The 72,089-nt window shown below is 38.9% G+C and overlaps 1 pseudogene; it reads right to left on the reverse strand.

The window, feature by feature from the left end:
- Nucleotides 1–17,019: 17,019 nt before the first annotated feature.
- Nucleotides 17,020–44,174, reverse strand: LOC149256721 (cationic amino acid transporter 7, chloroplastic pseudogene; annotated as a pseudogene).
- Between the last annotated feature and the right edge of the window lie 27,915 nt (nucleotides 44,175–72,089).

Consider the following 72,089-nt stretch of genomic DNA (forward strand, 5'->3'; position numbering starts at 1 on the left):
AGTTGTTGGCATTGGGTCACATAAGGCCGAGTTCTATTCCATCTGCTTCCTCAGTTGTGTTGGTGAAGAAGAAGGATGGGACTCTTCACATGTGTATTGACTACAAGGCCGTCAACAAGAAGACATTGAAAAATAGGCATCCCATTCTGTGCATTGATGAGTTGATGGACGAGCTTAGATGGGCCAAATACTTCTCTAAGATAGATCTTTGATCAGGGTATCATCAAATTCGGGTGAGGCAGCAGGACATTCCGAGGAAGGCCTTTAGATGTCATTATGGGAATTTCGAGTTCCTGGTCATGCCCTTTGGGTTGACCAATGCACTAGCTAGTTTTTAGTCATGTATGAACCATGTGTTTTGAGGCCAGCTAAGGAGGTTTGTACTGGTATTCTTTGATGACATCTTGATCTACAGCAAGACATAGGAGGAGCACCTTCAACACTTGGACACAGTCTTGCATATATTGGAGATGCTTTATTCGGGACACATCATCGGTGCAGAGGGAGTCAAGGTGCATGACGAGAATATTCTGGCCATTCGAGATTGGACGAAGACCGAGGTTGTGATAGCATAAATTTAACATAACTATAACTATATAACTAACTAGTGAAGCTGTAAACTTTAAGCTCACCGCTAATCAAAGCAACTAAAAGGAAGAAAATAAAATTTAACCAGAAACCGCCAAATAATCTATCAAGATATTTAAGATCTCCCTTACAATGCCAAGTGCCTTCTATACTCCCCGAAACCCATGCTTTTGCCACTCAAGGAAGGCAAAGTACTTCCATTGAGCTTCATATTTCAGTATTTAACCAAAACCTAATCCCTAAATATATCGACTTCTTCAATATTATTCACGCACTACGCACGTAACAATGACAGCCAACGGTTCGCCCTCATTACCTGTTGGAGAATAAACAGGCTTCATTCTTTAAAGCGAATCGGTTGGAGGCATCAAATGAACTGCACAGTAAAACCATTAATCCAAAACAGACCACAAATACAAATAAATAGAGCCCGCAAATGCAGTACTGCCCAAATTTTACATGCCTCAGGTCACATCTGAAAGAGTGGTAGCGTTTCGCATAGAAGGGAGCCCCACCGCCTGTCCACCAGTTTAGTTGATATTTCATTCACAGAAAGCTTTATAAGGCTGAGAATCTATAGGAATTTAACACTCTCATTTATTTTCTACGTAAACTTGCCCGACTAATAACTTCTACCCACTATCACAGACAGCTATATCGTCATCCTGTACTTTCGCGGTCAGCTATATATAGTTTTCCTGTCGAGATAGAGGGTGTCTTATAATACATCGAAACTTACACAATCTTTCCCCTGACCCAACCAAACTCCTTGAAAAAATAAAGTTATCTATCATTTCTAGCGAGAAGCAGCCATCGTTGTAATGTCGCGAAGCAACTGCCTAACATGTGTACTATATTTGTTTGCAGTTTCGCTTTCAAGAAAATCTGCAAAAACATTAATCTCTCTTTGTTTCAGCTTTCTACGACCGCTTTTCAGAAGTTCTGCGGTAATAATTAAACCGAATCGAACATGAGATGATTTGAATTTGACCCCTGCCACAACGAGTTCCACCATTCCAACAATATCTTTGACTATGTCCAATTCTTCAAGCCTTTTCTTTTGCTTCACATACTTATAAACTTCAGATTCTTCTGCCTTCACTAAAGCTTCAATTAATTCCAGCCCTCGGTTAAGTGCTTTACCAATACAATGTGCCCCTCCCTGTGGGGAAGAAAGTAGATGTTGTTGATAACGGGAAATGCAGAGTATTACAACTTTCACAACAACGTCGACGTAGTTGTCAAAATGGAGCAAAGTGAGCCTCCTCCACATCCACGTCGCTTTCAGAATCGCCGTCCCATTGTAGAGATCTTCATTTATGATTTTATCCCTCGAATTGTGGCGCCCTAACAATTTGAGAGTAATCTGGATGACACAAGGAACTATGGTTCTTCCCTCGTTTATAAGAGGATAATTGATATTGTGATAAAACATCTGATAGTAAATTTTTAGGACCATGCTCTGGATTTTCAAATACTTGGATTTTCCAAGATAAGACAGAATATGTACAAACGCCAATATAGAGTTTTCAGGTATTGTCTCCAAATCCCTCAATCTGAAGCCCACGATATCGACTATCCTTGCCACTTCTCGGCACACTTCCTTCGTTTCTTCACTTAATGAGTAGGAACACTGTAGCTGTGTATCGACCACCATGAACAAGTATTGGTATCCCTGGATTGACGAAAAAAATTCCCTGTTAGATTCCCCGTACTCACAATAAAGACGGATCAGGTTGAGCTTCTGCCACAGGGCCTTCCAATCAGCTTCTTCCTTGTTTTCGTTTTCCTTCTGAGAAATATAACGATAACAGTAAACCAAATCCTTCAGCAGACGTGTCATTTCAGTCTGGTTTAAGAGTTTAGTATAATCGGGAATTACCTGAAGCCCTGGGATTCTGTTTTTGTTGATGTATCGCTTCATTTCCTGTCTCAACTCAGTCTGGGGGATGACATTGTTGATGTTGAAGGGGTGGCGGGTATATGGGTTGATGGCATCGTGTTTCGTCACCCAAATTGTCTCAAGTGTCCTACGGTTGTATAGCAGCTGAGCAGGATCTTCCGCAAGCGGGAGTCGAATGGGATCGTAAGCAAATTCTTGGAACACCACATCCAAATATTCTTCCGGAACACCATCTGAAGCCATTTTTGGATCGACTGACGGAGATATTTTCACTAGATGGATATGCATGCGGATCATGAGTAGTTTTGATTGACGGGTTTCTTATATTATAAGTAGTATAAGTCCCACTTAATTAATTTTGTCGGCCTCACGTGTGATTTGTGCTAAACGCCGATGTGTCTTTTATGTTAAACGGTTTTACATACGGAATTGTCTTGTTTTTAGTAGGATGAGATTTCAACAAAATATTGACTAATATATTTTGATAATTAATTTATTTGAGAGTGTTTAAATCAGGTTGATGGAGATTTTTCGCTGGTATTGGCGTTGAACCAATTTGGGGATACATCTTTATGGAGTTGTTTTCCTACATGGCATTGGATTGTGTGATTTGGAGTTTTATTCGGTAGCCTCACTTTTCTTTCGTTGAATAATTGTGCTCATTGATCTAGTTGTCTTCTCATATATGTTTGTCTAGTTGATCACTCCTTGATTGTATATTTAATGGCTATGGAGCATGCTATCTCATTATGATATCCTTTTCATAGATATGTTTATCGTTTTTGTGCTACATCTTATTCTTAGATGCTAATTATATCCCCACAAGAAGTTAGATGAGGGTGTTTGCAAGTAGATGTTTACACTTTGGGGTTTTTACTAACTTTTGCATGATGATAATGTATTATTAGTGTTAATAGGAGGGGTGTTTTAGATGGTCCTCTTATATTGGATGTGTGGTGGGGACATTCTTGATGATTCGATGCTTTAGCATTTTTACTATCCTCTTCTCTTATGATCTTGATATGGTTAGATGATATGTATTGTGGTACCCCACTTTTCCTTGGTGGGATTTCCCTAGATGACACAACTTGACATTGTAACATTTACTAGCATTGCATAGGTGGAAATGTGTTTGATGATGTTAAGATTGTTGTGGATATAGTTGTTACTAAGTTGGAGTTACATGGGGGGTACTACATGCATCTTTGATGGTGAAGCCTCTCCTTATGGTTTAATGAGGTTTTACTATGTTATAGTCCTTTGGTAGTCTGCCCTAAGTTTAAACCTATGTGGAGCTTCTATTTTATCATTATGTTGTTATCATGATGGGTTTGCTTAGGATATATAATTTGTTTCCATGGTACACCACTTATTGGAAACACCTCCCACACTCACCCCTGCACCATACAACTCATTGACATATGTGTTCATGTTGATTTAATTGGTTGGTGATAATTGGGTGGTTTGATTATGATTTTATTGAGCATTAAATTTTTTGCACACATGTTGAGGTTAACCATTCAATTGTTTAATTAATGTATTTTATTATCTTCAAGATTAATAGCTTAAAGACCTCACTTCGTAGTTGTTGACACTTGAAAGTGTTATCTGAAGTTTATTTGAGCTTTTATGATGGGGTGCTCCTCTTTTGGACATAATTTCCAATGATGACATGATTTTTTATTGTTAGAGAGGTTGGTGCACTTCTTTAAGGTAAACTTTCTCTTGTTTACATGGTTTCGGCATGGGAATTAATTTCTTCTAACCACCTTTGGCACTTCTTCCTAGGGTGCACTTCACAAGTAGATATTATTTTATTGTTGGGTGGTTAACATAGTCACATTGTGGAATTTTCTCACTTGCACCTCCCTAAGTGCTCTATCATCTTTATTGCATGCATATTTAATCCATAAGCTGTCACAAATATTCTACTAGATATTCATCAAAAAAGATCTACTAAAATATGTTAGAAAATCCCAAAATCGAAAGTCTAAGGGTTAATTTCTCCTTATATTTATGTATCTATTAATTACTATTTATTGCATATGCCTCGAAATTCTAAATATGCAAAAAATTGAGAACAATCACTGACAAACCACAACAATACAAAATATAACCTAGAAAATCATTTCAAGAGGAAATTCATCTAGAAGTTGTGGTCGATTTTATCTCTCTTTCACTTTATAGAAATGGATGCAAGTACAAAGGAGTAAGACCTATGGCTCATGGGTTACTATGGTATACAAACCCTATTTTTTTACTCTCTCCATATGCACTCTTAGCTACTCTACTCATCTATGGAATAAAATGCACTCGAATGGAATGGAACCCCTTTTCCCCCTAGTGACTCGGTTATAACACAACTTGATGGCTTACTAGTGGTTAAGTTTGAATCCTTCAATTCTTAACTACAGTTATAATATTGACTCCTCTAGAGTATTTTCCATCATGATCATGTGGCTAGGTATAGTTTCATGAATAATGGAAGTGACATGCCATCCTCTTGAATCATGGAGGTAAAAATAGGAAGGTCAAATTTTGGGTGACATAAATTTTGCATACAAACTATAAGAAAGGAAATTCTTGCATCATTGATAAGGTATATGTGTTTAGAATAGTGCTAGGGGGAGTGTACTTAAGAAATAAAATGTTCCCCTAGAAAATGTTGTTTTATGCCTCAAGTTGCTTCTAGAAGGTTTCAAACCCTAATTTTCCAAACTTGGACCTATCAATAAAAATGGTTGTGTGAATTGAGTTATCCACTTTTTCAACTCTGAAAGGATTTAGATGGATCAGAAATAATAAAGTGATCCAATACAGATGATACCTCCCTATTTTTGGAGGCTTTTGGTCCCAAACATGTTTTACTGAATGAGGTAAGGAAATTTCTCCTCCATCTTCTCTTAGGTGTATCATTTAGCTTTTCATAGAAGTTTTCCTTTCAACACAATTGGTGAAGCTCATGCTTTCAGTCTCTTGTAGTTCTAGACCTCCTTTCCAAAATGATATCCTTTGTCAACTCTACTTGAGCATCTCATATCTCCTCTAAATGAGGTAGGATATATTCCTCTTCCCGATCTAGCATGGAAGGATCATAGAGTTTCAAGTTCTTTAAATTAATCATTGAGTAAATGCACATGCATGTGGATAGACTAAGTCTATAGGAATTCTCTTCAACCTTTTCTAGTATCTCAAAGAGACCATATCGCCGAGGCTTGATTTTCTTACTAGGACACTATAGTCATTCCTTGTTCAATTGTAACCTTATTGTTTCTCCCAACTTGAATGGCTTATTTGTTTTGTGGTGATAATTTCTGACCTTGTATTTTTCTAATGGCTTCAACAATGTGTCTTGTACTTGTATACATATTTTCCCGGTCTTCCCTTTAGGCATTCCCTATAAGATCCTTCCTCACTCCTTCTTGCTACCCATATGTAACATCATGTTAGGTCCCTATAATACTAGTGATTCCCCCATTATTATTGTCATTGTAGCCCTTATTGTTATTGTTGTGACCCTATTGTCCCCAATTGTTATTAGTGTGCCCCATAGAAGCCCATTATTGTTATTGTTGTGCACTTATATTATTATTGTTATGTGGACTCTAATTATATTATGACCCCTTAGAAATGAGGTTTTGTCATTTGTATCATCCGAGAATTGTTCACTCGTGTAATGTAAAGGAGGTTTCCCCCTTGAAGAGGTTGTTTTTGAAGTCATTTCTCTATCTTTTCTTCTATTTTGTGAGCTCGTTGCATAACAATTGGTATCAGAGCTTTGGATTTTAGGGTTCTGCTACTCCAAACAGGTCATCGTGGAATCTTCACTATAAATTGTTTTCTCTGACGTTTCAGAAGTTTAAATTAAAACCCATTTGAGCCAAAATCTCGATGAACCTTGGGTTTGAATTTTAGATCTTCTCTCCCTATATGTTCGGAGATAAGATCCAAGGAAGTTAGGGTTGTTGCAGGCTCCCGAATTATATATCAAATAGGTGACCTAGGGAGAATCGTCATAACTTTCTCTCTAAGCATCAGATTGAAATTTCGTAAAAAGTTATAGAACGAGGACGACTTGTAGCTTTCTGTGTATCAGGGTCAGGGCCTAATATCTAAACAATGACACGTGGAACTTCATACAAGTTCGCTCTAATGAACTAGTCTATAATAAGGTCATCATGGAAGATTTGACATAACGCTTTCTTGGAGAATCTAATCTTGATCAGAATTGTGGGGTTGGAAAAAGGAATTAGAGGGTTACCGCAGGACACAATTTTAGATCTTGGAGATCTGTAATTATAGATAAATAACAGATTCAATATCGAGCTCCTATAAAGTAAAAAGAAAAATTGTGTAGTTTTTTTTTGCATAAGTTTGGTTGAAAAAATAGTTTGAATGAATTCAAAGGGCATAGTGAAGCATTATTATCATTAATTGATGCCTAGAAGAAACAAAATGGAAACACCTAGTAAGCAATCTGAAAGCTCTAGCATGACTCATGAAGAAGAGGAAGAAATGAAACATGATATATCAAAATTACAAGACCAAGTGCAATGAAATTCACTCTCACAAAAAGTAATAGAAGATAAGATGGATGGTTTAAAGAAAGGCATGGAAGCTAAGATGGATGCCATGGAAGCTAGGATGGATGGTTTAAAGAAATGTGTGGATTCTAAGATGGATGGTTTAAAGAAAGGCAGGGAAGTTAAGATGAATGACGTGGAAGCTAAGATGGATGGTATAGAAGAAAAATTTAAAGGCAACATGGAAGATTTGAAGATAGATTTGACAAAGTTGCTATAAGAAATACTTACTAATGGTGAAAGGGTAGTAAATGAAACTCATGATGAGAACAAAAGAAATGTTAATCATGATTTCATAGACTCTATGATCCAAAATATTTTTCTTATAGATGTGTTAAAGAATTACATGCATAAATTGTAACTTAACATATAAAACTTAATATGCACATGAGAGAAGAGGAGAAACACATAAAGCATGAATGAAGACAACAAGACTTGATAATAGAGTTCGTCCGACTTGGACTATATATTTGGGCCCTGCTCGATCAATGGGTAGACCTTCATTCATTAAGTGGCATGAGAAAGAAGAGTACAAGCATCAGTTACAAAAAAGGAGTTTTATACCTCCATACTGAAAAATGGCCAAAAAATGCAGAACTCTGATGGAGAAATGCACAACTCCATTGCATTCGTGGCATCGATAAGTGTTGAAACCATATAAAATTTGTTAAATTTTGACAAAGTGAAAATTCGGCCCTTTTGCAAAATCCTACCTCGAACTGCGTGCATTGCCTCCTCTCCCTGGGTGCACTGACAAACTACATTTTAGTATAAAATCGGTGGTGGATTCTTCAAGGAAATATTTGTAGGGAAGTTGGTGGAAGGTCCATTAATATGGAGGAGGTCGGGAGGTCAAACCCCGCCTCCTCCTTTTTACGTACATTGCAAACAATTTTTTAAAGAAAAGAAGTTAATGGTTGGGTCAGACCCATCTTGGGCAGCCTACCCACTGTACCCATATCCGTGTTGGCTGTTGAAATAAATCGTTCGTTGTAGGTTGGGTCCGTGCCTCAAGGGTCGGCCCACCACCCAACTCCCTCCTTTTAACATATAGTGGTTATGGGTTGTGGCTTCATGGTGTGGGGTGGCGAGGTCATGGCCGCCCACCCCGGTTTTGTTTACACCGTTCCGTGGGAGGGGCGAGGGGTGGTGGCCCGCCCCTACACTAATAATATATGTGGTATGGGTTGGGGTGGCAGGGTTGGTGGCTTGCCACCCTTTTTTTAATATTTTTTTTGTTATATAAAACAATATGCCCATTTTGAAAATTTCGATTTTGAATCGAAGGAGTCATTTTAATGAGGCCACAATTTTGCCCAAAATCTGGCCAGAGTTGGCCGGGTCCGCCGGAAAAGGCCAAATTGTGTCTTTGTTAAGCCTACCAAGTCACCAAAATTCAACCCAACCTTGACTGCTTTTATCTCCCTCATCTAGACTTGGATTGGAGTGTCGTTCACACCGTTGGAATCATGGCAACGAGCACTTCGATTTGATGTCAAGTTCATTGTCTTTCCATCACTTTGAATTTTGAGCTTTTTCCATGCCACTATGTCTGGAGATCCACCTGGATTTTGTGCCAGAGTTGGCCGGATTCCATCCACCGAAAAAGGCCAAATTGTGTCTTTGTTAAGCCTAGCCAGTCACCAAAATTCAACCCAACCTTGACTGCTTCTATCTCCTTCATCTAGACTCGGATTGGAGTGTCGTTCACACTGTTGGAATCATGGCAACGAGCTCTTCGATCTGATTTCAAGTTCATTGTCTTTCCATCACTTTGAATTTTCAGCTTTTTCCATGCCACTATGTCTGGAGATCCACCTCGATCAGTCCTCCCCATTGAGGAGCTTTTGGACTGCCAAAATCTTTATCAGTCAATTGGCAAGTGAGGAAATTGTTCCCCCACTCTTTCTTTTTCCAGCCATTTTGCCTTGCTAGGGTGCATCCCCTTGAAACCAACTAGAAGGTATTCCACATCTCATCGTCGTAAAGTCTTGATTCTTCTGTAAAGGATGATGTATTCAGGTAACTCATCGAGATACTCTGGTGCAAAGTCATCAACTGTAGGAATTGTGCCCACCTCCTCGATGTCCATAATCAATGGTGGTTCATACAAATTTAAGTTCTCCACATTCACTACATACTACATTTGCATATATATCAGAAAATCGAGACGGAAGACACTGTTTCCAATCTTCTCCAAAATGGTGAATGGACCATAATGGATTGGTCACAACTTCTTCCCTTCTCCCTTCATCCTATCATTGCTGATATGGAACCACACTATGTCGCCCACTTGAAATTGATTCGACTCGGTGTTTGTCATGTCGAGCCTTGTACTGGTCTTGAATTTTCTCCAACTGATCCTGTACTTCTTGGTGAATCAACTGGATCACTGAATGAACTATTGCGCTTTGTCCCTGTCATCACGTCTATTGGAGTCATCTTCCCTTCCAAAGACCATATCAAAAGGGTCTTTTGGAAGGTAGCCAAAACGTAGAATTTTTCCTACAAATCAGCTAGCTTTGATATCATGTAGAACTTTTTCTATAAATCAGCTAGTTCTGATACCATGTAGAAATTTCCCACCTATAGATCAACCTGGTAATGCAATGTACTAAAGTAAAACATTTGATCTACTTCTACAAACAATTTAGCGGAAGCTTAATCAACCATGAGCAACATCAATAAGAACACATATAACTGATAAGAAGGAATCAATCACACATAACACAAAAGAATTTACCCGGGGAAAGCACCTGCCTAAAACCCCATCTCTGTATTATCATACAAGTGGAAATATAGTCCGAATTACACAAAGCCTTAGCTCGGAAGCTATCCAGCTCTCAGTACAATCCCTCTGCTGCTCATAGACAGTCAAAGGCTTCTCACAAACCTTCTCCTCTGCCCTCCAAGCCTCTTATTTCCTTGTGCAGTTTCCTTGGGGTCCAGTGCTACCACCTGTGTGAATTGGCCTCTTCACACACTCACTAACCTATGATCTAACTACACAAACTTGAAGGAGATAAATCCTCATCATGGATGAGCTTCATTTATAGGAAAAATATTCATCCAACTGATAGTACACTGTCCCTTATCTGATCTCAACTGGGTCTCTGTCTGAACTACCATGCATCAATTATCCATAAGAGAATACTCAGTTATCTAAAAATAACAGTTGTCACATGCATGCAAGCATTAACAAACTGTATCTCATTAATTTAACAACATGTTAAATTAATCTAACTGAACTTGACTAAGTTAAACTAAGTCAATTGATCCTCTCAATATAGAACTCATCCTTAATTCCTCAATTAGTGGAAAAAATCAAGGACACATTCCCCAATCAATGGAGAAATTATTGCATGTTCTCACAAAGACTTCAAGTTTGATTTTCCTTAACTAATTAACTCATGGAGAATTAATTAATTAATATTCAAACTGATGGTAAGACCAAATTCGAACTTTACTTCCTATTTTAGACCAAGGACTGTCTAAAAATAGGAAACCAACTTGAAATAGTAAAAATAGAACTTCTATTTTTAGCACTTCCATTTTTTATTCCATGTTGCCCAATCCAACACTGATGCCCAAACTGCAATTGTAGCAGTGCTATTTTTATCACTTCTATTTTTAGCAATTTCTTGTTGCCAATTTTCAACACTCCCTCTCAACAAGAAAGGCTTCCTCTCGAACCTGATCCTGTACCTCTGGAATGTTCTACATGCAACACATCTACCAAGTGTGGTTGCTCCAACAACTCTCGGAACAAAAGAAAACTCTCAATTGACCTCTCTGTTGGGCTAGAAACATACTCTGATTCTGAAGCTCTACCTGCTGCTGACAAGTGCTCCCTCTCTGAACTCTGCGCTACTACAACATCTCCATGCATCTCACATCGTTGCACCCTTCTCTGTGCTACCCTGTACAATGCAACACACTTGTGCCTCTCGCATTGCTGCAGCCTGCATGCTCTGCTTTGTCCTGGGATTCCCTGCACTGTAGCTCTCTCTATCGCTCCATCTGCATTTGTCTCTACCCAATCAGTCAGTTCCTGCTACTCCACATCGGGGCTCCTGTAGCAAGGTCTCATCCAAGAGGTTGGGTACCTCAAGGATCTTGGCCCTCCTCCATGGGATGATCACTCCACATCGCCCCACCTCCTACTTAGAGGTATGGCTGCATGTGATCCCTCAGCCCACCTGGCTCGAAGTTTCCCCCTACTGGGGGTCTCTACATGAGTAGATGTCTCTACTTGATCTTTTATTAGCTTCCCCTGTTGTGGCTGCTCCATAACCTCCTGAAGCTGCTTCACGAATTGTGGCTCCTCCACAATTGTCTAAGACTTCTTCTGGTGCTGCATGTTGAGAGGTAATTTACTCTCCCTCTCAACCACTAAGTATCTAACCTTTGCCTTGCTCCTCAAGGCTTTTCATGTATCTTGTACCTCAAGTGCATACAGGTTCTTGGCTAGCACACTAATATGTTTCATATTTCCCGTCGTCACGAATTTTTTTGGGAAAACAGTTGATTTTAAATCAGCGATATCTCCCTCATCCGAACTCTGATTCAGTCGATTTGTTTTTGAATTTGGGTATTTTTCCGCAAGGAATCCAAATATGCTATCTGTTTCTAAAACATTTATACAGAAATTGTCAGATCTGTTCTGTAAACTCGCGGCCAGAACTCAAAATTTTGAAATCTCCTTGCAGTATATTGTTCTCTCCTTGATCACCTTTGCTCTGATACCATGTATAATTTTGTAGAATTTTTCCTACAAATTATCTAGCTTTGATACCATGTAGAACGTTTTCTACAAATCAGCTAGCATTGATACCATGTAGAAATTTTCCACCTATAGATCAGCCTGGTAATGCAATGTACTAAAGCAAAACACTTGATCTACTTCTACAAACAATTTAGCAGAAGCTTAATCAACCATAAGCAACATCAATAACAACACATATAACTGATAAGATGGAATCAATCACAGATAACACAGAAGAATTTACCCAGGGAAAGCACCTGCCTAAAACCCCATCTCTGTATTATCATACAAGTGGAAATATAGTCCGGATTACACAAAGCCTTGGCTCGGAAGCTATCCAGCTCTCAGTACAATCCCTCTGTTGCTCATAGACAGTCAAAGGCTTCTCACAAACCTTCTCTTCTACCCTCCAAGCCTCATATTTCCTTGTGCAGTTTCCTTGGGGTCCAGTGCTGCCACCTGCATGAATTGGCCTCATCACACACTCACTAACCTCTGATCTAACTACACAAACTTGAAGGAGATAAATCCTCATCATGGATGAGCTTCCTTTATAGGAAAAATATTCATCCAACTGATAGTACATTGTCCCTTATCTGATCTCAACTGGGTCTCTGTCTGAACTGCCATGCATCAGTTATCCATGAGAGAATACTCAGTTATCTAAAAATAATAGTTATCACATGCAAGCAAGCATTAACAAATTGTATCTCATTAATTTAACAACTTGTTAAATTAATCTAACTAAACTTGACTAAGCTAAACTAAGTCAACTGATTCTCTCAATATAGAACTCATCCTTAATTCCTCAATCAGTGGAGAAAATCAAGGACACATTCCCCAATCAGGAGAAATTATTTCATGTTCTCACAAATACTTCAAGTTTGATTTTCCTTAACTAATTAACTCATGGAGAAACACACATTCCACACATCCATTATGCTAGCATAAGAAAATTCTATGATAAGGGGCATATCTGAGGTCCTACGTTTGAGAAGGTCCTTCCAGGGTCCAAACCCTTCTTGGAGTTCCTTTTGCTCCTTTGACCTGCAAAAAAACCAAATCAAGAAAGTACAACAGTATATGGACTAAACCTTATAAATAAACCATCTTCATATTATAAAGAAAGGTAGTTAATATGAAATATAAACAACCATTCACATATGAATTATAACAAGAATATCACAAACATGAAGAAGATTTATATCAGGAACAAAGACACGTGTTTCTTTTATTATAGACAAATAAAGTACAGAAAAGAACAATTTCACCTGAGTCGTCCTTTCGCAGGCTCCAAGCGAAGCCTTCCTCCGGATTCGTCCAGTCTCAAGCCTTTAACAAACTCCTTACCTGACTTGCTCCATGATATCACAAGTAGTAGATGGACATCAACACACAAGGAAACAAGGGTTTCCTATAAAAATAGGGGAAGTGTAGGAGGCACAAGGATCTTCAGACCTGGTCAGGAAAATCTCAACATAATAACTTTCTCTCTCTTCTCTCCTCCCTTAGGCCTTCCCATTGAAGCATTTTTATACTTCTCCCAAAGTAGTTTTTTAGTTGGGAGTTGGTTGGGAACAGTTGGGCCACAGGCACTAACAGGCGATCAGCAGGTAAAACCCACGATCTTCGCCTGAAATTAAGGAGTTTTATATTTTTTAAGTGTTTTAATACATATACACGGTTTGGGTATATGCCTACCCACGTATACGTGCGTTTAACTCAGGGAAATGTCATGTATAAGGGATAAAACACTATTTTTTAAATTTTTGGACCAGGTCTGGAGGGAGGGGTTGCCTTGGGCCATGAGTGTAGCATCACAAACCATAAGAGTGAGATTTGGAGCTATAACAGATGCCCCCTAATATATGAGGTCAGAAGGGGGACATGATGGCGAAATGTATTAAGCAAGTCCATGGAAAGGAAATCTGTCAAAAACCAAAAAGGACTTCACCAGAGTTTAGCCTGCCAAGCCATAAAAGGAGATCAGAAAGAAACACTATCTGAGGCAGGCATACCCATGCTCAGAAAAAGTAAATCATGTACGCATATCAAGTACAAGCGGATCCACTAAGTATACAAGTATAAATGACTGGAAAATACATAATGGATCATCTGATCATGATCAAACAAGTACATGTCTGAATATCACATATAAGAATGTCAATGATACTGAAGGATGAACTGGATCACTGATATCAAGAACTGATCACAAAAAGTACCAACTGAACATGATGGAATAGGATGGTACTACACTGCAAACTCAGGTGCCAACATATAGAATGTCGCCATGACTGACTGCAACATATAAGGTGGAGTGGTATCAACTAGCAGCAATAGGAGCAACTGTCAAGTGAACCAATGAATGCTGATACAACCTGAGGTCTTCATCGACCGCTGTGGTACATTTCTACACCATGGGAATAAATGATCTAAAGTCGACCATGTGAGAAATCGTTTGATTACCGGTCATTGATGTATACCATTAACAAACATGAGACTACTTACCGATAATGATAATGAGTGTCAAGGTACCCAGTACAATCCAACAAGTGTGAATAGATGAGCTGGAGTCGAACACCTATAAGAATCTATCGATCAGGAGACAATGATGGTTCCCATTGTAGATAGCAAAGGATCTGCCACTAATGACTGCAAACCCCAAGGTACTGCCAAATGGACTTTAGATCTTTGCCCCAGAGAAATGAGTCGAAGTCGATAGGGAAAGATCCGCTGGAAGGAAGGCATTAAGGCATCCTTCATCAATCTAGCATGAGTGTAACCCGTAGGCCAATAATGTAGAAGGAATCAGACGAAAGAGATGTAGTAACCCAACTGAAGTACGTTTCCAGCGTACACAAAATGTGGCTAGCGCACGACAGAAACCCTCTGAACCAACCAATAATGGAAGCTGACACAGAGGCGAGGTATCCACCAATAGGGTCAAATGGAAACCAAGGTATTGCACGAATCCCAATGTGTGATAATGTAAGCTGATGTCAAACACAAGGGAAACCACTCAGTCAAAGACCCATGATATTGATTGATGCTGAGCACAAGGTGACCTATCAATAATGAAAATAGGGCCAGGGTGCAGCTCTAGGCCTGTCCTCAGAGCAAGATGTCGTCGTCGATAAGGACAAGACCCGCCAGCAAGAAGTCAATGGAGACCTTCTCTAACCGGAACTAGCAAAGGACCAATATAACTGATGTGATGATAGACATGATACTGACAACTAGGGATGGCCAACTGAAAAATGAGTCAAGGGACACTGCAGAGAGGCCGACTCAGGCTAACTTCCCTTGAACTAAAGCACAACTCAATGTGACTATGTGGTAGCATATGATGACTCTGTATAAGTTTGTCATGCAGGAGGCACAAATGAACCCTCCATATGATTGGAAGAGATAACCAATCGGGGAAGAACTGACTCAATAACAAGGTTAAGGTGTACCTAAGTCAAAATAAATCCCGCCCAAACGGAGGAAACTTTGCTTTGAGTACTTTGTTCAAGGGCGACACGATTGACTCTAGCTACCAACAATAAATGGAAACACTGTCCCGTTCTCGCTCTTTTTGGGAATATTTAATTTTTTTGTCTTTTTCTGTTAATCTTGAAAAATAATAAAAGAATGCTATGGTATAGCGGAAAGAATGAGTGTCGGTGAAACAGATGATCTAGTTCCTGGGAATGGAACGTTCCTATGCTCAATGCAAGGAGGTGAAAACTGGTCAATGACACTCAAAGGTGTGTTCCTTCCATGGGTCAAGGTGTGTCAAGTTGCAAAGGTAAAAGATATGCAAGGTTGATTTTGCATTTGTCATGGTCAAAAGTTGGCTTAAACACGAATCCAAGTGAAGCCGGCTCTAGGCCAAAAGGTGCAAGTAGTCAACATGCAACGCAGTAGTACACCTCAACAAAAAGGAGCCTCTAGGGTATAAGGCCATAACGAAGATAAGAAGCAAAGAGGAATGAGTCTTCAATGCATAAGTCATGGAGGGACTACAGAGGACTCCCGAGCCTACTCAAATCGAAGCAGCATGGGCAAAAAATGTCAGTGAGGTGCTAACTACGACGCCGATGTAAAGGATGGCTCTACCATCGTGTCATGATTTAAAGAATCAGTGAGTGAATATGGCTTACGAACCATAACACAATGGGGTCGACCCTATGGCAGATGTATTGACAAATGGAGGCTAGTATGCATAATGCAATGGAAAAATGGTGTCGCTAACTTATATGCCAGTGAGAAAATGATACCTGCCATGACGGGTCAGCAGTCATGGAATCGTCTCGAAACTGTTGAAAAAATGTCCAAAATGTCCTGAAAATCAAACCATTCTCGACATTCCAAGCTCCCAAGTTAAAAGTCACATGAGGCCAAACAAAATAAAATTTTGAAAAAAATTTGCATTTTCAAAACCTATAAAAGAGCTTTTGGACTCACCATTTTCACCATTTGAGTTTGAGAGCAAAGAATTGGAGCAAAAGGATCAAACTTCCCATACACCAAATTCAACCATTCAGATTCTTCAAAAACCTCCAGGTAACTCTTATACTTGTATTGCAATTGATGGTGACTAGTTTTAAGATTTTTAATTAATGTTTTACTGTTGAATTTTTGCAAAAATTTCACCGTGGTGTATACACGGGTTTGTAATATGAAACCCGCGTACACGCGGGCCCTATACGCGACTGTGTGCACAGGGACCCGCATATACGCCGTGAACATTTTTAAACAAAAAACTAACGGTTGAAAATCATTTTTTCTTTAGGATGCAGTCACCTGGCGAGAAAGAGAGCATGCTGCGGTGGATGATGAAGTCATGAACGATCCTGATGCTTTGGATGCCCTACGGGGATGTGGTTTGCTTAAATTCTTCAAACTGCTGAATATGAAATCAAACACACATCTGCTTGAGATGCTCATTGATTACTGGAATATCGAGGAGGATGCCTTTATGATTGACCAGATGCCACTCATGATAGAAGTGGAAGATATCTATTTCATCACTGGCCTTTCCCGAAGGGGAGAGGTAGTACATTCCCAGGGCAGGACACAGAGCAGTCTCTCAATTGAGGACTACATACAGATATATTGCCCGAGACATCCCAAGAAGGTGAGAAGTCAGATTTCCATCACATATGTGGTGAGTTTACTTCTGAGAATAATCCTGTTCACCATAGCTCGAGTGAACGGGTCAGCTTCTCTGCACTAGGCATCATGGCTGTTACATAGTAATTTGTCACTGTCTCTCTGCCAGTCTCCATACTGTGTCATGAAATCAAACTAATCATGCTCATGCTCTCTAATCTGGCCAAATGACCCACTTTGCCAAAGTTTATTCCATCATCGCGACTGTTATTACAATAACCGCGCTGACTGGCGCCTCATAGTGCAACGAATGCGCTGCCAGCGCGGAAGCACACGGGTTTTCCGCGCTGGTCGAATTTCATGAGCCAGCGCATCCTATGTTTGTATTGAGTAGCACTGACACAACCTTCTCCGTTATCCAGATGCGATGTCAGTGCTCCAGTGCAGTTATACACCCGCTCTGATCCAGTTTGGGCGAGTTTGTTCTAACAGCCAGCCTTCCAGATGACTCCAGACTTGGTTGTTGGCCTTGTGAATGTCGCCCTCCCTTCTATGGCATGTCTGTTCATCATTTGAGCCACCTTCCTTGGAGATAAGCTCATCCTCCCACCATTCATGGAGACTCCTTCTCCTATTTAAAGCCTCTACCATGGTCATGAGCAGCTAGTTTTCGACAGTGTGGAATTGATAGTGATTAGAGTGCTGCTGCTAGTAGGTAGTTGGTGTGACAAGTGTGGGATTGCTAGAGAGCTTAAGGAAGGTTGTGAAGTGTTGCTTTCTTGTGTGGACTTGTGTGAGAGAGAGACCTTGTCTTGGGAGATCTACCTCCAAGGGTGAATGCTTAAGAGACTTGCTGGCTGGACCCTCTTGAGAAGGATTCAACGTCAGAACTTTGGTTGTACCTTTCTCTGTTATTGATTAATAATAGATGACTACTATTATGGTTCCATTCTCATTTGTCTTTGTAATGGTTAATGTGAATTACGTCCTTTTTGACTGATGTATAATTGCATTTATTAGATTTCATGCTTTTGTTTGTGTTTCTCTTCGTGTGTGCAGGTATCTATCTACGGGGATCGTGGAAGATCGTGACTGGCCAAAGCGAAGGAGCAAGAACGACGTCTCTTGATCAAACAATAGCGTTGGAATCCAAGTAGGTGTTCATTGCCTATCTTTTATTTGCAATTAGGAACTTGCATAGTAGCATTGACTGATTGTTGCTAGACCCATTCTGGGCTAGTAGGGATCGCCTCTATCCGTAGAGGGGATTTACCTCTCCAACAATTTGGCGACTCCACTGGGGATCATAGCCTTTCTCCTTTTTGTTCATTCTTTCTTTGAGTTGGATTGTTTTGGTCTCTTTTGAAGCTTTGGGGATTAATTATCAGTCTTTTACGTTTCCTGGGTTGATCTGGGAAATGCCCCTGTTTGATTGAAAGATTGGCTATTTTGATTTGGGAGTTTTGATTTGCCTGTCACTATTTATGAGCTCCATCGCGGATTTAATTTTAACAGTCGCGCTGTCATCGTGCTCAACCTTTTGCAACATCCTGTTCATCGTGGAATTATGCCTAACAGTCGCGACGATCCTGGAAATTGGATCATCGCGGAAAAGACGTGTACAGTCGCGATGTCAGCGCCACTTGATAACTTTTTACCTGCGATGATCTTGGGTTGGTAGCTTAATTCCCACGATGACTCCTGAAATCGCATCATCGCGGGTTGTCTATGTAAAAATTGCGCTGACATCTCGGGTTGTCTGTGTAAAAATTGCGCTGACATTGTGATCATCTCGGGTTCTCAGTGTGTAACTTGCGCTGATTCCTGAAAAGTTGTTTTTATAACTTTATCTCCTGAATTCATCAATCTTTCTTATCCCCTGTTGTTTCTTGTCTCTCACTAGCTTGTTTTGATTACTTTTGGTTAGGGGCACTCTCTCTTTGATTTCATTCGAGTGAATATTGTGTTTTTTAGACCTTGTGACCTAGCCCTTTAGAAGTTTCATCGAGAAACCATTTGCTTGGGTTACTTGTCTATTCAAGGTTCATCCACAACCCTCTTATTGATTTTCTTGAGGCTTTTTCACTGCTTGTTGCTGGTTGATTTTTAGTGTCGATTATTGAACCACTTTTTTATGTTGATTCGATTTATTCACTACCAAGCATAGATCACAATTGTTTGGATCGATCAGTTCACACTTGCTTGTTTGTCTTCTTGAATTCAAAAAAAAAATTGCATTCATTTAGCATACGAAAGTGAAAGTGCATTTGCATTACGAATTTTCATGTTTGAGAAATTGAAAGCAAAATTTAAATCTTTCATTAGTAGTATCGATGCATCGTGAGATTAGTGTATTGATGCATTGTGTTTCTTAGTGTTTGCATTCGCTTGTCATGGTTCGAGAATGATATTTCTACCCTCCCATAGGTAGGTGTTCATCGAAGAAAAGGATACTTCATTCATTATAGCTTGCATTTAGGGAATTGTGAGAGATTACATACGGTAGGACTTGGAAATTGAAACTTAATCGAAGATCAACCATAAAATGAACTGAATGAACTTAAAAACGCATTGGAACATAACGCTCACTAATTAGAGGTCTAGGCTAGAGACGTGCTCCGGCGTCGTTAAACCTAGTCACTGTTGTTTCACATTATGGTTGGGTGATTCCTCCTTTTGTGACTTGATAGTGGTCTAGCACGGACTTCAGCTCCCACGTACCGTCGCGTATATAGGGGAGACCCCACTAGGTTATCATCCTTTATCCACAGGAAGCCGTGTCTGCCGCCTTACAAGCTGTAATGCACCAAACACAGCATTCAGGAAGATTGACTGCCATATGGGAAGTCCTTGGTTTTCATATGACTTCCAAGGTGTATATGCAGTTTTACGGATTTGTTTGGTTAACCCTTTCCTAGTCTCTCTAGAGTAGTCACTTTTGATCCTTTTCGGACTCCTTAAAAGAAAAGGTGCCAGTGAGCGTCTTGTCACTTCGTGCTCATTAAACATTCAAAGGGGACTAGAGTCATCTTTTCGTCCTTTTCTCGACTCTTAAAACATGAAAAGGTCAAGTTGTGTCCTTGCGTCTTAAAATTTATTTGGCCACGATTAACGTTACCTGGTTAGATCTTGTGTGCGTTAGCTTGAGTAGGCTTCTTTTTTTTTGCCATGGCAACTTTTCCGGGGTTCACCAACCCAAGTTCCCCTCCTGACAGGAATCCTGGTCATTTCCCTCCTCTCGGGAATGTTGGTGCTTCTTATATGGCAACGTTATCCCTTCCGGGGTTAACTGTCGGGTTGCCTGTTTGATTGTTTTCAACCTCTTTGGTCCCTGCCGTATCGGCTGCTAGTCCATCAGTCCCTCCACCTAAACAACATCATGTTGATCCTAAGGTGGATCTCTCCCCTTCGACGCCTACTTCTACGTCTTCCTCTTGTACTTCGCCTGGTGAAAGTCTCGATTCGAATAACCAGGTGGCTAAGAAGAAGAAGAAGAAGACCAAGAAGAAGAAGGCTCCCAAGGGAGAGGCTAGAAGTACAGCTCTTACTCCAAGTACACCTGAAGTCGGGCCACCTTCTGCTCCTCTGCGGAAGGTCAAGTTTCCTTGTCGATTATGCAAGGAGGACCATCTTCTTCGCGATTGTCCTGGCATTCCCAGGGTACTAGAAGTATGGACTCACGATCCGGCCCACCCCTCATCGTCCTCTGAAGCTCACGGCGATGCTACCTTATCAGTTGGGAATGGTAAGGGAAAAGGGAAGATTCAAATCCCCTGTAGACTTTGTGAAGGCAATCATCCCCTTCACCTTTGTCCACTCATGAATAAAGCCTTCGTTGTCTTGGAAGGTCTTACAACTCCTTCACCCCAACTTCCCATTGGTTATCAACGTCTCTCTGCAGCTGCAGATCGTTCCCCTGCTGAAAAAGAGATTACTTCAAATTCTTCTCTTGTCCAGGCCCCTCTTCCCGAACCCGGCTGTCCCCAGCCTGTTCCAGACCAACCATTGGTCGGAAAGAGTGTTGACTGAAGTCCGCCGCTCGCTCACTCTGTTTCAGAAAAGAATCACGCCCATGTTCTTCTCATCTCTTCAGATTCTCCTGAGTCCCGAAATGACTCTCCTAACCTAGCTGCTCTCGAAGGTTCTCCTTCGGTTCCTTTAGCACATGGGGGAAATCATATGATTCCCCCACCAAGTATTCTAGTCGCTTCCTTTGATTGGAATCGCCTGATCACCAGTCGTCTTCCATCCCATATGCCTTTCCAGATAACAGTACATGCCTGTGCTACAGCAGTACCTGGCACTGTTTTGGATGAAGGGGCGTCTGTCAGTCTTATGCCCTACACTACTTGGCAAGCTTTAAGTTCCCCGCAGCTTGGGCCAGTCACTCAGAATTTGTTGGCCTTCGACAGAGGAGCCTGTCCATCTCTAGGAGTTCTCCCGAAGTTCCTTATTACTTTGGGAGGAAAAACCGTCTATATAGACATCTTGGTTACCCAAGGTGTTTTAGACTTTAGTCTTCTCCTTGGTCATGACTATCTTTATGCCATGGGGGCCCTCGTTTCTTCGCTTTTCCATGTGGTTTGCTTTCCGCACGATGGAAGAATTGTGACTATCGATCAAGTGTCATTCGTTAGTCCCCCGATGCCTCCTGCGTCGTTGTCGTCCCCTCCTAGTTTTCATCCACCAGTTGTATCTGCCCCACCGCAGATCAACTACATGGCCACCTATCCCGTGCCTATATCCAGTGATGACGCCGTCGTGCATAGTGTCCTGGGGGCATTGGGCCCTGACTTCCAAGATGTCTCCCTTCCACCCGGGGTGGCAATCTTGGAAGCCCCGACTTTCTATTCATTATGATGAAGTTCATGCGGAGCATAGTTCACTTTCCTATGTCAAGCTCTTTAAAAAATGAAATTGGGTCTGGTCGGAGCATAGTTTCTTGTCTTGTGTCAAGCTCATTAAAAAATGAAACAAAGAGTGCCGAGGATAGTTTTGATCTTGTGGCGAGCTCGTTAAAAAACGAAACAAGGTGGTCGAGCATAGTTCCTGATCTTGTGTCAAGCTCGTTAAAAGAATGAAACAAGGGTTATGAGGATAGTTCTTTTACTATGTCAACCTCATTAAAAAATGAAACAACTCCTCCATTTCCAAATCGAGTCTTTGATTAAGATCTCGTAAAATATAAGTCGAGTCTTTCATAGATCTCGAGAGTGAACCTTCATTCCATCCACTTTGTTGAATGTAATGAAGCTTGGGGGGCATGTACCTCATTTTGCGTCATTATGCTGGGGGCATGCGAACTTATAACAAGCATAGTTTTTCGTTTCAAGCTTGTGTAAACATGAAACCGAATCCAAGCAAAGTTCTCCATGGTTCAAGCTTGTGTAAAAATGAACCCATACTTGATTTACATCTTGTGATTGCCATTTTTATCCACTGAATTTTGCTATATGAGCCTTGGTTGTTTTCATTCCATTGCTACCATCTCTTTGACCGGTCATATGCTTTCACTTGGTTGTTTTTCCTTTCCTGAGGAACCGCAGCAATGAGTGGTTTTATTAGCCTGCCTTTTGACCATTACATGTTTTGAGCAGTTCCACCATTGCCGAAACCAATTGCTACCTTTTATACCACTCGTTCCTCTAGGACGAGTCACCTTTAAGCTCTTTTATGACTCGTAAAATGTGAGAAGATTGCCGAGTATTTTTCCCTTTTTGACTCGTTAAAGAGAATAAAAATGGAGGTCTGCTTTCAGCTCTTTTTCGACCATTTAAAGACGAAAATATAGCCGAGTCTCCCTCTCAACTCGTTAAAAAAAGTGAGAGGCAGTCGCCTTTAAGCTATTTTTTCGACCTTTTAAACTAAAAAAGATTGCCGGGTTTTTGTCGTTTCGAACTCGTTATTGGCTCCAAAACAACGTACTTCTGACCACTTTTCTACTTTTTCGGGTCGAAGTCACTACTTACGAAAAGTACTCCTTGATCATACTGGTCGGGCGGTTCTTTCGAGCATTGTTTTATACTTTTTCGGGCTCGAGAGACACAACTTTACGAAAAAGGACCCCCCTGGAGTTTTCTTTTCTGTTGTCTTTTCAAACTCTCTAAACAGGAAAAGACGCCGAGTTCTTCCTTTGTCAGACTCGTTAAAACTTAATGACATTGGACTCCATCGAAATGACGCTCACAAGCACATGCTATCCCCATCAAGCTTGTTAAAAATAACTGGTGTACTCGCCAGCAATGGTGGGGAAAATGGAATCATAATCATTGTCGTGTCGGCAGTATGTCGCTCTTGAACATGGCACTCGTCTACATTCGTGTCTAGGTGGGGACATCTCATCTTGTTTTACACTAGCCTCCGTGGGTTTGGGTTATCCTATTTGGCCTCTCATCTGCTCATTGCCTTGTGTCCATGACCTCTGCTCATTTGATGTCAGATACTGCCAAGTCCACTGTCGTGCCGCCAATATGTTCAAGAGAAGTTGACCTCTGCAGAATTACAACCTCCCTCTGATACCTCACATACTTCTGATTCACCACAAAATTCTTCTTCTATCTCCTGTCAATGATGTGGGAAACACTATGGCCCACTTTTGATCAAGGTCACTTCCTGTCGACTTCAGCTCATTATCCAGGAAGCTGATCTAGAGACTCCCTTCGGTGGCTTGGAGCCTGCATGCCTCAATGGCAGGTTCTTCGTGTTCGACGCGAGGTTTTCATCATTGGCCTCCGATCGAATGATTCTGTGGGTGTTCGACACTAGCTCATTGATTCACACGCCGCGGATTGTACCTATAAGTACCTTGAGGACCATCGTCATTATTGGTGGTACCTCTCGTGTTTGTTAACAGTTTTCATTATTGGCTGGTAATCATACGATGTTCATGCATGTTCGACTATAGCTCATGTATTCACATGCTTGGACTTGTACTTTGTTCGGGTAGGGATGGAGCGCAAGACCCTGGTTTTTTGTCTGTTGCACACCAGGTTGCGATTTCGTGGATTATTATTACATGACTCATTGATGGATGGCTGCGCCCATACCTGAGTCTTTTGGGATGGTTGCGACCATACCTTATTATCATCATGGTCTCTTCAGCTAGGTGGCTGCGTCCATACCACAGACCTTCTTCATATGTCTTTTGGATGGCTGCACCCATGCCTAGACTACATGTAATAGAGATATCAGTTGTACATACGTGCAGGTTCTTCCTGGTGGTGTTCCAGTTTAGCGGGTTTTGTAAATCATTTCACCCCTCCCACTCTCTCGGGCTTCATGCTTTAGGGGGCATCTGTTACACAATAATTTGTCACTGTCTCTATACCAGTCTCCCTACTGTGTCATGAAATCAAATTAATCATGCTCATGCTCTCTAATCTGGCCAAATGACCCACTTTGCCAAAGTTTATTCCATCATCGTGACTGTTATTACAATAACCACGCTGACTGGCGCCTCATAGTGCAACGAATGCGCTGCCAACGCGGAAGCACACGGGTTTTCCGCGCTGGTCAAATTTCATGAGCTAGCGCATACTATGTTTGTATTGAGTCGCGCTGACACAACCTTCTCCGTTATCTAGATGCGATGTCAGCGCTCCAGTGCAGTTATACACCCGCGCTGATCCAGTTTGGGCGAGTTTGTTCTAACAACTAGCCTTCCAGATGACTCCAGACCTGGTTGTTGGCCTTGTGAATGTCGCCCTCCCTTCTATGGCATGTTTGTTCGTCATTTGAGCCACCTTCCTTGGAGATAAGCTCATCCTCCCACCATTCATGGAGACTCCTTCTCCTATTTAAAGCCTCTACCATGGTCATGAGCAGCTAGTTTTCGACAGTGTGGAATTGATAGTGCTTAGAGTGCTGCTGCTAGTAGGTAGTTGGTGTGACAAGTGTGGGATTGCTAGAGAGCTTAAGGAAGGTTGTGAAGTGTTGCTTTCTTGTGTGGACTTGTGTGGACTTGTGTGAGAGAGAGTCCTTGTGTTGGGAGATCTACCTCCAAGGGTGAATGCTTAAGAGACTTGCTCGCTGGACCCTCTTGAGAAGGATTCAACGTCAGAACTTTGGTTGTACCTTTCTCTGTTATTGATTAATAATAGATGACTACTATTATGGTTCCATTCTCATTTGTCTTTGTAATGGTTAATGTGAATTACGTCCTTTCTGACTGATGTATAATTGCATTTATTAGATTTCACGCTTGTGTTTGTGTTTCTTTTCATGTGTGCAGGTATCTATCTACGGGGATCGTGGAAGATCGTGATCGGCCAAAGCGAAGGAGCGAGAACGACGTCTCTTCATCAAACAATAGCGTTGGAATCTAAGTAGGTGTTCATTGCCTATCTTTTATTTGCAGTTAGGAACTTACATAGTAGCATTGACTGATTGTTGCTAGACCCATTCTGGGCTAGTAGGGATCGCCTCTATCCGTAGAGGGGATTTACCTCTCCAACAACGGCCAACCATGAGTGTGGCAGTTGACTATCTCACCACTATATTCGATTGGTGTACTCCTCTTCTGGCCAGCATGAAGAGCCAGCTCACTTCTATCAAGAGGGGTCAGAACAAAAACTTTAGATATGGGACTATTCTGTGTTCTTTCTTTTATGAGAGTGTCCCTGCACTCCGCCCTAGGGTAGCAGTTTCCATCAGCACCCCACGAGATCCACGCATGGGCCAGTGGGCTGACCTGATGAAACGTTTAGGGGGTGGGGATGTCCCACGGACTGCATTTGACGATGACTTCTTTACTTGGTGGGATCAGCAGATCATCACCATAGATGACTACCCTTATGCTGGGTTGGATTTCCGAGGAGATCCTGATCTAGCATTACCACCGACCGCAGCATGGGGTGACATTGGTAAGTATTTTTTGATTTTATGTTTTTTTTTTGGATTTTTCAAATATAATAATGAATTTTGAAAAATATTTTTGATGGGATTCAAATGACTAATATGATGATCATGTTCTAGATATTGGGTCGGTACGACCAGATGGGTTCCCGCGGCATGGACGTTGAGGCTGAGGAGCCGAAGAGGCGGCTGTGATACAGAACAACTTCTACATAACGTTCAACGACACTTGGCGAGACTGAGTCACCGAGTTTCGATGGCTGCCGTAGAGGACCTTCCTGAGGATATGCAGCGTCATGTGGTTGGCATGCCACGTGACTGGGTTTGCACTTTTCGGCGTGTGGCCAATGTGATAGTTGCCTACTTAGCTGCTCATCTTGAGCGAGGGCATTAGATATACCAGACATGATTATGGCCATTTGAGTCCCAATTTTGTATATTTTTTGGACAAACATATGTACACTTGAGATGCTTTATGATATATATATATATATATATATATCTATATATATACAGTTTGACTTTTTGATGCTTGATTTTATTGTGATGAATGATTGATGTGCCAATCTAATGCTTGATTAGTGATAGAATCAGCTAACCAATTATGAGATCTTGGAATGTGCAAATAATTAATATAAGTAAATGATCTTTGCAACAACCTCACCCTTAAATACTGGCGATATAAACATGGATCCCTTACCCGATAAATGTTATTTAATTGTGACACTATCAATTGTGAATCAAGATAAACTATCAACGAGTCAATTCCATAAGAAATTGCCTCGGATAATAAATTAATGATGACAGTATACTCAGCCATGTTATTTGAAGTGGGACCAATGCATACGCCCCTTGATACCATCAATTTACTAGTTGGATAGTAGAGTACCCAAGCTGCGGAAGCAAGATTCCGAGTGTGCCGACTAGCACCATCGGCGAACCCAAAATAGACCAAGTCATTCATCAACACCTGCCAGAGCAGACCAAAAATAGACCAAGTCATTCATCAACTCCTACTTAAGCAAAGTACTTCTTTAGGTAGAGCCCGTTTCGGGGCTCCGCCGGCTTGTTTCCCTCAAAATCGATTAACTCATACGACCCTTTTTCTAAAACTCATTTAATAATGAAAGGACCGTACCACATAGGCTTAAACTTGCCTGCCCCCAAGGTGTCCTTATCTTGGTCATATACTAAGACAAGGTCACCTTCAGAAAAGACTCGAGGACAGACAGATTTATTATACTGCATTTTAACCCTTTTCTGATGAGCCTCATTCATCGTGGCGGCATCTCGACGCTTCTCATCGAGGTGTTCCAAGTGAAGGAGGCGCTCTTCGAGACTCAAGTCTCTGGAAGGAGCTCAACAGCTAACTTAAGAGATGAAATTTCACATTCAACTGAAAAGATAGATTCCATACCATAAACCAACTGAAAAGGTGTAAAACCAGTAGTAGTCTTTACGGAGGTTCGGTATGCCCAAAGATCCGGATACAACATAACGTGCCAATTGGACCGATTTTTGTCGATTGTTCGTTGCAGGATCATATTAAGAGTTTTGTTAACTGCCTCAACCTGTCCATTGGCCTGAGGATAATAAGGAGATGAATTTTCCTGCCAGAAACCCAATTTGAGAGCCAATTCGGACATTAGTTGATTCTAGAAATGACTGCCATGATCAGTGAAAATCTCTCTCGGGATACCGAATATTGAGATAATCTGATTAAAAAGGAACAATGTTTCCGTGTCACTATTTTTTTTATAAGTAGGCATGTCCTCAGCCCACTTCGTAAAGTAGTGTACAACCACGATAATGTACCTGTGATTTGCTGCTGAAGGCGGATTACAAGTTGTAAAATCGATACCCCACTTAGTAAAGGGAACAACAGTGATAATGGTAAAAAGAGGAGCTGGATGTGCGCACATCTTCCGAGTATATATTTGACAGGGGTGACAACGTTTGATTGCTTCAACACAATCTTTAAAGAGCGAAGGCCAAAAATAGCCGGCACGCAAGATGCGTTGGGCTGTAGCAAGCCCTGATAGATGACCACCACAAGCTCCACTGTGGCAGTCATTTAGCACTAACTCTGCTTCCTCTAAGGTTAAACAACGCTGAAGGATTGAATCAACCCCTCGACGGTATAATGTATCACCAATGATAACATAATTTTTAGCAAGGTGACGTAATTTTCGACGTTCATCCTTGGAGAAAGTAGAGGGAAACTTCGAAGTCTAGAGATAGACAATGATATATCCATACCAAGGGTCGAGTAAAGAGATGAGGAATAAATGTTCGTCGGGAAAACTTTCCTCATAAACAATATCCTCTCCACAAGGCAGCTCAGAAATTAGCTCAGCGAAAAACCATGGATTTCTTAGACTTGGCAGAAAAGAACTCGAGATCAAATTCTTGCAAAATAACTATCCATCAATTATATTTTCCCCCAATCACTCGCCTACTGAGGACAAATTGAAATGGATTGACCGCCGCTAAGAAAAAAGTTTTGCGTAGCAGGATATAATGACGGAGCTGTTGGATAGCATGGACAACTGCCAAGCCAACTTCTCAACTGGAGAATAGCGAATTTCAGGACCTATTAAGCCTCGGATCAAATAATAAGTCACATGCTCTGTGAGAGCATCATCTTCGTGAATGAGAACCATACCAATGGTTGATTCTGCTGCAGCGAGATATAAAAGGAATTCCCTAACATAATTCGGTGGACTCAAAAGCGGGGCAGAGACTAATGCCTTTTTTAAAGCATCAAACGACCGCTACACAAAGTCATCCGATAAAAATGGTACTCCTTTCCGTAGCAAATGCATGAACTCTTTATTGATCTCGGCATAGTTCGCTATAAACCGTCTTAAGAAATTGGCCTTCCCTTGAAGACTTTGAAGTTGTCGAACTGAGGACGGGGGAGGCAACTGAACTATTGCCTCAACCTTGAAGGGATCAACCCTAATACCTTCATTTGACACAATGAACCCTAACAACCAACCGAACATAACCGCGAAAACGCACTTGTTGGGATTCAACCGGATTTTATAAAAACGACAACGCTCGAAAACCATTTGAAGATGACTAGGGTGATCAGTTCTCTTTCAAGAACGAGTAGCACTATTGTCCAAGTATGCTTCGATGATATGTTTGATGTCGTGGAAAGTATATGACATGGCCCACTGAAAAGTGGCTCCAACATTTTTAAGACCAAAAGGCATCTTTCTATATGCAAAGGTAACCGAGGGACATATAAAGGTTGTCTTATGTTGATATTCAGGATGGATAGAAATTTTATTATAACCAGAAAAACCATCCATGAAGGAAAAAATCTCATTACCCGCACCCTCATCGATAATCCAATCAATGAATGGCGTGGGGTAATTATCTTTCGGACAAGCCTTATTTAGGTCCCTAAAATCGATGCATACTCGGATTGTTCCTTGCCTTTTATCCACTAGGACTGGATTAGAAACCCAATCCGTAAGAGGAATAGGGTATATAAAACCCACCTTTAGCAGCTTCTCAACTTCAGCTTTAATTGCTGCTGCTTTCCTAGGGTTAACCGGTCGAAGCCTTTGACGGACTGGTTTGGCATTTTCAGACATCTTGATCTCATGTTGAACTATAGAAGGATTAATGCCAGGCATTTCTTCATAAGACCATGCAAATACATCTTGAAATTCCTTGAAAAGGTCGGTGTAAATTTGAATCTCTTCAGGGGAACATTCGATTCTGATGAAGAGGTTCTTGATCACGTTAGGGTCCCTAGAGATGTTTATAGGTATCTTTTTTGAAATCACCGACATATTACCTTCGGCACGAAAGTGTGTTGGAGCCAAAGGATTTGATACCGTACAAACATCACTAGTAAAGAGCTCAGAGAACCTAGATTCTACTTCCTGCAATGGAGGAAGAAAGTATGAACGATGGTGTAAGTCTTCCCAAGGTCGATCTATACCCATCATCGCTTCAAGGATTGCTTCTTCAGAAGGTAAAACCGAATATAAGCAGTCCAAGGAAGAGGTAGAATCAAGGCTCCAGGCCGAGGCCACATCACCATCTAACTCCTCTTCAGAAAAAGGAGTAGAGTGGTCGTCTGCAGAGTTGATGATAGATTGATATCTAAGCTCAGCTGCAGATATAGGGAATGCCAATCCATTTACTTTTCCTTCAACTAACGTGGTCGTAGGTGAAGGCAAGGTCCAAGGGCCTGAAAAATAACGAGTTCTGAAGAACTCTTCTCGAGGAGACTCCTTAGATGATGAAACGACATTGATTCCAGCGATAGGAGAGGGAAGATCAAAATTACCCATCAATGAGGAATACATTCCCACTCCTAGATTCTCAGTAGGCGGACGAGGGTTATCCACTAAGGGAATAGTAGAGTCAGAGATTGCTTGATGATCGATTGGACAATAATCCAATTGATCAACCTTAACTATTTTCCCCTCATGCGGAAAGAAAATGACATGAAACAGAGTCGAAACAATGGTGTCCATTTCATATACCTAGTTCCTTCCTAAGAGGAGATTGTAGTCTAAGAGGAGATTGTAGTCCCCAACACATATAGGAAAGGTTGGGATAATCCCATGCGGCTTATGAGAATGACCATCAAATGCAGTCAAGACGGTAGGTGAAGGAACAGCCGAAGGCGATCCAATAGCCTTCCAGCATGACATCGACAGGACGCATGTGGAAGCTCCTTCATCAATAACGGTACGAAAAATGTTAATTTTCCGGTATGTAGACTTTATTTGGAAAGCCATATGATGAGGGAGTCACTTTTTGACATTTAACACGTCGAAAGTGAGCACTAAAGAGTTAGTTGGATCAACTGCCCCAATTGCGGAAAGTAAAGCACTTCTTTGAGCCGGACACGATTGGAGAACCTCTAAAGCAGACATGGTGCATGGGCTCTGAGCCATATCCTCAACAATGGAGTAGTTCTGGGTGGCCCTACCATTAGGATTAATAGTTGTGCATTTAGCGGAACCTTTCGGTATCCGTGGTATAGTCTCGACAGGGGGTCGCTCAATATGAAGGTTGGTATTTCTGGGAGCAGTCTTGTCCTTGGAAGTTTTGGCTTCACCATAATCACGTGACCGAGTAGCCACATGGACGTTATAACCCATCATGAAAACATTTGATGATTTTTCCCCTTCCTAGTTGCCCCCCGCGTAGGTTCCAAGGTTTGAACTCACGCCAGCAAGAAGTTGCTGCCCTTGGGGAAAAGGGTTGGTTAACACAGCCTGAGAACTAGAAGTCCCTTGCTGCCCTAACAAGTGTTGAGCATCTTCAATGTTGGGGCAGAGGTGAGTTAAATGGTCTCCACTGCACAACTTGCATGGAAACTTGACTTTCTTTCTAGACTCATTTCTACCACCACTAGCATTATTGCCGGATTTATTTGCGTTAACCTTCCCATCCTGGTTATTTTTCTTACCTCATCCTTTCTTTTTCCCATTGGATTTTTGATTTCCTTTGGGGTTATCAGATTGGATGGCATTAATTGAAGAGGTTTGGGAAGCCGTAGGGTTAGACGATGTGACTTGGTTGTTAGGAGCAGTTTGCAGAGACAACTACTACACTTGGCTCAACAAGCTCACCGCATTTGCGTCTACCGACCCAATGATACCATCCGCATGGGGACCTAGCTTCGACTTGGCTATGTCAACCTTAGACCCAGGAGCATATGGCAAGTATTTTTGTAGGATCCCAGACTGAGAGTAGATCAATTCTAATTGCTGGGCCCTAAAAATGGCTTGCTCCTCAGAATAGACTCCAGACATGGAGACATCCTTAGAGATCTCGGGTTGTAAAGATTTCAAAAACCATTCGAGATAGTACTCCGGAGGGATTTCGGCTTTAATGAGCCTCTTTCTCCGTCTCCATTCCTGAATATGTTCTGAAATGTGAGTTTCCTTATCTTGACGAAAAGTGGCCAGATGTTTAGTTTCGGCATCATAACGGATAGGCAATTGGAAATGATTTAAGAAAATATTAGCTAAGTCAGCGAAAGATGTAAAGCTACCCCCTAGCAACTCTATATACCATTTGGCTGCATTACCAGTTAAGGTGTGTTGAAAAAGTCTCAACCTAATCGAGTCATCAATAAGGGAGTTCGATGAACACCACAAATGGAATGTGGTTACATGGTCGCCTGGGTCTTCACCGCTCTTCCCTTCGAATTTTGGAATGTCCAAAGGGAGTTTGGTTGGGATTGAAGGCTAGGTTGGATTGTATTTGATTCGATCATTTGTTAACTTAGTGAGATCTGGCAAGTTCAAAGTTGCCAGAAACGGAAGCCTAGGAGGACCTTGGGGATTCCACCCAGACCGGGTGGAGCTCCCAAAGTTTTGAAAAGATTGGCCTGGATTTTGGAAGGCACTAGGCTGCCCGAAGTAACCAACAGAACCGGCTGAACCAAAAGGAAAGCCTTGTGATCCAGCAAAATTTGGAGTTTGACCAACTCCGGCCGCAAAGCCTCCATAACCAGCAAAGCTTCCTCCTAAAGGATTATAAGGAGTTGATAACCCATGATACAGATTCCAAGCCGAAGCTAAGGGAGGAATACTTTGAAATGAATTAACTGTGGAGTATGGCCTATTCCCCTGTTGGCCGAAAAACGGATTCCTAGTTCCCATGCCACTAACCATAGGGTTAGTCCAACCTTGGAAAGGATTGCTGCTTCGTCTTGTAGAAGAAAAAGGCATAGGTCCTACTGTCGGGTTGGAATGTGGTATATGACCACTTCCGAAAGGAAAACCCTAGAATGAAGTCGATCCATCCATCATGGACATGGCGACACTAAACGGAACTAATGGAATACCCTGTGAATGGGTGCCAAATGGGAAGAATCCAAAACTAAAAGCATTGGTTTGGGAATTTCCACTCGTGGACGGAATGGAGGTAGACCCAACTAAAGATTTGCTAGCAAAAGACAGAAACAAAGAAGCAGAGGAGATGGAAATCGTTCCTCCCCCTTGTACTGATGTTGGAGTCTGGATAGTTGTAGCACTTGTAGTATAAGCCATGCTTCCAGTAGTGGTCATCGACAGTAAGGGTGTAATGTGACCTGGACTTGACGGTCTATGCGTCGGAGTCCCAACGTATTGTAATACTTCCAGATGGCTAGATGGTAGGGGAGAATTCGGAGCCACTAATGACTCTGAGAGTTCTTCTACCTCTATGTTATTCTTTGTTTGAAAGAGAACTCGAGAAAGAACTGGAGTGTTCCTCTCTTGTTCTGCGGAAGTGCCAGGCCTTGCTTGAACACTAATGCCCCGAGAGGAGAATCAATCCCCGATGCGTCAGCTGTCCTGGGATGAAACCCACCAGAAGTATTACCTCTGCGCCTTCTAGGAGAAGGCTCTAAACTTGGTGGTGAAAGACCACGAAGTCTTCGAGACCGTCTAGGTGATTGGTCAGCCACTTCGAATTTTTTGTTAAGATTTAACTAAAGACTCAAAAACTTGAAAGCTAGGCCAACTAAGAGCACAGAGCACACACTATAAAGTCCCTAAAGATATCAGCCAGTCAAACAACTTCCAAGTATTTCTACTCCGGGTTATTAGGACCGGACACCAAAATACAAGAAAGTGAATTAAGGGGCATTTCGAAGATAGTCTGGGATAATGACGGCCTAGTCCTATCAGCAAAGGTAACAGAGGAAGTTACACTGACCTCCTAAGAATAGCCTGCGTCGGTGCAAGCCCCCAAGCATTGCAAGGGTGCCTTCCAGTAGTACCGTTTAGAGTGATGCAACGTCGACCTCAGGTGCCACGGGATTCCCCTCCGCAGCCACCTGTGTAGATCCCTAGGAGTAGCAACTATGGATACCAACTCGTCGCAGAAGCTAGGCAGAACAGTCGTGAGGTAAGTTCGGACAAGTAGGAGATGGGGTATCTCTCTTCCTTGTCTTCACAGACCCTCGTGCTTAACTCCTAGATCCGGAGCTTTCCTGGTCTTCCTAAGACTATTGGATTTTCACTCACTATTCAGACTCCTATGTTTGACAGTTTAAATGGCCTTGGAGAGTTAACTCTCCACTCGCCTAATCCAAGGCCCTAAAATCCTAAAACTTGTTGGTGTATCTAACTTGATAATAAAAAGTTTTAGTGAATTGTAATTAGCGCTTGATTTTAAGATAGGCTGTTCTTTAAGTCATGGAATAAGAAGAAGTGAAACTAGTGGCATTTTGACGCAAAAGAAATTAATAAAAACCAAACTACATGCAAATGCACTTGTTTTCGTTTTTTGATGAAAAGAAATTTCTACAGGGTTCAGAGGAACTTCAAATAAAACAAAATTTTCTTTTCTTTTCGTTAATTCAAGCTTCACACTCACAAAAGTTAACAAAGCTATGGATGCCTAAAAATATGTACAAATCTATTCTAATGGAACAAGTATATGCCGATGTAAGACTCAAAACTACTCTTAAATCAAGAAATGAAAGTTGCTTGCTTATCAATTTTTATTTTGCCACTTAAAATGTTTAGATGGAATATGAAATGCTACCATTCATTTCGTCTAAACACTAAAAACAAGTTTCAAGACAACCAAAAAACACTTTCATTCACTAAAAGGAAACCAGCTCAAAACAAAGTTCAAGAAAGCAAAACCGAGTTTTTCAAAAAGTTTTCTTCAAAAGAAAAAACAAAAATGTCTTTTCAAAAATGCTCTCAACAAGACTGAAAATTTATGATTGAAGAATAGGCAACAACACTTTTGCAAGTTGACAACACACAATGGATGAAAACTCAACAAAAAGAAATGTGTTTAAAGATGCTCTTAACAATCAAAAGCAGCAATGAAAGCTTTGGCAACAAAGACCAAAAGATTGAAAAGATAAATTTCAAGAAAGTGTCAATCAACAACTTTCATGAAACAAAAAGTGGATGGTCACAAAAAGAGGTTTTGTTAAGCAAACAAAAAGTCACCAAAAACAAGATTTGACACAAATATTGAGATCAATCTTCCTGCCCTGATGAATCAGAGCAGCCAAGATTCCTAGCAAGAAATCTTGCGTGCTTAAGCGAAAAACGATGACGCTTGCAAAAACAAAAACAAGACCAACACTTCTTACAATCAGAGAGAATTTGGAATCAGATGCTTGTTGTAAAACTAACAACTGACACTGGAAAGTGACTGTTTAAGACTGAATCAAACCAGCAGACAAACTTTCAGAGACAAAAAGATTTAAAAAATCTTGAAAATTGCAAGATATACGCGACTGTACTGATGTACAGATTGCATGTATATGCGATTGCGCCTAAGGAAACCTGCGTATACACGGGTTAACTTAAGGAAACATGCATATATACACCTCTGTAAGCAAGAAAAACAACGTATATAAAAGATTTCAAGAAAAATTAAAAAATATACTGAAGAAACCGACCAAACTTACAATTCAAGAACAGACCACATAGCAACAGCAAGCAAACAGGTAGCTAAGCCCTGATTGGCTTGAACACATCCAAACTAGGAACAACAATGATGTTGTCCCTAGTGGAGTCGCCAATTCTGTTAAGGGAAAAGTTCCCCTAGGGTCTTGGGCTGATACCCTAGTAGACTGAAAGTTATCTATACAGAGAAACACACATTCCACACAACCATTATGCTAGCATAAGAAAATTCTATGATAAGGGGCGTACCTGAGGTCCTACGTTTGAGAAGGTCCTTTCAAGGTCCAAACCCTTCTTGGAGTTCATTTTGCTCCTTTGACATGCAAAATAACCAATTCAAGAAAGTACAACAGTATATGGACTAAACCTTATAAAGAAACCATCTTCATATTATAAAGAAAGGTGGTTAGTTATGAAATTTAAACAACCATTCACATATGAATTCTAACATGAATATCACAAACATGAAGAAGATTTATATCAGGAACAAATACATGTGTTTCTTTTATTATAGACAAATAAAGTACAGAAAAGAACAATTTCACCTGAGTCATCCTTTCGCAAGCTCCAAGTGAAGTCTTCCTCCGGATTCGTCCGGTCTCAAGCCTTTAACAAACTCCTTCCATGACTTGCTCCATGATATCACAAGTAGTAGATGGACATGAACACACAAGGAAACAAGGGTTTCCTATAAAAATTGGGGAAGTGCAGGAGGCACAAGGGTCTTCAAACCTGGTCAGGGAAATCTCAACATAATAACCTTTCTCTCTCTTCTCTCCTCCCTTAGGCCTTCCCATTGAAGCCTTTCTATACTTCTCCCAAAGTAGTTTTTTAGTTGGGAGTTGGTTGGGAACATTTGGGCCACGAGAACTAACAGGTGATCAGCAGGTAAAACCCGCGATCTCCGCCCGAAATTAAGGAGTTTTATATTTTTTTTAAGTGTTTTAATACATATATGCGGGTTGGGTATATGCCTACCCACATATACACACATTTAACTTAGGGAAAGGTCGCATATAAGGGATAAAACACTGTTTTTTAAATTTTTGGACCAGGTCTAGAAGGAGGGGTTGCCCTGGGCCATGAGTGCAGCATCACAAACCATAAGAGTGAGATTTGGAGCTATAACAAGGGTATCATCAGATTCGGGTGAGAGAGAAGGACATTCTGAAGACAACCTTTAGATGTCATTATGGAAATTTCGAGTTCCTCGTCATGCCCTTTAGGTTGACCAATGCACTAGCTACTTTTCAATCATGTATGAACCATGTGTTTTGAGGCCAACTAAGGAGGTTTGTACTAGTATTCTTTGATGACATCTTGATCTACAACAGGATATGGGAGGAGCACCTGCAGCACTTGGATACAGTCTTGCATATATTGGGGGAGCAATAGTTCTACATGGAGATGTTTAAGTCTGAGTTTGGGTTGACAGAGATGCTTTATTCGGGACACATCATCGGTGCAGATGGGGTCAAGGTGCACGAGGAGGAGATTTTGGCCATTCGAGATTGGACGAAGACCGAGGAAGTGACAACATTGAGAGGGTTTTTGGGCATTTGTACTTATTATTAGAAGTTCGTGAAGAGCTTCTCATAGTTGGCAGCACTCCTTACTGATCTGACTAAGAAAGGGGCATTTGCGTGGAGTAAGGAAGATCAGATAACATTTTATCGCCTCAAGGAAGTGATGAGTTATTTTCTGGTTCTAACACTTCCATATTTTTCTCAGCCTTTCACATTGGAGTGTGATGCATCAAGTGTAGGTATTGGGGTAGTCATGTCCCAAGATGGGCACCCAATTGATTTTGAGATTAGGAAGCTTCTACCTCATGAGATTTGTATTCAAGTTACGACAAGGAGATGTTGGCCATAATGCATGCATTGGCCACATTTAGACAGTATTTGGTGGGGAATCGATTTCGGGTGAAGACAGGCCACAACAATCTTTGCCATTTTATGGGGCATTAGGGCCTCAATGACAGACAACAGAGATGGGTAAAAAACGTGCAGGCCTATGATTTTTATATTAAGTATGTGCAAGGAAAGCACAATGTAGTGGCATATGCATTATCCAGGAGATCGGTCGGGCTTTCACTCATGAGAATCTATCGTGACTGGAAGGCCTAGTTACTGGTAGAATACTCCAAGGATCATCGGGCACGCAACTTGGAGGGTAGATATGCAGATGAGCGATACAGGGTGATGGATGAGGTCATTTATTATAAGGGACACATATTTCTGGTTTCAGAATCACAATTGAGGGGGCACGTCCTTCAAGCATCTCATGATTCTCCTTTGTCTGGGCACTAGGGATTCAGGAAGACCTATATGGCCATGAGAGAGCGCTTCACTTGAAAGGGCCTCAAGGGAGATGTACTAAGGCATGTAGATAAGTGTGAAGTTTTCCAGAGGAATAAGGGAGAGTTCACCCATCCAGAAGGATTGTTGCAGCCTCTTCCCATCCTTGAGAGGAAATGTGAGAGCATCTATATGGACATCATTATTGGACTTCCCTCAGTACAAGGGAAGGAATGTATTTTTGTAGTGGTCTATCGGTTGAACATGTTTGCACACTTCTTTTCCATACAAATGCGATCTTCAACTTCACAAGTGGCAAAGTTGTTCTTCAAGGAGGTCTTTCATTTGCATGGACTCCCGAAGACCATAGTCAGTGATTGGGATAACCGATTAATTGGAGGATGCTAGTAGGAGATCTTCAGATTGGTTAGCCCTGAGCTCACCCTGAGCACCAGCTATCATCCGCAGGCTGATGATCAGACAAAGAGGGTGAACAAGTGGTTAGAGGGCTATCTCAGGAATTATGTGACAGGGCAGCAGAGGGTTTGGATTCGATGGCTGCACTTGGGAGAGTATTCTCACAACACCACCTATGATATGTCCATTGGTATGGCTCCTTTCCATGCTTTATATGGTTATGATGCTTTATCTTTTGTTGATATTTTTTTTGGAGACAACAGGGCCCCAAAGGCCAAGGATTGGATCTTGGAGAGCCAAGATATCCTCAAGGCTCTTAAGGATAACTTACATGTAGCCCAGAAGCAGCAGAAGTTGTATGATGATCGACATCGAGTAGAGAGACATTTTGAGGAGGGTGACTTGGTCTAACTTCGATTACATCCGTATTGACAATCGAAAATCAAGCAGAAGGGGGTAGAAAAGCTACACCTGAGATTCTTTGGGCCGTATAGGGTGAGTAGAAGAGTTGGAGAGGTGGATTATGAGTTGGAGCTACCACCAGTGAGCAAGATTCATAACATCTTTCGTGTATCATGCCTCAAGAGGGTATTGGGGCAACATGTTACAACAATGATGGAGTTACCTCCACTTAATGATGAGGGGCATTTGATCTTAGAGCCAAAAGCCATATTAGAAACCAGAGAGAGGAAGCTTAGGATCAGAATAATTAAAGAACATTTGGTGCAATGGAAGAATCTACAGATGAGGATGCTACTTGGGAGGGAGAGCACATTCTGGAGCATCCAACATTGAAGTTGTTTGGGGACAAACAACATTTGGGAGGGGAGAATTATAATGTCCCTTCCTAAATAATTTTGGAACAAGATTTAGTTTTGTATTATAGGGCCAATTTTGTAGTTAGTGGAACCCATTCGATGCTATTAGGAGATTAGACTAGTAGAAGATGTTTTGTTTTAAAGTTAAATTAGACATGGAGGCCACCCTTATTATGGAATTACACACTCCTTAGTTCGATATGCATAGAGAGGGAGACAAGTTTTGCATGGCATTCGTTAAGTGGGGCCCATGATGGAGGATGAAATGGAGGGAAAGTTCCCCCACGAAAACTATATAAGGAGGGAAGCTCTCTCTTCTCAAATCATTCATGAGTGTATATTAATTTCTTTTGGTTGCTCGAGTTGCTTAGCCAAGTCAATAGATGTTCAGCACGAGTTCTTCAGGCAGAGAGCTCATCCTTTCTTTAGGGGATTTCGAGTGCCACCCTAGGAAGATTTCCTTCATTTCTTCAGGAGGATATTCTCGTTGTGGTTTCCAACAGTAGCATTTCCTTACAGGTGGTGCGTATTTCTAGAGGACGTAGGGAGAGAGGAAGTCAAGTTGTTTGTGGAGATGAATATGATATTCTTGTTGTGTTATTTTCTAGAGGAGAGCCTTAGTTGAGTTTGGGGCTGAATGGGCTTCAGGTTTGTTAGTGTGATTTTCATACTTTTTGGGCCAGCATAGAAGCTGTGTGTGGGAGCTCATCTGGTGGGGAGATTCGACCCTGTCTCAAGCACATAGAAGAGACGATGCCTCAAGCCCCTAATCCAAGTGGCTATAACAAGGAATGCCTCAACCCAATTTGGGTGGATGCCTTGTGTTATCCCTTGTTTATATCAATTTTTTTACTCAGCTCAGTTGGTCCTTTTGTTTAGCTAGGAATAGATGTTTTAGACATAAAAGCCTTCTTATTAGGGTTTCTCTAGACTTGCCTAAGTCTAAGTTATTTTCTATTTTATATTGAAAGCAACTATGTCTATTTATGGCTCATGGATTTAAAACTATGATATTTTTAAAAACATATTCCTCGTTATTTTGTTAGTGATATGAATTTTCCTGGTGGAAATTTTGATAAATAAATCTTGAACTGTCTATATTTTTCTAATATACTAAAACTTTAACTTAAAAAATAAAAAAAACACCACATATTTTCCTTTTTCAAAAACTTAACTAATCATTTTAGTGAAGCCAATTAAAACCCTAACCTCACTAATTATAATATAAAGGAACTAATTAATTTATATACATGTAAGTCCTATGTTTCTCTTACATCCTTTTTGTCTACATATATTAGATATTATTTAAATCGTTCCCATATATCAACATAGGATTTTGAATTCTCAAGATATATTTTTATAAACTAGATATGTGTTTAGCTATCAAATTTTAACTATAGATTAACGAAAACCTAATTAAATGGCTTTGCACACTTCTATTTGTCGTTATGAAATATATTAGTAAATTCTACCTTCCTTCCACTGTTAAAAAAAAAATGCACACGGTTATTCTTAGATATGGAATATATTAATAAAAATTCTTATTCTTAGTTATGGAATATATTAATAAAAATTCTAGCTTCCTTCCACTGCCAACCCAAAAAAAAACATAAAAAAATTCACACTTATGCCTCAACAATGAGCCTCCATTGTTTCTTCTTTGCGAAGTTTTACTCCACAAGTTTCTCCTTGGCGCTGTAGTTGTTCAAACGTCTTCCATGGGAAAATATATGATGCCAACTTAGTCAACTGAAATTCATCTAACAAATTTTACTGAATGATTATTGCAAGGACTTGCGGGATTGGAGGGGTCAAAGGCCTACCGTTGACATTGCTACTCACCCATCCGCACAGTTGGTGAAGGATGGCCTTCTAATAGTTAGTGTAGACCGGTTACCAGTGTAACAGTTTGAAAACAGTCCAGTAGTTTCAGTTTCTCAACTGTTAGAATTTTCTATTCATCTTAGTTGGTTAAGATTTTTGTTTAATGAAATCTCAGAATATTTTGAAAATTTAACGAATACTAGCAAACACAGTTTAAACCCATACACATAGCCATTGCACCAAAAAATTGTAATTGGCATTTGGAAAAAAAAAGAAAATCTCAAAAGTCCTGCATTCTTAGCCTCCACATCAATAAACTCTCAATGCTACATGGTCATTCCCTAAATCTAGAGCCACAGCTGCAGCCAGCCGTTGCTTTCCTTTGGAACGATTTTTTTTTCAATTATATCACAAACAACTTAACTCACAAGTTCTGAGCTCACCAGCAGCATTGATTTCAAAGTCAACTCGCATTGTACGTGCTCACCCATTTGTGTTGAAATTTGACAACGAATTTCGTAAATATGTGTAAAACTGTATTAGTCACCGTTAAGTTAAGTTTTATATCAAAAGAACGGTTATGTAAAGGAAGAGGCTTTTATAAAACTGATGAATGCCGGAACTATTGTATCATGGAGAATCATTTTTGATCAAATAAAAAATCTAAATATTTTGTTGATACACTGTCAAAATTTTACCAAGTAAAATATTATGTTTATTTATGTGATTTCTTTAGGTTTCCATTCAGTTTTAGTTCATTTCTTTCTTGTTTAAGTTAACTGCTCGAGTCAACAATTGGTATCAGAGCAATCTATTGAGTGAGAAGTGAGTGAAAAATCTGTGGCAGCATAATGGTGTTACAAATGCCAAGAGCAGTGTAGACCATATTTTTTTAAAATTGAAGAGTAATCTATTGAGTGAGCAGTGAGTTGAGAAATGTGTTCAACATAATGGTGCTACAAATGCAAAGAGAAGTGTAGATAATCATTTTTTAAAATTGAATGTTGCTGCCGTCAAGTGAAGAAGCCCCCTCTATTTTGTGAAAGGAGAGGAGCCGCTAGACGTGCAGGGCCAAGGCCTGCTGATCGGTCAACAAAGTTAATTGCCTATATGATGCAGCTGTCTTTTTTTGAAGGACACAGAAGTAAAAACAGCAGAGGGGATTTCAGCTGTTCAGGGAGAAGGGATTTCCACTATTTAGGAAGAGGGTTGCCACTTGTAAGATTTTTGAGATACACAGATCTAGATCTGCAAAACAATAAACAAGCTTGCAAGAGAAGGAAGGAAGCGAGCAAGAATTGAGAAAAGAATGAAAATTTATTCTACAATATTAGTTTTAGAATAAATACATGAAAGCAACTAAGTTAAGCTTAGTTGTACATGCAATAACTAAAGCTAACTAAAGCTAAGTGTGCTTTATCTTATGTTAATGTGTACATGTGCCACATGCAAGCAATAAGTTAAGTGGAGCTAATCTAGGTGCATGTACACCAACACTCTCAGTGCATGTACACCAACACCCCCCCTTAAGCATAACTTAGGTGAGTGTGATGCAAAATGAATGAGTCCTGGCAACACGGCCATTTTAGGTACCCATATACAATGCATAAAAAGGAGGAAAGAAGGAAAACCCAGTGGGAAGAAAACCCCCCCTCAAAATATAATGCAAAAGTAGAGAAAAGACAATTGCTAGGCAGTCGTGTCCTTCACCCCGAGACGATCTCCCAGGAATCGAAACTTCTGCTCAGTGAAAGTCTTGGTGAAGATGTCAGCAATCTGCTCAGAACTAGGACAGTATTGAAGATCGATGGTCCCATCATGAATGAGTTCTCTAATGAAGTGCATGTGGATCTCGATGTGTTTGGTACGCTACCACTGTACTCAGCTCTATGGCATGACCCTCCACGACGGCCGGTGGGCCAGGCGTTGATGATGCTGTTGCTGCCGCCCGACATTCGACATCGTAGCTTGCATGCACGCTGTAAACACTATAGAAAACGACGACAACTAGAGAGAAAATAGAGAATCGCAAGTATGATCTCTTGCCCAGAGAACCCAACAAGAAGATGTTGAGGAAGATGGAAGTGGCGGCTATCCACGGCATACCCGCCACGCCCCACTCGCGTGGCTGTTTGGCCTCGGGAACGAGTGTCGAGAAAACATAGGTGAGGGCGATTGCCGCGAGGCCGCATATAGGTAGACTCCATGGCCCCCCTTGGAACTGCCACAGAGTGGCGAATCCGATGGCGATGCCTAACAGCACCGACAGGAACCCGAGCGTCGGCCATGGATTCATCTTCTTCCCGATGACCACATAGCACTTGTAGATGAGAGCGTTGGCCACCATGTAGAACACAAAGAGTGTCCCTATGGATATCAGGTCGAGTAAAATTGACGGATCGGTAAACAGCGCTATTGCCGCAGTGCAGATTCCGAGAAAGATGGATGCGTTCAAGGGTGTGCCAGTCTTGGAATTGACTTTGGCAAACCAGTTGGGAATCACATGAGAGCGGCCAATGACACACATATAACGTGCCTGTCCCAACATCGCTACCAGTAGCGACGTTAGAATCCCCAAACTCGCACCCGCACCCACTACATTTGATACTCATCCCCACCTGGGATCGTTCTTGAAAGCCATCGAGAATGGGGCATCTATATTTATCATATCATATGGGACCAATGTGCACATCACTGTAGACATGAGACAGTAGAGAACAGTGACTATAATGACAGAACTGGAGACCCTGATTGGAATATCTATGGCGTGAAATTTAACTTCCTCAGCCATTGTCGCCACCGCATCGTACCCAATGTAGCTAAAGTAAACGTTGGCCGCAGCATTGAACACCCCATTTACCCCAAACGGTGCAAAACCCCCTGGGTTTGTCGGATTGGCGGGCTCTGTCAAGTTCTTAACGTGCCCCTTGGCAAAACCGATTATAATAATGAAGAAAATGAATCCCAGATGCAGAGCAGTCAGCACCATATTAACAACCAAGCTTTCCTTCGTGTTGTAACAGATACATATTGTAAGCACAATAATAAGGGCAACAACTATAAGATCTAGCTTGTTGAAGCCTTCCGGAAATCCGTGCACTTCGAAGCGCCATTTATCGACATTATTGGCACCAATTGCAGAGCCTAAATACGAAGTAAAGCTTCGGGCAATGGCAACATTGGAAATGACATATTCCATTATCAGATTTACGCCTGTAATAAACGCTGGGAATTCCCCGAATGTGGTGATAAGATAACTGAAAGCTCCCCCTGCAGTCGGCATGGCTACGAAAAACTCAGTGTAACAAAGGGCAGAAAGAAGAGTGGAGAAACCAGCTATGGCATAGGAAAGGATAACGCTTGGCCCCGTGAGCTTTCTGGCGGCTTTACCGGTTGTGACAAAGATGCCAGCCCCAACCATGCCTTCGATACCCAGACCTATCAGATCGAACCACCGAAAGCTCCTCTACATTTCTGCGTCGGACCAGGGTTTCACTCGCGTTAACTCCTCCTCACAACTCGACACAGCTCCCATGCGTTGAAACAACTGCCTGGGCGTTTCCAGCAATGCCATACGATATGCCCCTGGACTCGAAAACGAGCCTTCCCTCTTTTCCATTCAGACACAAATCTTGCCAGATGCAATCTTCAAATTGGTTTGCATGTCATAAATGCTCACGGAATCTGGGGTAAATTCCACTTTGCTTCCGCTGCTTGTGTGTGTCATCTGATACACTAAGAGAAGATTCACAGAAAGCCTTGGAATATGCAAGACATTTTCAAAATTTCCATCTTCAAATTGTACTCTTCCTTGTCTAGTTGCTGCAACTGCAGAATTATCCCCCATGAGAATGGGAGGACCTGAGTATGCATGTAGAGAAGAAAAGGATTCATTTGAAGAAGCCATATGATGTGAAGCTCCTGAATCGATGATCCATTCTTGTGGTGCAGAATGAAGAGCAATCAAAGCATGCCCGTTACCTCTTGGATCTGGTGCTTTTTCTCCAGACTTCTTCTTAGCATTCTTAGGAATGTGGTCTCCAAGATTGTGTTGCTAGAGTGTCCGTGCCATAAGATCTATAGTCTTCTTCATGCATGCAGATTCAGGATGAAAACCACGGTGGCAATAATTGCACATTGATTTCCCTTTCATTCCTTTCCTTTCCTTTGAGCCAGATGATCCATCAGGGTGTTTGGGATGTCCTCCCTTTCTTGGATCAGGATCCTTCTTCCCTTTTTCTTTCTGATGGTCTTTGGAATTTTCCTTTCCTTTTGCATGCACAGTAAGTGCAGGCACTTTGGAATTTTTAAGTGTGCCTATTTTGATGAGCTTATCTTGCTCATGCATCAAAGACTGAATAAAAGAATCCAGTGAGGGCATCTTCCAAGCTGCACCAGTTGCAGATCTGACTGTGTGGAATGTAGAGACGAATACTGCATACTCTGGACCAAGTTTTGATAAAATGGAAAGAATCAACTGATTTTCTTGCTTGGATTTGTCGATCCCGCATCCTTTCAACTGAACCAACAAGGCTTTATACCTTGTGAAAAAATATTGAATTTTCTCAAAGTTTCTCGGATCTAATGAGTTTAACTCATTTTCGAGAATGTGACCTTGCATTTCATCCTGTTTTCCAAACAATCCTTCCAAAATTTTCCATACTTCATTTGGAGTTGAACATGATTCAACATGAAATAGCAGTTCTGGAGAAATAGATAAACATAGGATGCCGAAGGCCTCGTCCATGCGATTGAAATGTCTTGTTTTCTCCATTGCCGATGTTGGTTCAACTTCCGTTTCCATGGTTATTCGAAATAAGCCTCTACTTCTAAGATGAAGTTGAATCTTTGGCTTCCATTTGAAATAATTATATGGAGTGAGAATTGCCGATTGTGGAAACTCCAATTTAGACTCCATTCTTTGTTGTTGCTTCAATCTTCTAAACTTGCAAATAAAATTGCTTGTGCATTGATTACAAATCCCTGTGCTCTGATACCATGTAAGATTTTTGAGATACACAGATCTAGATCTGCAAAACAATAAACAAGCTTGCAAGAGAAGGAAGGAAGCGAGCAAGAATTGAGAAAAGAATGAAAATTTATTCTACAATATTAGTTTTAGAATAAATACATAAAAGAAACTAAGTTAAGCTTAGTTGTACATGCAATAACTAAAGCTAACTAAAGCTAAGTGTGTTTTATTTTATGTTAATGTGTACATGTGCCACATGCAAGCAATAAGTTAACTGGAGCTAATCTAGGTGCATGTACACCAACACAGCTAGTCTAAGTGCATGTACACCAACACCACTACGGAAGAGAAGGAGCCTAAGGTTGTCGTGAAGCAGGAACAACGTTGTTGCTGGAAAAGAGCCAACCGATTTCCGCTATTCAGGAAGAGGGTTGCCACTACGGAAGAGAAGGAGCCTAAGGTTGTCGTGAAGCAGGAACAATGTTGTTGCTGGAAAAGAGCCAACCGCTATTGTTAGAGAAGGGGCTACCAGCAAAGTTCCATAGAGGAACAAGGGAGTGTCGTAGAGGAGCAACTGTGCTTGAGGACGCAGAACAACCGCAGAGGATTTATGTTGGAGGACGTAGAATTTTTTAAAATCCTGGTATTTTTTGAAAAATAATTAAAAAAACTATTTTTATTATATATATATATTAATAAATAATTTAAGTAAATAAATAAATAAATTACTTCTTTAACCAAGCATTAATTTTTTTTTTTTTAATATTTACCTAATTTAACTTATTTCCATAAATAATAATAATAAAAATAAACTAACCATTAAAATTTGAATGAAAATATTCGTCACTTAACAACCTAATATTATGATTTTAATTAATATATATATATATATATATATATTATTAATAATTATTAAATAATTTAAATAAATAAATAAATAATCTTTTTAAACTAACCATTGAAATTATTTTATTTATTAATCCTAACTTTTATCTTAATAACCTAATATTATAACTTTAATTAAAATATATGATGATGATGGTGGTGGTTAACATCTACTAGGACCAAACAATGATCTATCGGACCTAAATAAACAAATTATTTATTTTGATTTAAGATTTTATTCCTATGTTCAAAAATCTTGGAGAGAAGCCTCCCGAGCTCACTATAATTTTGAGATTGTAAAAGGCTAGGAAGGTCAGTGTTGTAACAAAGATTGTGAAATTGAGATCTAATGTGGTTGTACGTAGGGCACTCTAAGAGGAAGTGGTTTTCATCCTCGATGCTCCTATTCTCACAAATATGGTAGATCCTTTCCATCCATGGCGTTTTAGGAACTACCCAACGACGTGTTTCACTATTTATTTATTTATTTAAATAAATAAATAAATTTCTTTTTTAAACCAACCATTAAAATTATTTTATTTATTTATGTATTTTTACCTAATTTAACTTATTTCCATAAATAATAATAATAATAATAATAATAATAATAATATTAAATTAATAAATAATAATTTGACCTGGGTCCTAAGGTCAAAATTAGCCGTTAGTCAATTTAGCCGTTGAAGACTCTGTTCAGACTATTTAACATGCTAAGCTGGATCTGTTTCTTCAACTTGCCCTGACGATGAACCACACTAGTTGGATCGAAACGCATCGACAAATGTCTGTCTACATGTGATTTACGCCGAAGTTACTCTTTCAACTATTATGGATCACAGAAGCCTCAATTCAACTATAAAAAAAACTAATCTTTTCCAGAATTTATTGTTTTGGGTTTAGAAAACTAGTGAATTTTTTCCAAAAAAAGGGTTTCATTAAATTGAAGAACTAAGGTTTTGTCCAAGAAACTGAAACTAAAAAAAGAAGAAGAGGAAGTTGTGAAATTTTTCCAGAAAAGACTTTCATTGAAGAACAGAGGTTTTGTTGAGGAAACTGAAATTAAATTAAACAAAAAGAATTTTAAGAAAACTTTTTTCCTGTAAATTTGAAGAAAAAAACACATTTTTTTTTTTTTGGAAAGGAACATAATTTTGGAATTTTTTTTTTCGGAGCAAAAATATTGAAAACCCTTGTTGGAAGAAGACAAATCAATTTTTTTTCTTTCTTAATTGAAAGACTGAAACCCTAGGAGGAAAGAAATGGCCAAGATGACGAATGCAAATTTCGAGGTGGAGAAATTCGCTGGCAATAACAACTTTGCTCTATGGAAACTGAAAGTTAGGGATTTTCTGGTGCAACAAGGGTTGCACAAAGCATTGAACGGGGTGAATAAGAAACCTACTAGCATGACAAATTCAGACTGGGAGGACTTGGATGCTCGAGCTCAGTACCATCAGGTTATGTGTGGTAGATGAAGTTCTCTTCAACATTGTTGAAGAGAGTACATATGCAGGTTTATGGGAACTAGAAAAACTATATATGACAAAATCATTAACCAATAGAATTTATTTGAAAAGACAATTGTATAGTGTACAGATGAAGAAGGGTACAAAAGTTGGAAAACATTTAAATATTTTTAATACACTTATATGCCAATTTTTAGATATGGAAGTTAAAATTCATGAAGAAGACAAAGTTATAACCTTGTTGTGTTCTCTACCCAAGTCGTGGGACCACTTTGTAATTTCAATCAGTTTGAGCACTGCTGATTCTTTGAAATTTGAATTAGTTGTGGGAGCTCTCTTGTCTGAAGAAGTACGAAGGAAATCCAGAAACAACTGCACTAGAAGCCATGATAGCCAAAGGACGGTCAAAGGAAGGAGAATAAAAAACAAGGGGATCTTCTAGATCAAAATCGAAGGGAAATAAGTGTAAGGCGAATGTTGGAACTGCAATGAAATTGGACACCTCAAAAAAGACTGTTGGAAATGGAAAGAGTCTGATAACCCAAAGAAGGAAGCAAATCAAGTCGATTTAGGTATGATAGATGACGTTTCATCTGCTAAAGAATTATGTATTATGTATGAAACTTTACCTATATGTAATGTCTCTCAAGATTTTGAAAGTTGGTTGTTAGACTCTCGTGCTTCTCATCGCATGTGTCCACACAAAAATTGGTTTACTTCATATGAAGTTGTAAATTGTAGTTCTCTATTTATGGATAATAATGTATCATGTTAGACTGTTAGGATGCGAAATGTCAAGATTAAAATGTATGATAACACATTTAGAACATTAACTAGTGTTATACATGTACCTGAATTGAAGAAAATTTTGATTTCTTTGGTAGTGTTGGATTCGGATGGTTATAAGTTTACAGGTTAGAACAAAGCGTTGAAAGTTTCGAAAGGCACCCTAGTTGTTATGAAAGCAAAAAAGGTCAGAAATATTTACATACTTAAAGGAAGTACTTAGATCAGTGAAGCAATGATTGTGTCAGAGAAAGAAAAAGAAGGTACTCCCTATGGCATGAGCGATTGGGTCACATGAGCAAGAAAGGTCTTCAGGTACTAATGAACCGTAAATTACTTCCTGATTTGAAATCCTTGAAGTTGGATTTCTGTAAACATTGTGTGTATGGAAAACAGTGTAAACAGATATTTAAAATTGGAAGTCGTAATAGTAAAGAAATTTTGGGCTATATTCATTCTGATATGTGGGGACCATCTCCTATTGTATCATATGGAGGTGCTTTATATTTTTTAACGTTTATTGATGATTTCTCTTGAAAAGTTTGGGTCTTTATGTTAAAAAAGAAAGCTGATGTATACAATGTCTTTAAACAATTTAAAGTAATGGTAGAAAAAAGAATGGGCAAATCAATTAAATGTTTAAGAACTGACAATGGTAGTGAATTTACTTCTCTAGAATTTGAACAATACTGTAAGGATGAAGGAATTATTGGACACAAAACCGTTGTTTATACTTCTAAGCAAAATGGTGTTGCTGAATGTGTGAATCAGACTCTTATGGAAAGATCCAGAAGCATGATCAACAATGCTAACCTGCAAAAGGAGTTGTGGGCAGAAGCAATATCCATTGCTTGTTATTTAGTTAACAGATCTCCTTCAGTAGCAATAAATTGTAAAATTCTTGAAGAAGTTTGGTCAGGTCAGTCTCGTGATTATTCACATTTAAGGATATTTGGTTGTGATGCTTATGCTTTTATTCCTAAAAATTAGCATTCAAAATTAGATCCAAAATCGAAATGTTATGTCTTTTTTGGGTATGACTATGCGGGGAAAGGATACAAGTTGTGGGATCATACGTCATAGAAGATAGTCATTAGCAGAGATGTAACATTTGATGAATCTTCTCTTTTAAAATCAAATGTTGAAAGAATTGAGTAGGAACAGGTATCACCAAATCAACAAATTCAGTTGGAGGCTAGACCTTTCTTTGAAAATCGAAAGGAATGAGAGACTTCTGGAGGAAAAGGTGATGAAGATGCAAAGGAAACTATTGAAGTTTCTGAACCAGTTTAGCAACTAGTCACTCTAAGAAGGTTTACAAGGGAAAGAAAAACTCCCAAAAGGTATGAAGATTCTGCTTCATCTTTTTCTTTGATTACTGAAGATGGGGAACCTTCTTGTTATCGGGAAACAATAGATGATATAGATAGCGAAAAATGGAAAATGACTATGGAAGAAGAAATGAATTCCTTAGCCAAGAACAATACCTAAGATCTTGTAGAACTTCCCGAAGGGAGAAATGTTGTTGGATGCAAATGGGTCTTCAAATTGAGATGGAAAGGTGATGGAAGTATTGAAAGGTATAAGGCGAAGCTGGTAGCAAAAGGGTATTCTCAGGTTGAAGGTATTGACTTTCATGAGATCTTTTCACTAGTTGTAAAACTTGCTTCTATTCATACTGTGTTGGCACTGACTGCATTACTTAACCTTGAGTTAGGATAGTTAGATGTTAAAAAAAAATTTCTACATCTTGATTTGGATGAAGAAATATATATGGAACAACGAGAAGGTTTTGTACAAGATCGCAACAGAATATTAGTTTGCAAGCTCAGGAAATCATTGTATGGCCTGAGGTAGTCTCCGAGGAAATGGTACAAGAAGTTTGACTCCTTCGTGGTGAGCCAAAACTTTATTAGAAGTGAGTATGATCATTGTGTATACTTCAAGAGTTTCAGTGGCATATTCATTATCTTAGTTTTGTATGTTGACAATATGCTTATTTCAAGCAAAAACATGGACGAGATCAATAGGTTAAAGGCTCAACTCTCCAGGACATTTGATATGAAGGATCTTGGAGCAACAAAACATATCTTGGGCATGGAGATACATAGAGACAAGAAAAATGGTCAGTGTTGGTTATCACAATGGAAGTATGTGGAAAGAGTACTTAAAAAGTTTGATATGAACAATGTGAAACCTGTTAATGTTCCATTAGCTTCCCATTTCAAGCTTTCTTCGGTTTTCAGTTCTAAAAATGATGAAGAAAAGCAATATATGTCTCATGTACCATATGAAAATGTTGTAGGAAACTTAATGTATGTGATGGTATCTACAAGACCTGATATTTCACATGTAGTTGGAGTTGTTAGCAGGTTCATGGCAAATCCATGTGAAGAACATTAATGAGTAGTGAAATGGGTGCTTCGATATTTAAGAGGCACAAGTGATCATTGCATCATCTTTGATGGTAGTGAAGGATCACTTCGCGGATATGTGGATGTTGATTATGCAAGTGATTTGGACAAAAGGAGATCTACTACAGGTTATGCTTTAAATATTGCAGGTGGAGCAATTAGTTGGATGTCAAAGCTTCAAGAAACAGTTGTGTTATTGACTACCAAAGTAGAATATATAGCTACTTTAGATACTAGTAAAGAAACAATATGCTTAAAGGGTCTACTTGATGAGATTGTAAGGAATCAGGATAGAGTGAATATACTCTGTGACAGTCAGAGTGCTATTCACTTGGTTACGAATCCAGATTATCACAGCAAGACCAAGCACATTGATGTAAGGTATCATTTTCTGAGACATGTGATTGATGGTAGAAAAGTAGCTCCAAGAATGTCCACACAGAGGAGAATTGTGCAGACATATTCACGAAGCAAGTTATAGTAGGGAAGATGCGATGGTGTTTAGCTTCTCTTGGCTTGCAGAAGAGATTATGAATGGGCATGGGCAAGGGATTAGGAAAATTGTTGCCAAGATGGAGTTTGTTGAAATTTGACATCGAATTTTGTAAATATGTGCGAAACTGTATTAGTTAATGTTCAGTAAAGTTTTATACTAAAACAATGGTTATGTAACGAAGGAGGCTCTTATAAAACTGATGAACGCCCGAACTATTGTATCATGGAGAACCATTCTTGATCAAATAAAGAATCTAATCCCTTGCCCCGTGGATGTTTCCTTGACACACTATCAAGGTTTTACCACATAAAATATTGTGTTTATTTGTGTGCTTCTTTTAGGTTTACATTCAGTTTTAGTTTCATTTCTTTCTTGTTTAAGTTAACTACTCTAACCAACAATTTGATGACAGCCCATTCTTATCCCACTTTGATACTTCAGTTTGCTCACGTACTCACAACCCATTGTCAAACGGCTAAATTGAGTCATTAGAAAGCACAAAATAGGAGAAACTAAACAAGCAACCATATTGATTGGATATTTGAAACAACAAGATCTCTTAAATATAGAAAATTAGTGTTGAATTTTGTAGTTTTAGGCTCTATTTACAGTTTTGCTTGAAATACATATGAAGTTTGAAAGGATGGTTAACCAGGGAAAATTATAAGACCCCCCCCCTAAATTTATATTTAATAAATGGGCAAATCTCCATGGTATATAGGAAAAATGGAAGGCGATTTATCAATAATATAATATGTATATATAATTTTTTGGCGAATCTCTCACCAGGCATGGCGAATATTTTAATCAATTATAAAATCTTGTGTTTATTGAATACACAAATGAAATCATTGCATTTATTTAAAATATATTTTGAAATCAAAATTACCGAAATTACATATGGATAACCTAGTGGGTGCAGGATAAAATTCACCCATGTCATTCACAGAAAGCATGAGAAAAAACCTAATACTATATATAAAACCAAGAAAAATTCGAATTCATCACTTCTAGGGACCTCGTAACCACCCTGCCAATACACAAGTATGTTCCTATTTGCAGTTAGAAAAATTACCCAAATTACAATCTGTTTACTCCAACATATGTTGGAAAGTTATAGAAGGATGACTAGTGCAATCAATCCATTCCTTTTAACCCTGGATTTGTTTCAGTTTAAAATAGAAGTATACAAATATACTTGTCCAATGTCTATGCTTTAACCATTCACCTTAAGATGTTTTTACAATATAATTTCGTAAGTCTATTTAATATCTTCATTATCATAAAAACCAACCTATATCCATCTTAACTCCACATCTACCACTCTTAGGGGGATGAAATCTATTTATCCCTCTGAGCGCATGGTAGACCCAGAATTAAAATGGATCTAAGATGATAGAATTTCCCCTTTAAATAGTCTATGCTCACATGAATACCATGGTATTACCATGGGTCAATACCATAGGTTATCATAAACGTGGAGCTTAAAAATTACTATTAGTAATTTATATAAATTAATAAAATTAATAGTTGATTTTTATTTTATCTTTTATTTTAACCAAGCTCCGAGAGGGATCAAATATTTTTTCACTCTATGCTAGTTTGCATATCATGATATTTGATACCTCTCGGGGGTTAGTAGATCCAAAGTAAAGATGGATCTATGCTGGTTTAATTCCCCCATTTAAATAGGTTGCATTCCAGGTGAATACCATGGGTCAATACCATGTGCCATTTTGGTGAATACTATGGGTCAATACAATGTGGTATTTTTATTTTTATTAATAATAATGTTTTTTTGCATGGTATTAATAACAATCTAGTCCATGGTATTTGTCCCATAGTATTTTTCCCATAGGTTTCACCTAAATATAACACAATTTTTTGAATGTTCTTAAATATAAGGTGATTTATGGAGTAAATATAAAAAATGTTTTATTTGTTTACCATACCTCTCGTTTATTTATATTTTTATTAATTTACCATACCTCTTTTACAAATATGGTATTTGGCCCATAAGATTCACTTAAATAAAATCTCTTTCTTGAGCCTTCATAAATAGAACGAGGGTTATGGACTAAATATAAAAAGAGGTTTTATTTATTTACCATACGTCTAGTTTATTTATATTTTTATTTATTTACCATACCTTTTGAGTAAGTATAAAAAGACGTTTTATTTATTTACCCTACCTCCACTTTACTTATATTTTTTTTTGTTTACACCATTGCATGTATATAAGGTGACTTATGGAGTAAATATAGAAAATGTTTTATTTATTTACCATACCTCTCATTTATTTATATTTTTATTAATTTACCATACCTCTTTTATAAATATGGTATTTGGGGCTTTGTCCCATAGGATTCACTTAAATAAAACCTATTCTTGAAAATGGGCGAATGGATTCACTTAAATAAAACCTATTCTTGAAAATGGGCGAATGGAAGGTTGTAACTCCTAATTTCAAGGGCTAAATTTACCTTTTTTACCCTCTCCCTTAAAATAAAGTGGGCTATTTGAGGTGATTTGTAAAAATGTACTATGATACAAAATATTCGCCCACTAAAAATTTAAAACCCCTTAATTTCACCAAAGGGCGAACATTCGCCCCTAAAATTATCCTTGTGGTTAACATTGTAGAGTCGTTGAGATATTATAATCCTAGTGTTCTAGATTCTAGTATAGTTATATACTAAAAAATATTATTTAAGCAATATGAAATTATAATTTTAGAAATAATTGTATAAGTATATTTAATTATAATGATAATTACTATATAGTTTTATTTTAGTGATAATAATAATCGATTTCAAAAATAATAATATTTAAATTTATCTATTTAATAATGGAAATATTATGTTGTATCAATTTTTAAACTAGGGAATGTTGAAAATATTTATTAGAACAATAAAATTGGAATATATATCATTTCAAATAAATCACTAGAGGTTTATTTTAACTTTGATCTATCAAGTTTCGATCAAATTTGAATAGAAGGATCTTTTTCGACGCTTGGTAGATCCAATCTGAACAGAGGGATCTCTCGACACTTGGTAGATCCAAGTTGAACATAGGGCATAAACAGAGGGATCTCTTGACACTTGGTAGATCCAATGGTAGATCCAATCTGAACAGAGGGTAGAAGGATCCCTCTCGATGCTTGGTAGATCCGTTAAGATGGATATATGTTGGTTTAATTTCTTCCTTTAAATAGACTATATTCTACATGAATACCATGGGTTTTCATAAACGTGGAGCTCAAAAACCACCAATATCTTGATCAAGTCATGTTTACCTTATTATTTTAGTTTAAAGTTATTTTTATTTGACGATAGAGTTATTTTTATTTTTCTTTTATTTCCATTTTATTTGAAGTAAAATGTTTACCTAACATAACAAAAAAAAGGACAATATCCCTTCCATAGTAAACCTGTTAAACTGGAAAAGGCTCCTAGACACAATTAGAAACTAACAATTTGATTTTACGTTATATAATATTTATATTATAAAATATTTAAATTTTATTTTCAATATTTAAATTAACATTTTATTAATTTAGGCCAATATGTGTATGAATATATTTATTCATAAAATATTAAAACTTATTTATAAATAAATATTTATTGGCTAAATTTAAAATAAACTTTAAAATTTTGATTTAGTTCTTTTAACATTGGGTAAATATCTTAAAAAGTACAACTAAAATAATAGAAGATAAAAAATATTATTGAAAATAGTATTTTATATTTAAAAGAAGTAAAATTAGTTGTTATTTTCTAGTTGTTAGATATAATTATTTTTATATCACTTTCTTTATTTAATATGATGTCATGATCTCATTCTCTATCTTGTCCTGACAATATACCACAAATTATCGTTGATGTGATTATCACCGAAAGATTTTTAGTATACAAGATATGAGTCACAAATGCAATGTTTTCATATTACAAGGAAATTTATTAATAGATTAATGTTTTTTTTTCTAAGGTAGGAGACTTTCCTTCTAAATCTATTAATCACAAAATAAATTTACAACATTTATAGTTGTGCACTAGACAAAGTGTATTGAGAACATGTTTCCTCACCACAAGAGGCAAGGCCCCCAACCTAAACCTGAAACCCCCTAAACCAACCGAGAAACTGTGACAACCCAGTCATTGCTCGACCCAACCACGGAGGAGAAAATCACTTCACAAAGATAAGCAAACCTCAATTCCCCGGCCCCACACAACTTCCCTAACACTCCAGATCGTTGAACTCTATTTCTATATCCAACGGTCTAAAAGACATCGCTTAGCCCCAAAATCCAGAATTCCAATCCGCCAAAACTTAACATTACCATTCTGCCCCCACCAAACAACAAGATAAAATCTCATCGTTGATTAGTGCCTCGACATCCAACAGATAGGAACGTTATCGCACCACAGATATGCCCAAGATTTACCATGCAATGAGAGTGGTTTACATCCCTCTCCCTCCTCCACGTGTCGTCAGGTGTATGGTATCGCTCTCAAAAGACAAAAACCACCTTACGCTTGCGAGTGGTGCGATCTCCAGGAAACCGTTTAGGGAGCAGTTTTTCCTTCCATGTGATGAAACTGTGGGAAAAGTAGCTTCCATTATACTACCAAGCACCTTTTATTACCTCTGGAATGTTGAGCCCACTTTTCCACTCCTTCTTAACTTGATTGAAGTGTCTGCAACCAGGATTCTTGCAGAACTTTATTGAACGAAGCCATATGCCTGGCCAAAGCCGCCGAATCCTGAAATTGGGATTATCAGTGCTGCTGAAGCTTGCTTTGATTTGCCTTCCATTTACATGTAAGACTAGAATGGGGGGATCCCATCGAGAATGTCTCATTGCAACCTTTCCTTTTTAGTTATATCCCGGTACACTTTTTTGTCCTCTTCCACAAGATTTTGACAAAGAGTTTTCAGATTGTCATGACGCATAGCACGCCACCTTGTCACAACTTTGTCTTCCTTGCAGCTAACTCCTTGGTTTGCTAAGAAATCTGCCACTTTGTTTGCCTTTTTGCACACTTGATTTAACCTGACTGAGAAAATCCCCCGAAGGTGACCCTGAATACTCTGAAAAACCCGGATTAACTTCCAGTGCTGAGAGACTTTCTCCAGCTCTGAACGGTAATTGATCTTTTTAACCGAGTTAATGACAAGCTCAGAATCAACTTCAATGATCACATTGTGGTGGTTTTCCTGCTTCAACAAATCTAAGCACTTCTCCATGGCCATTAATTCCACCATATTATTGGTGGCTCTTCCTAAATGACAATGGAAGAAAGAGAGGATGTTACCTGCCTCATCCTGTAGAACCCCCCCAAAGCCAGCTATTTCAGGGTTTCCTTTAGAGGCTCCATCTATATTGTATTTCAAAAAACCTCTTGGAGGAGGTTGCCAGTAATCTTTTTCAGACTCCCTATTTCTTGTTGTTTTGTTCTGACTTAGGGGGATGATTCCTTGCAATCCTAGCAGCCTGAGAGTTCTCAAGTCTACTCCCGTGGGAGGATTTTTGGGAAGATTCCTAACTATTGAGCTGACCGTCTCCTTGAGCTGTTTTAAGATCTGATCAAACAGGTGATGAGCGGGATTCTTTTTATTTTTGAAGATTCTCTTATTCCTTTCCTTCCATATGTTCCAAATAATAAAATTTGGCAAGAGTGCCCAAGCAAGGTTGAGAACTTCGTTATCCAAAAAATTTCTCCTCCATCTGTTAAGGGTGTTAGTAATACTCTCCTTGTCCCTGTTCGACTATTGAAAGATGTTGTCAAAATCCTCCCATAATCTAGAAGTGAAATTACAGTTGTTGAGAAGATGTTCCATAGTTTCCTCTTGGACTTCACAGAGCTGGCATATTGAAGGTCCAAGTATACCTATTTCTAATGTTGTCCCAAGTCAAGATTTTCCTTTGAAGAACCAACCACATGAAGAGTTTGATTTTCATCCACCGTTGATGTCTCCAAAGGTTTAGCCAGATTCTATTCGGAGCCTGGGAATCCAGCTCAAGGAGAACACATTTTGCTTCCTTGATAGTAAAGATGCCTTTAGTGTTGTTTCCCCATCTGAGTTGGTCCTGTCCTTCAGACACCAAGATCATCCTTTGTTCCAACATTTTTCCAAGAGCCTCTGCTTTTGTATTCAACATTTTATCATTCCTACAGTCAATATCCTTCCATATCCTCCATTTTACATTATGGTGGGTATCATCCTAAAAATATTTCACTATAGTCAAACCTTGGGTGTCAGTATCATGTTTAAGGTTCCAAAAATCTTTTGTTAACAGTTTTGGTTCTTGTTGCCATTTGTCCTCCCAGAAAAGAGCAAGGTCACCTTCTTTGATTTCCCAAAAGTTGTTTCGTTGAACTAAACCTTTGTTTTCCCAGGCTTTATTCCAGATGGCCGAGCCTTTTATATTACCAGACATCCTTATGAGTTTAGTGTGATTCCAAGAGATAGCATATTTTTCTTTCCATATGCTTGCCCATTGGGCCTTGGGATTTTTAACCCACCTCCACCATAGTTTAGCCCCTAGAACCTTACTTAAGATCTCCTGTTCATCTAAGCCAAGGCCCCCATGAATCTTGGGTTTACAGATCTTTTCCAAATAGACCAAGGCCCACTTCTTTCTAGCTTCCTCCCTGCCCCAGAGAAAATCTCTTTGGATGTTTCTGAATTGCTACAAAACTCCTTTAGGGGCTGGTAGTGCTGATAGCATGAAAATTGGAATTGATTGGAGCACCACCTTTGTCAGCACTAGTCTACTTGCTAGATTTAAGGATCTGATCGTCCAATTACTGACTTTGTCCTGCAATTTGTTGATAAGAGATTCCCAAATGCTCTTTTGCAAGGGTTTTTCCATGAGAGGAACTCCCAAATACTTTGAGGGGAGGGAGTCCCTTTGAAAGCCAAGAATTCTAGAGATATTTCTCTGAATGGCAATATGAGTATTAAAGAAAAAAATTTGTATTTGGAGAGGTTAATTTCCATACCTGAAGCCATGGCAAAATCACTCAGAATTTGTTATTAATAGATTAAAGTTATGTAGATGTTTGTTTCAAAATAAATTTTTCAAAAATTTAATTTAATTATTAATAATTATTAAGTGGATGATAGGTTAGTACTATTTACAAATCAAAGGTTGATATTTATCTCCAAAATATTTATTCCCTCTTAAAGGCCCATTGAATTAAATTGATTGATTAAAAAAATGTTAAGTGACATATAAATAGAGTCATGGTTTTCTAGGGATTGGTATTGATAAACCATGGTATAAGTCCAAGACATTGCAACAAAACCTATTTATAGACTAAGAATCTCCATTGTTAAGAATAACGCATCTTCAAATGGTATAGTCTCACTAATAGAAGTATTGGTTCTTTTTACCATAATATGGTAATACAATTGCAAGCGAGCTTATGATTTTTTGTTATTTAGAATGTACTTTCGAACACATAAATGGATTCATAACCTTAGGCACACAACCATTGCAAATTAAACAACTTAAACTTATGATTCTTAAAAACCTCTATCCAATTTTGGGCAAAATTGATCAAAAAAATTGCAATAAAAGGACTATTTAGTCTATCAGTTATACTACACGATTATGAAAAAAGTGTTTTGATACCTCTTATAAATTTATACCTATCAACATTTACTAGCCTTTTAATCTATAAAGTTGTGCTAGTTTAAAAATAATTTAACATGTTTAATAGTATTAAAAGGATGAGATTATTTTAAAATACAACCTAGATCTATCTTAACTCTTGTTCTGCCAAGCACGGAGAGGGATCAAATCTCTTTTCACTCTAAAAGAGGTTTGCATCTTAAAATATTTGATCCCTCTCCTTGCTTGGTAGATCCAAATTTAAGATAGATCTAGGCTGGTTTAATTCCCCCCTTTAAATAGGCTACAGGGTGAATTCATGAATATGGGTTAAACTTTTGGGCCAAATGTGGCGATGAAAATTCAAAATTTTTCTCTTTTATGGAATCGAAGCCTTCAAAAATTATATAAGCATTGTGAATTTTGATTCGGAGTAAAAGACAAATTTGTGGAGAATTATGTTGTTGATCTAGTGATATTTTTTACAAAAAATTTTAGTGGCGTATAATCTATCAATTTTCCATTAAATGAAATGCTTGTCTTTGTAATTTTTCACAAATCATAAGAGGTATGTGATGGGCCTCAGAATTGGATATAATTTAAGGCCCAACCGACCATCCTTCAGCACATTAAACCTCTATTTTTGCATTAGATGATATATTTTGAGCTATAATGTGTTCATTAGAAAGGTTTATAAATAATTTCTTATTTGTGCCTAATATTATTTATTTTTGTAGAATATTGGGCAAATTATGAAGATTTGGAGGATGAGATAATTTAGGGACTTGCTCCTTGCTACAGGAGGACCAAGATTGAATAATAAATGAATAATATATTATGAAATTATTGCACAAATTCTGGAGCTCGAGTGATTGAGAAAATCTAGGAATGTGCTCTATGTCATTTAATGCAAATTTCTATTATTGAGAACATATCCACTATTTGAGGGATTTTGGAGTTGAAAGCTTCCTCCTTTTAAGGAGAATGCTTCCTCATCACTTTTTATAAGTACCAATTAGAATTCTCCTCTAGAGACATGTATTTCTTAGTCTTATTGTGGAGAAAACTTGTTAGTTATCAGCACCACTTTCATTTCTAGTAGGGATGTATTTGGATTAATTCAAATAATGAAGTTTGGTGCCATTTTTAACTTCTAAAACTTTGTTTCCTTCATAGGACTCTGAGTTTCCTTGGAATTGGCCATCCAAGCAGCCTCAAAGCCCTTTTGTACAATTTTTTTTATTTTCTTTGAATGCCTTTTTCACTTGCATATCTTATTTCTGCATTTACTATTCATGCTTCTTTTGTTGTAGGTTACAATGGATACACGATTGAAGTGAGTTGTTTTTTTAGTTTATTTACAAATTAAAAATCATGATGCATCCTTAGAACAACTTTGAATATTCATATTCATCATTAAGCTGCTTGGATTGCTCTACTAGTTCACAAATCTAGAATTTCTGGAAATGCCTTGTAGCAAAATAGTAGTAATTTTATGCTATTTTTTAGAACATGTTAATGGGCTTCATTTGAATTGATTCCACTTGTATTGGGTCATAAAAAAATTCAAGTTAATAAATTTTTTTACCCTATATCATTTTCACTTCATTACGTTATGCATTTGGTAGGTTAACTAGCTCACTAGTTCTTGACTTTATAGTTTTTAGAGTAGTAATTTTCTGCTATTTTTTAGCACTTGTTAACAGGTGTATTTTGGAGTGATTCCACTTGGAATGGAGTTAATACATCCTACTTAACAAAAAAAAATTCCCACCCCATTTTCATATTACAAGGAAATTTATTAATAGATTAATGTTTTTTTTGCTAAGGTAGGAGACTTTCCTTCTAAATCTATTAATCACAAAATAAATTTACAACATTTACAGTTGTCCACTAGACAAAGTGTATTGAGAACACATTTCCTCACCGCAAGAGGCAAGGCCCCCAACCTGAACCTGAGACCCCCTAAACCAACCGAGAAACTGTGACAACCCAGTCATTGCTCGACCCTACCACGGAGGAGAAAATCGCTTCACCAAGATAAGCAAACTTCAATTCCCCGGCCCCACACAACTTCCCTAACAGTCCAGATCGTTGAACTCTATTTCTATATCCAACGGTCTAAAAGACATCGCTTAGCCCCAAAATCCAGAATTCCAATCCGCCAAAACTTAACATTAACATTCTGCCCCCACCAAACAACAAGATAAAATCTCATCGTTGATTAGTGCCTCGACATCCAACAGACAGGAACGTTATCACACCACAGATATGCCCAAGATTTACCATGCAATGAGAGTGGTTTACATCCCTCTCCCTCCTCCACGTGTCGTCAGGTGTATGGTATCACTCTCAAAAGACAAAAACCACCTTACGCTTGCGAGTGGTGCGATCTCCAGGAAACCGTTTAGGGAGCAGTTTTTCCTTCCATGTGATGAAACTGTGAGAAAAGTAGCTTCCATTATACTACCAAGCACCTTTTATTACCTCTGGAATGTTGAGCCCACTTTTCCACTCCTTCTTAACTTGATTGAAGTGTCTGCAACCAGGATTCTTGCAGAACTTTATGGAACGAAGCCATATGCCTGGCCAAAGCCGCCGAATCCTGAAATTGGGATTATCAGTGCTGCTGAAGCTTGCTTTGATTTGCCTTCCATTTACATGTAAGAATAGAATGGGGGGATCCCATCAAGAATGTCTCATTGCAACCTTTCCTTTTTAGTTATATCCCGATACACTTTTTTGTCCTCTTCCGCAAGATTTTGACAAAGAGTTTTCAGATTGTCATGACGCATAGCATGCCACCTTGTCATAACTTTGTCTTCCTTGCAGCTAACTCCTTGGTTTGCTAAGAAATCTGCCACTTTGTTTGCCTTTTTGCACACTTGATTTAACCTGACTGAGAAAATCCCCCGAAGGTGACCCTGAATACTCTGAAAAACGCGGATTAACTTCCAGTGTTGAGAGACTTTCTCCAGCTCTGAACCGTAATTGATCTTTTTAACCGAGTTAATGACAAGCTCAGAATCAACTTCAATGATCACATTGTGGTGGTTTTCCTGCTTCAACAAATCTAAGCACTGCTCCATGGCCATTAATTCCACCATATTATTGGTGGCTCTTCCTAAATGACAATGGAAGAAAGAGAGGATGTTACCTGCCTCATCCCGTAGAACCCCCCCAAAGCCAGCTATTTCAGGGTTGCCTTTAGAGGCTCCATCTATATTGTATTTCAAAAAACCTCTTGGAGGAGGTTGCAAGTAATCTTTTTCAGACTCCTTATTTCTTGTTGTTTTGTTCTGACTTAGGGGGATGATTCCCTGCAATCCTAGCAGCCTTAGAGTTCTCAAGTCTACTCCTGTGGGAGGATTTTTGGGAAGATTCCTAACTATTGAGCTGACCGTCTCCTTGAGCTGTTTTAAGATCTGATCAAACAGGTGATGAGCGGGATTCTTTTTATTTTTGAAGATTCTCTTATTCCTTTCCTTCCATATGTTCCAAATAATAAAAGTTGGCAAGAGTGCCCAAGCAAGGTTGAGAACTTCGTTATCCAAAAAATTTCTCCTCCATCTGTTAAGGGTGTTAGTAATACTCTCCTTGTCCCTTTTCGACTATTGAAAGATGTTGTCAAAATCCTCCCATAATCTAGAAGTGAAATTACAGCTATTGAGAAGATGTTCCATAGTTTCCTCTTGGACTTCACAGAGCTGGCATATTGAAGGTCCAAGTATACCTATTTCTAATGTTGTCCCAAGTCAAGATTTTCCTTTGAAGAACCAACCACATGAAGAGTTTTATTTTCATCCACCGTTGATGTCTCCAAAGGTTTAGCCAGATTCTATTCGGAGCCTGGGAATCCAGCTCAAGGAGAACACTTTTTGCTTCCTTGATAGTAAAGATGCCTTTAGTGTTGTTTCCCCATCTGAGTTGGTCCTGTCCTTCAGACACCAAGATCATCCTTTGTTCCAACATTTTTCCAAGATCTTCTGCTTTTGTATTCAACATTTTATCATTCCTACAGTCAATATCCTTCCATATCCTCCATTTTACATTATGGTGGGTATCATCCTAAAAATCTTTCACTCTAGTCAAACCTTGGGTGTCAGTATCATGTTTAAGGTTCCAAAAATCTTCTGTTAACAGTTTTGGTTCTTGTTGCCATTTGTCCTCCCAGAAAAGAGCAAGGTCACCTTCTTTGATTTCCCAAAAGTTGTTTCGTTGAACTAAACCTTTGTTTTCCCAGGCTTTATTCCAGATGGCCGAGCCTTTTATATTACCAGACATCCTTATGAGTTTAGTGTGATTTCAAGAGCTAGCATATTTTTCTTTCCATATGCTTGCCCATTGGGACTTGGGATTTTTAACCAACCTCCACCATAGTTTGGCCCCTAGAACCTTACTTAAGATCTCCTGGTCATCTAAGCCAAGGCCCCCATGAATCTTGAGTTTACAGATCTTTTCCCAATAGACCAAGACCCACTTCTTTCTAGCTTCCTCCCTGCCCCAAAGAAAATCTCTTTGGATGTTTCTGAATTGCTACAAAACTCCTTCAGGGGCTGGTAGTGCTGATAGCATGAAAACTGGAATTGATTGGAGCACCACCTTTGTCAGCACTAGTCTACTTGCTAGATTTAAGGATCTGATCGTCCAATTACTGACTTTGTCCTGCAATTTGTTGATAAGAGATTCCCAAATGCTCTTTTGCAAGGGTTTTTCCATGAGAGGAACTCCCAAATACTTTGAGGGGAGGGAGTCCCTTTGAAAGCCAAGAATTCTAGAGATATTTCTCTGAATGGCAATATGAGTATTAAAGAAAAAAAATTTGTATTTGGAGAGGTTAATTTCCATACCTGAAGCCATGGCAAAATCACTCAGAATTTGTTATTAATAGATTAAAGTTATGTAGATGTTTGTTTCAAAATAAAATTTTCAAAAATTTAATTTAATTATTAATAATTATTAAGTGGATGATAGGTTAGTACTATTTACAAATCAAAGGTTGATATTTATCTCCAAAATATTTATTCCCTCTTAAAGGCCCATTGAATTAAATTGATTGATTAAAAAAATGTTAAGTGACATATAAATAGAGTCATGGTTTTCTAGGGATTGGTATTGATAAACCATGGTATAAGTCCAAGACATTGTAGCAAAACCTATTTATGGACTAAGAATCTCCATTGTTAAGAATAACGCATCTTCAAATGGTATAGTCTCACTAATAGAAGTATTGGTTCTTTTTACCATAATATGGTAATACAATTGCAAGCGAGCTTATGATTTTTTGTTATTTAAAATGTACTTTCGAACACATAAATGGATTCATAACCTTAGGCACACAACCATTGCAAATTAAACAACTTAAACTTATGACTCTTAAAAACCTCTATCCAATTTTGGGCAAAATTGATCAAAAAAATTGCAATAAAAGGACTATTTAGTCTATCAGTTATACTGCACGATTATGAAATAAGTGTTTTGATACCTCTTATAAATTTATACCTATCAACATTTACTAGCCTTTTAATCTATAAAGTTGTGCTAGTTTAAAAATAATTTAACATGTTTAATAGTATTAAAAGGATGAGATTATTTTAAAATACAACCTAGATCTATCTTAACTCTTGTTCTGCCAAGCACGGAGAGGGATCAAATCTATTTTCACTCTAAAAGAGGTTTGCATCTTAAAATATTTGATCCCTCTCCTTGCTTGGTAGATCCAAATTTAAGATAGATCTAGGCTGGTTTAATTCCCCCCTTTAAATAGGCTACAGGGTGAATTCATGAATATGGGTTAAACTTTTGGGCCAAATGTGGCGATGAAAATTCAAAATTTTTCTCTTTTATGGAATCGAAGCCTTCAAAAATTATATAAGCATTGTGAATTTTGATTCGGAGTAAAAGACAAATTTGTGGAGAATTATGTTGTTGATCTAGTGATATTTTTTACAAAACATTTAGTGGTGTATAATCTATCAATTTTCCATTAAATGAAATGCTTGTCTTTGTAATTTTTCACAAATCATAAGAGGTATGTGATGGGCCTCTGAATTGGATATAATTTAAGGCCCAACCGACCATCCTTCAGCACATTAAACCTCTATTTTTGCATTAGATGATATATTTTGAGCTATAATGTGTTCATTAGAAAGGTTTATAAATAATTTCTTATTTGTGCCTAATATTATTTATTTTTGTAGAATATTGGGCAAATTATGAAGATTTGGAGGATGAGATAATTTAGGGACTTGCTCCTTGCTACAGGAGGACCAAGATTGAATAATAAATGAATAATATATTATGAAATTATTGCACAAATTCTGGAGCTCGAGTGATTGAGAAAATCTAGGAATGTGCTCTATGTCATTTAATGCAAATTTCTACTATTGAGAACATATACACTATTTGAGGGATTTTGGAGTTGAAAGCTTCCTCCTTTTAAGGAGAATGCTTCCTCATGACTTTTTATAAGTACCAATTAGAATTCTCCTCTACAGACATGTATTTCTTAGTCTTATTGTGGAGAAAACTTGTTAGTTATCAGCACCACTTTCATTTCTAGTAGGGATGTATTTGGATTAATTCAAATAATGAAGTTTGGTGCCATTTTTAACTTCTAAAATTTTGTTTCCTTCATAGGACTCTGAGTTTCCTTGGAATTGGCCATCCAAGCAGCCTCAAAGCCCTTTTGTACAAATTTTTTTATTTTCTTTGAATGCCTTTTTCACTTGCATATCTTATTTCTGCATTTACTATTCATGCTTCTTTTGTTGTAGGTTACAATGGATACACGATTAAAATGAGTTGTTTTTTTAGTTTATTTACAAATTAAAAATCATGATGCATCCTTAGAACAACTTTGAATATTCATATTCATCATTAAGCTGATTGGATTGCTCTACTAGTTCACAAATCTAGAATTTCTGGAAATGCCTTGTAGCAAAATAGTAGTAATTTTATGCTATTTTTTAGAACATGTTAATGGGCTTCATTTGAATTGATTCCACTTGTATTGGGTCATAAAAAAATTCAAGTTAATAAATTTTTTTACCCTATATCATTTTCACTTCATTACGTTAGGCATTTGGTAGGTTAACTAGCTCACTAGTTCTTGACTTTCTAGTTTTTAGAGTAGTAATTTTCTGCTATTTTTTAGCACTTGTTAACAGGTTTATTTTGGAGTGATTCCACTTGGAATGGAGTTAATACATCCTACTTAACAAAAAAAAATTCCCACCCCATTTTCATTTGATTTAGTTGGGAATTTGGCAAGTTATCTTGTTGATATAACAAAACAAGACCTTTTGTAGCACTTGTGTAGCATGTGTAAACTTGACCAAATGTGCTCCAAAAGCTTGATTTTTGTCTCGTAGGATTGAATAATGACCCCTGTGCTCTAAATCCATGATTGGGGAATAATAAACACCACTTAAGACTTCCCTTTTTACAAAGTATATTAGGCTTATTTCTTTGAATTCATGCTCTTAGGATTTCAATTACAAATTGTTTTTCTTGTATAAGATTAGTTTCTTTTCAAAGCATTTTTTCACATTCTGCAATTAGACTAATGATTTGAATTGTTTCAAGTAGAACAAGATTTACATTATGCAAATATACAAGTACTTTTCATTCATGCAAATGGCAAAACCTTTACCTTCTTGAAATTAGGATTAGTGTTTACATTTTAAAAAGTAGCATTTCCATTTCTTGCAAATAGAGAAACATTTCCATTTCTACAATTAGTTTTGGCTTTGATTTCATGACATTCATTCCATTACATTAGATCAACGAAATACAGACACATTGTATGCTGCACATATAGTGCCGAAACCTCTTATGTTTGTACGAACGCCTCATTGATAATTTAAGGTCGTAGCCTTGGGAGTTGCAACATCTTTTTGCAATACTAGGGTTCATCAGTATGCGCATGTTCACGTAGAAAAACTTAGTCTAAAAACCATCGATTAAGCCATATACATGGTTAACTAATGACTTGAATGAATTATAAAGCTTGATCAAGGATTCAAGAAACCCTCGATCAAGCCATATAAATGGTTAGGCAATGGTTTGATTGAGCTATAAAGTTTGATCATGCTTCAAAGCTCAATTGAGCTATATAGGTCAATCAAGCCATTGAAAAAATAAAGTTTATATGTATATACTAATTATGTTATTTTATATATAGTTATGTTATGTTAACTATAATTATATATAGTTATGTTATAGTTATAACTAACTAATTGTAAGCTAAAACTATATATAGTTAAATATTAACTAGATATAACTATAATAACATATATATTTTTTCCAAGGAAAAATCGTAATTTTATTCATAATGAACAAAATTACATATTGTAAATACTAAAAATAATATGCATAAAACAAAATATCTTGGTGTCCCAAATCAATAAAAACTCATGAGAGAGTTAACACTAGTCTACTCTTTTCTACCTTTCATTTTTTCCATTTTTCCCTAACAACTAGAGCTGGGTGTGGATGATACAATAGTCATTTGATTTTCCTTTACATTTATTGGTATTTCTTTATTATAATATGAAATTTCTGATACATGAATTCGTTTTGTACCACTTCTTTTTAAGATGGAATCATCTCAATCTATTGTTGTTGAACTAAGGCATTGGAAGTAATGAATAATTATGCTCGGACTTGTTCTTCTTTGTTGTGTCCTGGGATTTCTGATCATTTATGTTTGTTGTGTTTTCTGGGGTTTTGGCACCCTCTTCTTCTAGTTCCTAGGTTTCTGTAAACTGCAAACCTTTTGGCTTTTGAGCTTGTCTCTTTTTTCTTTTGGGGTCTTCTTTAACATGATGACACGCGTTTTGAAGATGACTGGTTTGAAGACAAGTACGGAAAAAAAATGTCGTATTCTCATAGTTGATGGGTTGTGGCTGCTCCATATTGTTGTGAAACAACGAAATTCTATGAGGTAAACCTTTACCAAGATTTACCTCCACACAGATTCCAGCAAAAGTGAAAATTCCTTTTGAGATTCAATCTGCTTCCACCTTTAAGATTTTTCCAGAAGAATTCTCTATTCCTTCTAATAATTTGTGATGCCAAAAATGTAATGGTAGATTATGTAACCTGACCCACACTAGAATTTTGGAGACCACCATGGTGTTTGCATCAAAACCCGGAAACCAAGGTATCATGAATAGACCCACATTTCCCTAAACCCATGGTGCCTTGTTTAATACATAATCCATATCTTTTGTTGTGTTAAACTTTACAATAAAGAAACCCTAGAACATATATGAATATCATAGTTTTCTGTCCAAGTAGAGAGAATCCATTGATGTAGAGCCTCTGATTTGGGCCATAATCCATTAAATCTGGATATAAATACTCTTGCATGGAAATCATCATAAAGCTCATTTACCTCAAGCAAATTGACTATCAAAGCTGGAACCCGGGTCATCTACTCCACAATATAGGGGCCAGGAGGATTGGGAGTGTAATGTCCCTTACTAAATAATTTTGGAACGGGATTTAATTTTGTATTATGGGGCCAATTTTGGAGTTAGTGGACCCCATTCGATGCTATTAGGAGATTAGACTAGGAGAAGCTATTTTGTTTTAAAGTTAAGTTACACATGGAGGCCACCCTCATTAGGGAATTTCACACTCCTTAGTTCAATATGCATAGAGAGGTAGATAACTTTTGCATGGCGTTGGTTAAGTGGGGCCCATGCTGGAGGATGAAATGGAGGAAAATTACCCCACAAAAACTATATAAGGAGGGAAACTCTCTCTTCTCAAATCATTCATGAGTGTATATCTATTTCTCTTAGTTTCTCGAGCTACTTAGCCGAGTCACTGACTATTTAGCACGAGTTCTTCAGGTGAAGAGATGATCTTCTCTTCGGGGTAATTCAAGTGCCACTCTAGGATGGTTTCCTTCATTTATTCAAGAGGATATTCTTGTTTGGTTTCAAGCAATATCATTTCCTTCCAAGTGGTGCTTATTTTTGGAGAACGCAGGGAGAGAGGAAGTTGAGTTGTTTGTGGAGTTGAGTAGGAGAGTGTTGCTGTGCTATTTTTTGGAAGAGAGGCTAAAGAGGATTGCCAGCCTTTGGGGTAGTTTGGGGCTGATTGGAGTTCAAGTTTGGCAGTGTGATTTTTGTACTTCCTGGGCCAATGCAGAAGCAGTGTGTGGGAGCTCATCTAGTGGGTAGAGTATCAATCCTTGGGGCTGAGCTTTACCGTGGAGGTTAGAGGATATATTTTAAGTGTGTTTGCTTCCATTTTAGAGCTTGGCGGAGGAATTTTTGGCCATTTCTTGTAGGTCGTTTTGATGTCACTGCTTGGAGGGCGTAGGCCGTAGAGGAGTTTGAAATTGGGTGGTTGGATATAGGCCAAACCCTTTCTGGGTTATTTTGGGTTTTTTCCAAGGAGTTTGTGGCTGAAATTTCAAAATTTTATGAGCACCAAAGGCAGGGTTTCTTGCAGCACATTCCTAGCCAGCAGTTGTCGTAGCTTGGAGACAACACAAAGCTTTAGAGTAGTTGCTTCCTAGCATTTGGGATTACTGTCAACACCTGGGTTATTTCTAGCTTTCCCTTGAGGCAAGCCCATGTGATCTTTCCATACTATTGTACATTGCTCCATTACTAAATAAAATGTATCAGCTGGTTCCCATTTCCGTTGTGTATTGAGTATTGTGTATTGAGACACCTTTTGATAGTCCCTTGAAGGCTTTGAATGATTTGACAAAGGGGCGGAAGGACATCGATGTTGGACGAGATCAAAAGCAGAACTGAGTGAAGCACTCACCAGGTTTTCGTAGTTGGAGAGACTTCTGTGGCCTCTCAACAGTCCAATCATCCTTCTTTCATTACACAGTTTCCATCCTCGGGTGAGCCAACTTGAGCTACTTTACCCTCTTTTATACCTTTAGCACAGGAAGAGACTTGTGGGGGTGAGGGTTCATCTTTTATGGGGCAGCATTTTTGAGAATGGAAGTCCATGGGGGCAGAATTCAAAGAAGCTATGACCTTTAGAGAATTTTTCAAACTCAAGTAGAACCAAAAGGGGAAAGGCTATGGTACTCAGAACTATGAGCTACATCGTTCTATTGGGAAAATGTATTCCCCTACATATGATGGCACTTCCAAGTGCACAACACATGCTTGGGTGGAGAAGCTGGACACGTTCTTCCAGTTGAATCGAATGACAGAAGTAGAAGCCATCAAGATGGCCACACTGTACCTGGAGGGGGAAGCACATGATTGTTGGTTTCATGGTTTGTCCACTCTAGGACATGCCAGTGTGACCTCCTATGAGGAGTTCACACGGAGAGTAGTGGAGCACTTTGATCGGAAGGATCCAGAGGCTCACTTTAGGGAATTGACCCAACTCAGGTAGATAGGGCATCGAGAGCATTATATCTCGGAGTTTTTGAGGGTCTCCATCATGGTGCCCGATTTTTCAGATACAAGGAGAGTATACACATTTTTGGAGGGATTTATGGAGCCATTGCAAGGACTGGTGATGTCTCACAAACCATCAACTCTTCTGGAGGCAGTATCTTGTACTCATGACTTGCAAGGGGCCATTCCCAAGGCTCGAGCTACATTTCCTACACACACTCCCTACCCACAGAAGGGAAGTGACACTCCTGCTTCTATAGAGGAGAGAGAAACCCAAGGGCAAGGCCCATTGGATGATGAGACAAGGAGAGACCTTAGGAAGAAGAAGCTATGCTTTACATGCCATGAGCCTTGGGCACCTGGTCATCAGTGCACAACAGGTAGAGCCCATTACATTGAAGTCTTCTCAGATAATGATTAGGAAGATGAGGAGGAGTTGGAGTTTAGTGGTAGGGATAGCGAGGAGAAAACAAGGAAAGGAAAACCACCACCACATCATGGAGGAGTTTCCTTCACACCAACAAGGGTAGTCCTAGATTCCTTGTGTGGGATTCCCAAATTCTTGACCTTGAGGATCAGAGGTACAGTACAGGGGCAGTGTGTCTTAGTCTTGGTAGATAGTGTAGCCACCCACAATTTTATTGATGCTCTGATGGTCTAGATGAGGGGCATCTTTCAATCCTAATACCAGGGGACAAGACTATGCAGTGTATTTGAGATGTTTCTACTCTGAAAGTGACTGTGGGGAACTATTCGATGACAAACCAGTTTTTCATGGAGGATGTACTAGACCCCAATGTGGTGCTTGGAGTCCAATGGTTGTATTCCCTTGGTTGTATTACCACCGATTCAAAAAAAATTGGTGATGGAGTTTATGGGGCTAGATGGCAAGCCGGTGGTTCTTAGGGGCATGCATTCATACCGCCATCAGAAAGTTTCGGCTCATCGGATGGAGGTTGATTTGAGGCATGGATACATAACATGGATAATAGAGCTAAGGATTTCAGAGGTTGGGGGGAAGACCACACCACCACATCTGGACATACAGGTGGTACTTGATAAATATCTGGTAGTTTTTGTAGATATATCATCGACGCAACAACTTGATAGAGGATTTGAGCATGCTATAGAGTTGGATCCGGGTGTGAAGGCAATCATCACCACACTTTATAGGCATCCTAAATCCTATAAGGATGAGATCGAGAGAGCCATCAAGGAGTTGTTGGCATTGGGTCACATAAGGCCGAGTTCTATTCCATCTGCTTCCTTTGTTGTGTTGGTGAAGAAGAAGGATGGGACTCTTCACATGTGTATTGACTACAAGGCCGTCAACAAGAAGACATTGAAAAATAGGTATCCCATTCTGTGCATTGATGAGTTGATGGACGAGCTTAGAGGGGCCAAATACTTCTCTAAGATAGATCTTTGATCAGGGTATCATCAAATTCGGGTGAGACAGCAGGACATTCCGAGGAAGGCCTTTAGATGTCATTATGGGAAT

The sequence above is a fragment of the Pinus tabuliformis genome, chromosome 7 (assembly GCF_031772625.1).
Source record: "Pinus tabuliformis cultivar Carrire ecotype Pingquan chromosome 7, CPIR1, whole genome shotgun sequence".
Taxonomy (NCBI): Eukaryota; Viridiplantae; Streptophyta; class Pinopsida; order Pinales; family Pinaceae; genus Pinus; species Pinus tabuliformis.